The sequence below is a fragment of the Nelumbo nucifera genome, chromosome 2 (genome assembly GCF_055504915.1).
Source record: "Nelumbo nucifera cultivar China Antique chromosome 2, China Antique-T2T, whole genome shotgun sequence".
Classification (NCBI taxonomy): Eukaryota; Viridiplantae; Streptophyta; class Magnoliopsida; order Proteales; family Nelumbonaceae; genus Nelumbo; species Nelumbo nucifera.
The window spans coordinates 15,783,872-15,855,960 of NC_142650.1; the positions used below are offsets into that span (position 1 = coordinate 15,783,872).

General features: G+C 38.5%; 4 protein-coding genes across 4 annotated transcripts in view; 2 read left to right on the top strand and 2 right to left on the bottom strand.

The window, feature by feature from the left end:
- Nucleotides 1-4,554, bottom strand: part of LOC104597070 (protein NRT1/ PTR FAMILY 5.6) — a 5,171-nt gene extending 617 nt beyond the window's left edge. The window contains exons 1-4 of the mRNA XM_010258462.3: nucleotides 4,283-4,554; nucleotides 2,335-2,552; nucleotides 600-1,144; nucleotides 1-442 (exon numbers count right to left, since the gene is read on the bottom strand). The exon at nucleotides 1-442 is cut by the window's left edge and continues 617 nt beyond it. Coding sequence (XP_010256764.1) covers nucleotides 1-442; nucleotides 600-1,144; nucleotides 2,335-2,552; nucleotides 4,283-4,436 — 1,359 coding nt within the window. The 5' untranslated portion in view covers nucleotides 4,437-4,554. The remainder of the gene's footprint in view (nucleotides 443-599; nucleotides 1,145-2,334; nucleotides 2,553-4,282) is intronic.
- A 27,767-nt stretch (nucleotides 4,555-32,321) lies between these two features.
- On the bottom strand, nucleotides 32,322-36,957 carry RABA2D (RAB GTPase homolog A2D). The gene is made up of 3 exons (XM_010258461.3): nucleotides 36,731-36,957; nucleotides 36,409-36,597; nucleotides 32,322-33,245 (listed from the first exon to the last, which is right to left on the bottom strand). Exons 2-3 carry the CDS (start codon nucleotides 36,571-36,573, stop codon nucleotides 32,757-32,759), a joined length of 654 nt encoding a protein of 217 aa, XP_010256763.1. The 5' UTR covers nucleotides 36,574-36,597; nucleotides 36,731-36,957; the 3' UTR covers nucleotides 32,322-32,756.
- Nucleotides 36,958-53,421: 16,464 nt separating this feature from the next.
- LOC104597068 (BTB/POZ domain-containing protein) lies at nucleotides 53,422-57,356 on the top strand. The gene is made up of 4 exons (XM_010258460.3): nucleotides 53,422-53,671; nucleotides 53,818-53,923; nucleotides 56,613-56,738; nucleotides 57,139-57,356. Exons 1-3 carry the CDS (start codon nucleotides 53,560-53,562, stop codon nucleotides 56,689-56,691), a joined length of 297 nt encoding a protein of 98 aa, XP_010256762.1. The 5' UTR covers nucleotides 53,422-53,559; the 3' UTR covers nucleotides 56,692-56,738; nucleotides 57,139-57,356.
- A 4,438-nt stretch (nucleotides 57,357-61,794) lies between these two features.
- LOC104597334 (subtilisin-like protease SBT4.3) lies at nucleotides 61,795-66,045 on the top strand. The gene is made up of 10 exons (XM_019197737.2): nucleotides 61,795-61,933; nucleotides 62,096-62,187; nucleotides 62,310-62,401; nucleotides 62,498-62,744; nucleotides 63,294-63,798; nucleotides 63,950-64,044; nucleotides 64,191-64,409; nucleotides 64,876-64,987; nucleotides 65,078-65,291; nucleotides 65,405-66,045. The coding sequence occupies exons 1-10, from the start codon at nucleotides 61,838-61,840 to the stop codon at nucleotides 65,926-65,928; spliced, it is 2,196 nt and encodes a 731-aa protein (XP_019053282.2). The 5' UTR covers nucleotides 61,795-61,837; the 3' UTR covers nucleotides 65,929-66,045.
- Nucleotides 66,046-72,089: the final 6,044 nt, after the last annotated feature.

Sequence of the window (72,089 nt, forward strand, 5' to 3'; positions counted from 1 at the left end):
TTGTAGCCTTTTTCTTTCAACCAAGGCCGCAGCAACCATGGATACAACTGAAAACACCATTCCGATGCCGATCCTCTGTAGTATCTTTATCCCCCTCTCGTTGCCTGTTACTCTTCGTAGTACGGGTACTAATATCTTGTCGTAAATTGTTACAGATGTGATCATTCCTATGGCTGCCACTGTGTAGATGGAAGCAGGGGGTATCTCGAAACCATGCCCAATCTTTCGGTTCATACTGCTTCCTTGTTTGATGAAAAATGTTGAGGCTTGTGCGACGCCCATTCCGAATGTCAAGCAGGTTAACCAGATGGGGATCATGTTGACCACAAGCTTCATCTCCTCGACTTTGGTTACTGTAGCTAGTCTCCATGGACTTTGTTGCTTGTCAACTGGTTTGTTGCTCTGATCACCATCTTCAAGGATTGCAGCTTTGTCCAGAAACCTGTCACTCCGGCCAATTCACAAACATTTTAAGCACATTGCAATAATAAAATCAGTTCAAAACTTATATTATAGCTCACATGAATCATGAATGGATGGATGGAAGCAGCTGGAATAGCTACGGGACAAGACAAGTCAGCTTATTGAAGCTTGCTTACCTAAGCTTATCGGTATGGCAAAGAAGCCTGCCTTGATTCTTCTCTGATTTTGGAATTTCGTAGAGTTGAGCAGGGTTGGAAGGATATGGATGATTTCTCTTGCTCAGGGCTGCTACGAATACCTGCAACATGGGTGTTAAGGGGCTTCCTTTGGGCACTCTGTATCGGTAAAACGGCCTTCCAATATAGAAGATTACTATTGTCAGGGCCATGACAACAGTGAGAATGATATCTGCAGTCCCCCAGCTAACGTTGTCTTGTACGTAAACGATAAGCGTCACGCCAAGCATGAGACCGCCACAAAGAGCTGAATTCCACCAATTGAAGTAAGACATTTTCTTTCTTCTTTCTTCTGAATGATCGTCATCGAACTGATCAGCCCCGAAGCTCTCAAGTGAAGGTTTGTGACCTCCAGTTCCTATAGAGATCAAGTAAATGGACAGGAAGAAGACCACTACGTGAAGCTTTGCTGGATTGCTACATGCTTCTGTTTTGCAGGGCTTTAAGCTTGGTATCAGCTCAGACATTGTTTTGAGGCTCAGACCCTGTTTCCCACATCCACAAAGACACTACATTCGTAAGGCTGCAGGATATTTCTGCAATTTTAATGAAACTCCTTAATCCTTATCATATCCACTTAGCTGAAGTAGTACTACAAATTAGTTGTTTAGAACCGGGCAACCAGCGGACCAACCTAGTTGGGAATCAAGCCTTAAATAATAACAGGGCTAGCTAGGGATGCGAACCCGTTTTTCCAAATTTGAATTCAAATCCGATCCACTTTTATTTTATTTTATATAAGCCCAAAGGGTGGAATCCAATCCAGTTAAGGGTGATTGGAATTCTATCTGTTTATAATTGGATTAAATATGGATTTACACTTTTCTTCTCTGATGTGATCCACTGGTTTGCATGCTAAATGTTCATTAAAGAGTCGTAAGTTGTTTACTTTATCAATGTCATTTGATATGTGAATTCGATTCCACTTAAATCCAAATATTAATGAATTAATTTTGAATCTAGGTATATCCAATTTGATAGGATCCGTTTGCATCCCAGATACATGCATGCCACGATAAGAATGGACGGAGCATTCAACAGTGTAATTGAACTGGCCAACTAAGTCAAAGAGCCGTTGAGAATTTATTGCATCTCATCTTATCTTTAGTAGGGGTGCAAGTGAGGCCGGGTTAGGTCTGGTTGAGGTCAACACTAACCCTAATTCAACTTAAAACCCCTCAATCTTAACCCAATTCAAAGTTGACTTCAGGTTAGGTTAAGCTCGGTTTGGGCCCAGCCTGGCCTTTTTCCATTCTTTTCAAATCTCATAAAATCTCTTAAATTGTTTTAGTCTTTAATTAAGAGGCAAAACTCAATATATATTGGCCAGATTTTTAAGTTTTAATAATTTAACAATGGATATAACATTAAACTAGAATGGATTGGAGAAACATGGATTCATCTAGCCAATCCCATGTAGTTGGGATAAGGATTGGATGGTGATTATGAAAGTTGTGACATTGCCCGACAGATTAGGCCTAAGTTTTAGGGGTGTAGACTCAATTTGGGCCAGAAAATTCAAGCCTGACGAGTCAACCTTGCTCCCATTGACAATATTCGACTCTTGGAAATTAAGTTGACTTAACGTCTAGATAATTACCATAGAAGAACCTAATCTTTCTTCTGAGTGAAAGTATATAGCATGAATGGGTAAGAAGAAGAAGAAGAAGATTACCAAGAAGTAGATAAATGATGAAACCAAAACAGTGGAGAATCTCCCCCAATAGGAATCTGCGAGAAATCCTCCCATTAGAGGCATCATGGTTGTCACACCCGACCAATAGTTTACATTCTTTGCCGCTGTTTTGAGATCTTGATGAATCACTTTAGTCAGGTATGTAATGAGATTTGTTGCTATTCCAAAGTAACTCAGTCTCTCACTAAATTCAATTGCTAGCCCAGAAAACAAACGACCAACAACACAATGTTAATTAAATATACAGATAGTTACGAGAAACATAATTTTGCCAAGAAAATTGAGCAGTACTTAACTTTAATTATATTAATGGTCCTTAATTTTTCTCTTACTTGCATGATCATGACCGTTTGGTGGCAAACGATGCCATAGTATAATTGTATGCTACGTACACCAGAAAGAGTCCAAGAAAAATGAATTTAGTTGATATGACTTCATCTTTACAACAGCAAGATTGGTTATTTGAAGCTTATATATCTAGGTTTTGGATACAGGAGGAAAGAGCCACCCATTGGTCGAGTAGACCGGTTTCATATTTTTCTGGGGCTAATATCGAGTATAATATTGTACGGCTGCCCCTTTCTTCTGAAGAAGAAGATTCCTAATTTAAGTGAAGACTACAATAGGGTTTTTTATTTTTATTTTTGGGTAAAATCAACAAAGTTTTGTTGAAATGCTTCACCGGTTGGCGGTTATCCCCTTATGAAATGCTTCACCGGTTTCTTTTGCTATTAAAGCTAGCTTATCCCCTTATGAAAATGGCTCAACTTATCATCAGTCAATACTGATGTAGGCGCATCCAGTTGGGCAAATGGCGAGCCTACACACGTCAGGCGGCGAAGCATAGAGTGGAACCAATCGGGTGGCGGGAAGAGCCGATGTCAACACCTTGTATTGGACCAATCAGGGTGCACGTTAGGTTGGGCTTGGCAAGCCTCGCGGAGCCAATCGTATGCCCTCACCTGGCGTTCTCAGATGATCACACCCTCGGTACGGATTGCATCTAGGCCGTTCGAGGTCACTTGCCCCCTGGTGGCCTTAAGTATAAATAGGAGGCAACCCCCTCTAGGTAAAGAAAAATACTCCAGCTCTCTAGCTCACTCTTGAGATTACTTGTTCTCCTGTGACCTGGTTTGGGTGTTCGCACCTCAGACCTCATCCACCTCGTAACCTCTTACTAACTTGACCGTTGGAATCCTTGCCTCAGGTCTTCACTCGAGGCCTTTGACATTCTCCTTCCCTACAGAATTGATATCGGGATCCTCATCCACCTCGGGTATCAGACACAATGGATATCGGACCACAAATCTCTCTCATCTCGGACTCCACTCCTCAACCACGTCTATCGTCGGACTTCCAATACCTCGGGTCTACTTGGACTTAAGGGTGAATTAACATTATTGACCTCGGCCAATCCGAGCATGAACAAATACCATCACCATCAAAGAGTTAAAGACAAATTTGGGATGGTTAAAAATTCCGTTTTCATCATATATATCAGTCGACCTGGAATTTTACTGTTCAACATACATTCTGAGTCCTACTTCATTCATATATGGGGCATTTGGAATCCACATGAATTATTTCATTCAAGGGATATCAATATAAATTGCAATTAAAATCTCTATTTTATTTTTTAAAAGTTAGGTAGAATTAATTTATTAAAAGATGCAAAAGGAAAAATGCTATGGAAAACTTAATTAATTTCAGTCTACATGGATTATGAACATCCATCAATTAATGCTCATATGCTCATGCCTGCCTAGTGAAATTATTCTACAGAAAGAACAGACAAGACATGAAATGAGAATCATACCGGTTAATTAAAATAGTAAAGCAATGAGAATCACAATTGAAGGTGTGGAATCGATATGATCATCAGTGAATTAATTCTCTATGTGTTGTGGGTTATGGTACTAATTCTTACCTATAATGAAGAGAGAGGCTCTCCAAACACCAGTCGAAGCTCGGCGAGGAATCCCTCCCTTGTGATCCACAGACGAATCATAAACCCATTTTTCCTGATCATCATCAATTTCTTCAGATTTCCCCCTCTTTCTCTCCTCCATTCTAGTTTCCATATATCTTACTGCAAAGTGAAAGAATAAAGATGCCTCACTAAACTAATTAATTAAACGACAAGGCATATGCAGAGACCATATATAAGACGAGATCTCAAAGATGGGGTAGATGATGAAGGGATCGATAGCGTTATACAACTTATATAGGGAGAATTCCTTTGTTGGGTCCTCCATCTAGATTTAGTTTTCTTTCTGCTTCTCGTGACAGAATTCAAGTTTAGATTAAGAGAAAATTGGCTGGCCATGATTGTGACTTTGTGAGAGAGAGAGAGAACTTTCTTTTCTTGCACTTAGATTAGATGTCCATACTCGATGGCTATGAGTGGTGGTGTAGTAAGGGATAGTATTCTTTGCCGACTAACATTGACAGGGTTCTGTTGATGAAGCAATTAAGGTCAAAAGGTGATCGTATCCTTACCGCACAATGGAAATTGTTGTCTTATCTCTAATGCCTTAGAAATGAGAAATGACGTAACTGACGATAGACACATGTCTCTCTCCAACTCTTGATCTAAAAGAGAAAATGAAAATAAAAAAGAAGCTTATTTCAATCTTGCAAAAGTTGATCTTTTAGCAGAAATGAAAGGTGAAAAGCTTTGGTACAATTAGGGTTCAATTTAACAATTGTTGTTGTCACCACCTTATTTATCTCCAAATGCATTCTTAGTTTATTGTGTCGTTGTTTTCTTTATTTTCCTTTAATTTTCCCTTATTAATAGAAAATGATTTCATGAGGTATGTGGTGGTTCGGGCACAGCCAAATTTTGATAAAGGTAGGTCTTGGGTCTGGTGTGAGACAGGATACGACACAAGTAGTACCACCTAACTTGCCACCTGTCCTATAAATTAAGAATTGGGACTCAGAGTTGAATATATGGATTCCAAACATCAACCAAAAAGGGGTCTTGTTGCCTTTCTTTCTGACGCCAAGGAGATCTCCCACGTTCCATTCTTTTCCGTTAGCCCGGCCCAAATGAAGTGTCCAAATTATAAAACACCACCCTTTAATCTAACTATACTATATAAGAGTCGACCATGTCGTATCAATTATATGTATTATTGGTGCGACTCGTCTGTGATAAAGGGGGTGATCCACCCTTCATTCAATCGACTACTGGTCACTGCTAGTAAAATCAGGCCTGTTCACCCTTTGTGGAACCAATTGATGGAGCGATGAGCTGATCGTGATTACTAGCTGTGGAATCAATAATGATCTGCCACACCAGTTGTATACTCCTTCGCTTGTAGCAGATCCTTCCCCATTTTAACATGTTTTGCTTTCGTAATGCTTGCGTTTGAAGGTTTCAACAATTGTGCTTGAGAAAAGCTGAACTGGAAGCCATATTTATTATATTATTGTGATAAAATGTCATTATTTTTATTTGAAGCTCTCTTTTGATAGTGGTTTGCAGTGGCAGATCCTTTGAAGTTGAACTGGATTTCCTTGCAAACTAATTTAATCAGAAAATTTGTCAGTCATTGCTGTGGTGAGTAAGCCAGTTTTTGAGATTGGATTTAAATAATCCACATGTTTAATTCTCCAATAATAAACCCCTCCTCTCTCTCCAGAGTCAAAACTGTGAACTAATTACGACTGCAAATTGTATCCATTTGTCTTAATTCTAAATCAAATTTGATGGTGATCCGAATTCAATCCTTCTGTAATTGGATAGGGATCCGCCTTTATCCATTACTTTATATAATGGTGAAATCTTGGGTTGTCAAGCCTAAGAACATGAGTTCAAGTTTGAAAGCAGTAATTTTTTGTATGAAAAATTGACAAAGGTTAGGATCATATCCAGTCTATCCCTGCCAAGGCCCTAGATAGTTTGGACCAATTTTGTGTAATAGCCTTATTTCTTTTTATAGATCCACCTCTACATGATTTCTGTTTTTTATTTTTATGGGTGCAAATCGGGTTGGCCCCGAGTATGCATTTTTCACTGCTTCAGGCTTGGGCCTTCAGGCCGAGTCCATTCACATTTTGACAAAAAGCCCAAACTGAACCTGCTCAAGTTGCACCTGACCCTATCTGCAGTTCTTATAATATTTAAACAATTATGCTTACATCTACATAAGCGTATTTATTGGTGAAGTTGATTGTTCAAGTCTCATTGGATCGGAGTTATTTCATTTCTTTAAGAAAGGAAGAAAAAACTTTATTAATGATAAGAAAGAAAAGGGGGCATGAGACCTTACCCTCAAAATTGAATGAGTAGAAGTTCTATACATAGTTTCAAAAACGATAAAATTCTTACCAAGAATAGCGAGGGTGATAACCTTTGTTTATTCTCGACCATTTCTCAACTGTTTCTGGTCGAGTAATCTCTTGGATCTTCTAAGATTAGAATATCAAAATAACTTTTGTACATTTTATTTATAATATGATATTTTAATAATTCCTATTTAACTTATTAATTAACAGTATTCAATATCCAAATTCAATCGAACAGGTTTGATTAGAATCTGAATACCCAATTTGATCCTAGCTCACATCAATAGAGCATAAATCAGTATGGCCAAATGCTAAAAGTATCGATGGGCTCACCTATCTTAACTACAACGTAAGCTCTTTGTTTTGGTAAATGTCAAGAGGTCAAACCCATCAAATGCAGATTTAGGTTGTGTTTTAGTACTATTGCCATTTTCTCTTGTAATTTGTAGGTTGGCTAATACAAATTTTATGAGAATATAATTTTTTTTTTACCATAAGTGCTTTGAATTATCAATACAACATTTGGTACCATTGTTGTTTCTTCAGAAAAAAGGTCAAATTTGATGTTTCTAATAAAAATGCCAACATCTCAATTCAATGCCTATATTTTTTTAGTAGAAATGATTATTTAATATGATATAAGAAGACGATTTCTCAAAATTTTATATTGATAAGATGATTAAGATCCAAACATTTTTTTTATAAAAACAACAATGATACCAAACACAACCTTAATTGCGAATCATCAGTAATAGAAGTCAACTTTTCATGGTGGCCCGGCCCCAGCACTCGTTAACCACACACACTATCATTAGCATGTCCAAGAAAATGAAGACAATACCATATGCATTTTGCTATTTTTCTTGGCGACCCAAAAAAAATCCCAATGTTTCATTTTATGTGCTTCCTTAATTTTAGTCTCATTAACCACGATACCATTGTTTGTGCTGGGCCCAGCCCCAGCACTCATTAACCACACTACCATTGAATTTTTAGTTGGGGACATTATTAATAATCTAATTATGGTAATAGTAGGTATGCTTCCTTAATTTTAGTCTTATTGACTCATGAGTATTGAACAGCGAGAACTATGACGAAATTTCTCCTTTATTCAACATTAAATTAATTTGTTCAATTGATTTCTCTTTGCTCCATTTCCTCACTTCTTAGTTGTCTTAGTTGGAGAAGAGATAAATGTAGTCCCATCGTCTTGTCAACCTTTTCTATCGGACGCGTTTAGAATATGTAAGAAACCATGAACCATGTTTGATTGCTTAGTAGTTGGAACTAGGAAGTTAGCCACTGGAATCAATAATACATCAGAGAGAGAAAGACAGTTAGTTAGTGGAATCAATAATACATCAGAGAGAGAGAGAGCACTATCTCTATGGTGTATTATTAATTTCACTAGCTAACTTCCTAGTTCCTTAGTTCCAACTACTAAGCAAGCAAACATGGTTCTTAGGGTGTTATAAATTATATACATAATAAAATTTCACTATGATACTAGAATAATTTATAACCAATTAATTAGTATCATAAAAGTGATAACCAATTATCCAAAATTGACTTGTTGGTCTCATACAGAGGGTTAGGCACAGCTAAGGGCTTGGTGTTTATCCAAAACTAAATGATGGAACCTGACCTATGATATGGACATATAGTTCGCCATATAAAATTGAAGCCAGATGAAGAGTAGAGTATATTTATTGAGCAAATAAGCCCTTTTTTTTTAAGTTTCTTTAAGACCCAAGTTTACTCAAAGTGAAGGGGTAAGTGGGCAACCACCTTAAAATTTATTAATTAACCCCCATCAAAAGAGAGGAAGAATATTACCAAGGATATACCCACCTGGCCACCTTACCTCTAAACCCAAATGCAAAGCACATAAATCACCACGTCAACCCAATCGACAATCCAAACAAATCAGCCCATATGAAGAGGTGTATTGTACATTGATTGTGTATATGAATCAAGGTTCAAACAGGCCGATATGTATCATATCATGGCCTTTTACCATGATTTAGAGGGTAGTCAGGCCTTAAATCAATCACTCTAAACTAGATTAAAAAAAAATAAAAAAAAAACACCGATACAAACTGATACATCTTACCGGCATATCAGCCTGTATTGATACTTTGAACCTTGATATGAATAGGGATGTACTATATTGGACATGGGGACACAGGACCCACCACATGGGTCTGGGACCCTCATAAGTTACCACATATATCATGCTTTGAAATCATAACCACAAATAATTAATTTTGCTTCCATTACTGTTTTTACCAAACTAAGATTGTTTGGTTCCATTACTGTTTTTACCTGAAGGCTCAGTTTGGAAGGAATATAGATACAAATATGTACAGTATAAATACATATAAAATAGCACAAAATACACGATTTTGTACTTTACAATTTTGTATCTGTACTCCTTCCAAATGGAGCCGAAATATTTTTAATTGATTAATACAAATTGATGAAAAGGTATTGATGAAGGGAAATTTGGCCCGACCTCGCAATCACCCGATACGTGGCAAAAACAAACCACTCGGGACAGCAGAGCGCCCAAAACGAGCACCGAAAGTAACGAAGTCCAAGCTCACTACCGAGCCCGAACTCCACCAGACCGCTCTACTAGGAGCCCGAGCTCCCTACCAAGAGTCCGAGCTCCCTACTGGGAGTCCGAGCTCCCTATTAAGAGTCCGAGCTCCCTATTAAGAACCCGAGCTCCCTACTGAGAACCCGAGCTCCCTGCAAGGAGCACGAACTACCTCGGGTCCCAAGCCTCGCAAAGCTGTGACCCGAGCTGACCCATGGCAGTTCGGAACACTCCCCAAACCGAGCTCAAGACATCTCGCTCGCCACTCCAGCACTTCGCTTCCGAAACACCAGGCTAACCAAACGTACCTGACACCAAGGACGTCTGTATCCAAGGGCGGCGCACTTGACTGATTTGGGATCTGACGCCTGACAGCCGCACTTCAAATGGCCTCCTGCTACCGCCACCTGCCACCGTCGTTACTAGCCGCAGAGACGGCTCCAACAAAAGGAGCAGTGGCGGTTCTGTCCGGCCAGAGGAAATGACATCCGAACTGGCAGGAGCTCAGAAATAATCATGCCCGATCTGATAGAAGCCTGGAAGTGAGTGCGCGAGGTGGTTATAAAAGGCTTCTACCCCACAAGAACGAGGTATGCTAACTTTTGCGCTATCTGGCTTATCTTGCCTTTGAAAAGACTCTAACTTGAGCTTCGGAGCCCTTACGCTGGGTTCTCCCCGGAGCTTCTTCACTCCCTCCGTTTCAGGTCCCCTGCCACTCAGCTTAGAGGCAAGATCGTTGACAGCTAAGACCGGTCGGATTGTGTATCATCAATTGGCGCCGTCTGTGGGAACGCTTCAAAAGGCCTCCCTCCAAACTTTCATACCCCTTTCTTCTTCTTTGAAAAACTCAACACTCATGGCCTCTTCCAGCAACGCTGGACACGGCACAAAGACAAACACCACCGGGGAACAGCCTCAAGTTCCCGTGGTGTGTGTTGGGTAGTTCACCATCCCCCTCTCGGTGGACGGAATTCCCAATCTGAGTACGCCACAAGTAGTGGCGCCTGTAAACCTTCCTGCCACAAACATCCCCTTTCCTCTCCCCATCGAGACTACCTTCGCTGAACCAACCGCCGTCCCCCTGGCAGCTAGCTAAAATCGGTTGGACGACCTGATGTAGTGCATGCGGGCAATGCAAGCCCAGATGCAACAATTCCAGCAACACCAACTTCACCAGCACCAAGTGTTGCACAACCTCTCCCAGTATCACTATCAACAGCAGTTCCCCCAACTGCCACCGAACCAACCACTACTTCCACCTCGCCACCCTGCTCCAAAGCCGGTCAAGGCCTCTCCGCAGGATGAGCGCCCCCACCAAGGAAAGGCCTCAAGGCCCCAGAACCCCCTAAACAGCCAGGCCGGAGAGAGAGAAAAGTCATCCCCGCCTCGTAGCTCGCAAGCGGGTCGGGAACCTCGCCCGTGAGATCGGCACCTCGGGGCTCCAAACCGGAGTTCCCACTCATGGAAAACCGATTCGGCGCACTGGCAGCAGCGGACTACCAGCACTCCGGGCCCATCGAGCTCGGCAACACGGAGGCCAGCAGCGGTAGTACAAGGCCCACTCAGCAGCGAAGGCGCCGTCGAGGTCGACGAACCGCCATCCGCGTCCTGTCAGAGCTCAGAGGCAAAGGCGAGACGAGCTCGGACAAGGTAGGAATTGCCCTGATTCTCTCAGTTCCTTCCCCCCTCGCGTCAGAACTCCTGGCAATCCCCTTGCCCAAAGATTTCAAGCTCCCACCTCTAGACAAGTATGACGGGTCCTTCGACCCCAACGACCACGTTGACGCTTTCCAGTCCCAAATGCACCTCGCCAGAGCCAGCGAATCATGCATGTGCGTGGCTTTCACCACCACCCTCGGGGGGTAGCCCGCACTTGGTACAGGAACCTGGCCCCTGGGTCGATAAAGTGTTGGGCTCAGTTCGTGCAGGTCTTCACTGCACACTTTGTCACCAGCAAACGGTGCCCCAAAGCAGAGGAAAGCATCTTCGGGGTAGTCCAAAGGGAAGGAGAACCCATACGGGGCTACATCAAACGATTCAATGAAGCATGCTTACAGATACCGTAGTTAGACCCCGCGGTGCAGCTCGCGGCAACAAAAAGAGGGGTGACGCACAAAGAGTTCAAATGGCACATGGTAGCTAACCAGCCCGCGACCGTGGCCGAGTTTCTCAAGCTCGCGGACAAGTTCATGAGGACGGAGGAGGAAATCAACCAACGAACCGAGGGCGGAAATGAGAAAAGAAAGAGGGATGGCGAGCCCTCTAACTCAGCCGACCGAAAAAAACCCGGCCCGGGACCCAAAACCGAACTAGTCGTTCCGTGCTCTCCTACCAGTTCGGACGGATTACACGCCATTGAACACAAGGAGGACCGAGATCTTAATGACGATCAAGGACGCCCCGTACGTGAAATGGCCACCTCGCCTAAAGGGAAATCCGAACCAAAAAAACAAGAATTTGTATTGTAGTTTCCATAGGGACCATGGTCACAGTACCGAGCAGTGCAATAACCTCCGAGACGAAATAGAGGGGCTCATCCGTCGTAGATACTTAAGAAACTTTGTACAGCACAACAATAATAGCAATAAAGCGGATCGGCCAGGCGAGCACGAAAAGGACGCCCCCGAAACTAGCAGCAGGCCTGCCGAACCGTTGCAGCAACAGCCTCCGGTAGAGAGGCCAATTCGGGGAACCATCCATGTAATTGTGGGAGGTTTGGTGGTAGCGGGGTGTACATCGGCGGCAGTCCGGACTTCAGTTCACGAAGCGGTCCTTGAGGAGCGGAACCCTCCGAAGAGCCAATCCTCTTCATGGAAGATGATGCGCGAGGAGTTCGCTACCCCCATGATGAAGCGCTTGTCATTAAACTAAGGATCAGCGACTTCGAGGTTAGACGCGTACTCGTAGATTCGGGCAGCTTGGCGGACATCCTCTTAAAATCAGCGTTTGATCGGCTACAGCTGCCGAGGAGCGAACTAAAGCCCACAAACACTCCCCTGGTGGGCTTCAACGGAGAGGAAGTCAGGCCCCTCGGAAAAATAACGGTACCTGTGGAAGTCGGCACGTGACTTTGTGCGGTCAGACTCAACCACAACTTCCTGGTGGTCGCGACCCCCTTCCCATACAATGCCATAATAGGGCGGCCAATCACGCATATCCTGCGGGCGGTGGTCTCCACCTACTATTTGGCCATGAAGTTTCCTACGGACTTCGGTGTGGGAGTAGCGCGGGGTGACCAGCTCGAGTCCCGCAAGTGCTACGTTGCCGCCCTAAAGGGAAAGACCAAGGCAGCCGACGACCTCGATCTGGAGCGGCCCGCGGAACAAGGCGAAGAACGAGCCTCGCCCACAGAGGAAACAGTCGCGATCCCAACCTCGCCTACGGACCCAGCTCGCACACTCCAGATCAGTGCTTCCGTCGAAGAACCCCTACGGACCGAACTGGTAAGTTTTTTACTTCAAAATTTAGATATTTTTGCATGGTCCGTGGCCGATATGCCCGGTATTGACCCTGGCCTTATAACTCACAAACTTAACACTGACCCTTTAGTTAGACCTGTTAGACAGAAGAAATGGAACTTAGCCCCAGAGCGCTGGAAGGCGGTCGACGAGGAAGTCGAGAAGCTCCTCGCGGCAGACTTCATAAGGGAAGTCCATTACCAGAGCTGGGTGGCCAACCCTGTGCTGGTGAAAAAGACGAACGGCAAGTGGCGCATGTGCGTCGACTACACCGACTTGAACCGAGCTTGCCCGAAAGACTGCTTCCCCCTTCCTAGGATCGACCGTCTAGTGGACGCGACCTCGGGACATGAGTTGCTAAGCTTCCTTGATGCCTACTCAGGCTACAACCAAATCCGGATGGACCAGTTCGACGAGGAAAAAACCAGCTTCATAACCGAGTTCGGTCTATACTGTTACAAGGTCATGCCCTTTGGGTTAAAAAATGACGGGGCGACCTTCCAAAGACTTGTAAATAGGCTGTTTCGGCCCCTGATTGGCACGAAGATAGAGTGTTATATAGACGACATGGTCGTCAAGACACGGTTTTCACAAGAAATAATAAAAGACTTGGACTCTGTCTTCCAAATCCTGCGTCAGTTTAGCATGAAATTGAACCCCAACAAATGTGTCTTTGGCGTCACCTCGGGCAAATTCCTAGGCTACGTTGTCAATCGGCGCGGTATCGAGGCCAACCCGGACAAGATAAAAGCCATCCTAGATATGAGACCGCCTCGGAAAGTAAAAGAAGTTCAGAGGCTAAACGGCTGCATAGCCGCTCTAAGCCGCTTCATGTCCAAGTCGGCAGATCGCTGCCTACCCTTCTTCAAAGCAATCAAAGGCAACGGGTTCAAGTGGACCCAAGACTGCCAGCTCGCGTTTGATGAGCTAAAAGGTTACCTTGCCAGTGTGCCAACCTTAGCTCGGCCCGAGGAAGGCGAAGTCTTAAAACTGTACCTCTCGGCTAGCGATGAGGTGGTCAGTTCGGTACTAGTAAAGGAAGCAGACCGGGTCCAACGACCCATATATTATGTCAGTAAAATCTTGCAGGGAGCAGAGACAAGGTACCCGCAGATAGAAAAGCTAGCGTATGCACTGGTGATAGCAGCACGGAAACTCCGCCCGTACTTCCAGGCTCACATTGTCATCGTCTTGACCGACAAACCTCTGAAACAAGTTTTACTCAAACCCGAGGTTTCCGGCCAACTGACGAAGTGGGCCATCGAACTTAGCGAGTAGGATCTCCAGTACAAGCCAAGAACTGCCATTAAGGCCCAAGCCTTGGCAGATTTTATCGCAGAATGCACGTTTAGCCTCGAAGCCCCTGAGCCGGTCGAGCCCGAGATCCCCAGTTTGGGCGAGCTCGGAGCTCCCAAGCCAAACGAGTCTGAACCCCGTGAAGTAGCAGCCAGTGTAGCATCCCTCCTGGTTAGACCGAGCGCGAACTGGGATGAGGAGCCCTGGATCCTTCACGTAGATGGCTCCTCGAACCAACAAGGCAGCGGGGCTGGAATAGTGCTACGCGGCCCGAGCGGAACGAAGCTGGAATACGCACTACGGTTTGAGTTCGCGGCATCCAACAACGAGGCGGAGTACGAGGCACTGATAGCCGGGCTAAACCTAGCGCACAAGGTTGGAGCAAAGCACATGGTTATCTGCAGTGATTCCCAGCTCGTCGTCAACCAAGTTACAGGCGAATACGAAGCGCGCGAGCTCACAATGATTGCATATTTGGAAAAAGTAAAGGATGCACTGCTCAACTTCTAGTCACACTTCATCAAGCAAATCCTGAGGTCAGAGAACGCTGAGGCTGACGCCCTGTCCCGACTAGCTAGCACGAGCCACAACGCCAGGAGAACCGTGTACGTAGAGGACTTACCTCGGCCCAGCATTCTCGGTGGGGCAGAAGAGGTCACTCCTGTCACTGAAGCAGAGCCGAGCTGGATCGACCCACTCGCGAGCTTCCTGCTAGACGGAACCCTCCCCTTGGACCGCAACGCAGCCAAGAGGGTGCAGTGCCAGGCAGCCAAATACGTCATGATAGACGAACGGTTGTACCGACGATCCTACATGCTCCCCTACCTGCGATGCTTGTGCCCAGCCGAAGCCGGGTTGGTACTCCGCGACACTCATGAAGGCTTGTGCGGCGGACACTTGGGGGGTAGAGCCCTCGCCTAAAAAGCACTTCGACAAGGATACTACTGGCCAACGATGAAGACAGAGGCAATCGAGCTCGTCAGAAAATGCGACAAGTGTTAGAAGCATGCCAACATCCACCATCAGCCCGCTGCCGACCTCAAATACCTCACCAGCCCATGGCCCTTCGTCCAATAGGGCATCGACCTCCTGGGGCCATTCCCACCAGTGACAGGCGGGAGAAAATTCCTAGTGGTGGCAGTAGATTACTTCACAAAATGGATAGAAGCTGAACCCCTGGCAATAGTTACAGACCGAAACATACCGAACTTCTTTTGAAAGAACATTGTATGTCGCTTCGGGCTACCTCGGGTACTGATCTCCGACAACGGCAAACAGTTCGAAGATATCAAGTTCCAAGAATGGTGCCAAAGTATGGGAATTAGTCAGAACTTCCCATCGGTCGCACACCCACAGGCAAATGGCCAAACAGAAGTAATGAACAGAGCCATCCTCCGCGGACTGAAAGCACGACTAAACCGAGCTAAAGGGTTGTGGGCGGACGAGCTACCAAGTGTCTTGTGGGCTCACCGAACCACGGAAAAGACCACCACAGGAGAGACCCCCTTTAACATCACCTACGGCACCGAGGCGGTGATCCCAACGGAAATCGAAGTACCTACGCTGCGACTAGAAGCATACGACGAACAGACAAACGTGGGCGAGTTACGCACCAACCTCGACCTCCTGGACGAAGTGAGGGACCTCGCGCACATCCGAACTGCGGCCTACCAGCAAAAGGTAGCTCGGTATTATAATGCGCGAGTAAAGAAGTGGAACTTCCGCGTCGGCGACCTGGTTCTCCGTAAGGTCTTGGTGCCCGAACCCGGCGTAGGGAAACTTGGACCAAACTGGGAAGGACCCTACAGAGTAAAGAAAGCACTCGGTGGGGGGGGCATACAAGCTCGAAACCCTAGAAGGAAAACAAGTCGGGGGCTACTTCATCATTATCAGAAGCCACTTTGACAACACCCGAAGGACCTGCCTCCCCCTCGGAGTCCGGTTCGGCATCCGCCGCATTGGCCATCTCTTGCGTAATGCGCGAAGTGGATATGGCGCTGGTATCGAGCTCAGGGTACGTATTCCGGATCATCCACCGGCTTAGCTTGAAACCCCTCCTGTAGGAGTCCACCATCAAATCATCGAAATCCGGCGAAGCAATATAATCACTGACAGCTTTTTTCTTCGCGTCCATGATGCCTTGAGAGAATATCTGAGTCCTCTCCCTGATATCCTCCTGAAGATACTCGACCTGATGCTGCAGGTCCAGCTTCAATTCCGCCATATGCTTCACCACCACTCCCATGGCCTCAGCATCTCTCTGAGACCTCACCTGCCTAGACCGCGCGAGGCGAGCAGCCTCCTCGGCAGCTCGCGCCTGCCTCGAGCACCTCTCCACCTGGTTCACCAAGGCGTGAATAGAAGAGTTCACCTATCAAAGGGAAACAAGGGATCAAAGGAACGAATATAAGAATAAGGGCCGAAGAATTCTAAAGGAAGCACTTACCACCATGGCATGAGTAACGGCACGGCAGGCCACTTGGTGCAGAGGGAGCTCGGTCCACGCCACAACTTCCTCGGGAAACATGGCCTCCTTACTCCGTTGAAGAGCGTGAATAGGCGACAACACACTCCTGAAGTCCCCCGGGGCCTCCGAACCTGACGGCCCAGCTTGCGTATGGGCAGACTTGGAGTAAGCGGGAGCCCCTGTGTGAGTGGTTTCGGCATAAGGAGCCCCCGCCGGCTCCTGCATAGGAGGGGCCATCTCGGGCTCCATAGGCTGATCCTCCGTCGGGTAGTCCGGCACCTCGGGCTCCGCACCCTGGGGTGGTTCGGCGCGAGCTCACTTTGCCACCCGTTTTCTCCTCTTCATGCCTTGGAACAAATGCCCACCTCGGGTCCCTCGAGAGTCCATCGTACCTGCGAAAAGGAGATTCGGCATCAGTAAAACAAGTAAAAGAAGAGCAAGACATGATCGCTAGGGGAAGAACCTACCTGAACTCAGGCCAGCAGCAATAAGCTTGGCCTCCGTCAGATACCGTTGACACTCTAGCCCAAGCCGTGTCCATTGCCGGAGGCCCTTCGCCGTCTCCTTATCAAGAGTGACGCCGGAGTCGGGAGTGGCCATCCCCCAGCCGGTCTGAAACGGCCACCCCAGCGCACTTCTCACCCTAAAATTGTCCCGCTACCACGCCGGGACCTTATTAGGGAGTCCGTGTAAGAGCTTGAAGCCTGGGCGAGGAGACAGGTAATATGCCCGCCTACGCCCAGGAAGGGGACCCGCTTGCTTTTTCAGCATTAAAATAGAGGAGAAAATCTCCAGATCCAAAGGAAAGTTCTCGTCACAGAATAAGGAGATCGTCCCCACTAAATTCCTAATGGAGTTCGGGTGAAGCTGACCGACCGTCACACCAAAGTGGTTTAGAACCTCGACGAGAAGAGGATGAAAAGGCAGTTGCAGCCCTGCAGCAAGCTGCTCCCGGAAAATCACGATCTCATCAGGACCGTGTTCCCAAGGGTAGCTACCCGTAGGGATGAAGTAGGCGTGCTCCCCGGGCAAGTTGTAGTAGTCTATGAGGGATTGAAGTCCCTCAGGCGTCATAGTCGAAGGGCCGAACTGATCTAAAGCCCGGCCACGACGGGAGGTGGACGCCGACCTACCCGAGGCACCTCGGCCTGTAGGTTCAACCCCTTCCTCAGGACCTACATCGGGCTCACTTGAACTACCGGGGGACGCAAATTGGTTCATAGAACCTGCATCAGACCCGCTTGAACTGTCTAAACCCTTCGAACTAGACATCAGGGAATGGAACGGGATTCCAAGAGCACTCACCCAGGAAGAAAACTGAAGTAGACCACGAAAGCTCGAACAAGCAAAGAACCTGGGACGCGAGCTGAAGAGCCTGGACGCGAATTGAAACTTAGGCGCGAGCTCAAGAGGTACAGTAGCGAGGACGGGGGCTCCCCCCCGCGCTATTTATATCCACAGCGGCCGGAAAGCGACGGCCCAGATCGAAGCCAATCCAACGGTCCACAGCCGCGCTAAACTGCACGTCTTCCAAAGCCGACCAGCGCACGTCTTTCCGAAACTAGCGAAACGTCGCGCACGTCCTGTCAGAGGATGGGGCGTCAGCATGCATCTTCTCGAAACTGATAGGGTGTCGGCGCACGTCTCCTCACAATAAAAGCATCTGCAGGACGACTCCCGAACAACTACCATCACGTCACCCAAACGCGCGCCCTTTTTTGAAAATCAAATTAAAGCAAGCGCCCTTAGTATGGACCAAAACCCTCCTGCTACCTTACGAACTCCCCGCGCCAAGACAGGACCCTTGTCGCAGGGAGTGGGGGGCAATTGATGAAGGGAAATTTGGCCCGACCTCGCAATCACCCGACACGTGGCAAAAACAAACCACTCGGGACAGCAGAGCGCCCAAAACGAGCACCGAAAGTAACGAAGTCCAAGCTCACTACCGAGCCCGAACTCCACCAGACCGCTCTACTAGGAGCCCGAGCTCCCTACCAAGAGTCTGAGCTCCCTACTGGGAGTCCGAGCTCCCTATTAAGAGTCCGAACTCCCTATTAAGAGTCCGAGCTCCCTATTAAGAACCCGAGCTCCCTACTGAGAACCCGAGCTCCCTGCAAGGAGCACGAACTACCTCGGGTCCCAAGCCTCGCAAAGCTGTGACCCGAGCTGACTCATGGCAGTTCGGAACACTCCCCAAACCGAGCTCAAGACATCTCGCTCGCCACTCCAGCACTTCGCTTTCGAAACACCAGGCTGACCAAACATACCTGACACCAAGGACGTCTGTATCCAAGGGCGGCGCACCTGACTGATTTGGGATTTGACGCCTGACAGCCGCAATTCAAACGGCCTCCTGCTTCCGCCACCTGCCACCGTCGTTACTAGCCGCAGAGACGGCTCCAACAAAAGGAGCAGTGGCGGTTCTGTCCGGCCAGAGGAAATGACATCCGAACTGGCAGGAGCTCAGAAATAATCATGCGCGAGGTGGTTATAAAAGGCTTCTTCCCCACAAGAACGAGGTATGCTAACTTTTGCGCTATCTGGCTTATTTTGCCTTTGAAAAGACTCTAACTTGAGCTTCGGAGCCCTTACGCCGGGTTCTCCCCGGAGCTTCTTCACTCCCTCCGTTTCAGATCCCCTGCCACTCAGCTCAGAGGCAAGATCGTTGACAGGTAAGACCGGCCGGATTATGCATCATCAGGTATCAACTAGCTTAGTACTAAAGTCTTTGACTGATTATAGAGGAGATTTGGGATTGAATTTTACTTCCTTCAGGGTTGGAGGATTTAGGAGTTTGAGAGTAGAGGTACAAATTAGATGGGCTTTGGTTGAGCTTTGTCAAAATTTGATTAATGGGTTCAGCCTCAAAAGTTCAAGCCTGAAGCAATGTAAAATGTTAATTCCGGCCAAACCAAACTGCATCAGTCTTGGACTGAATTTCGATTTTGGGGAACTCCATCCTACTACCACCAAAGTCTATGTCTCGTTAAGAACTTATGTTCTCGTTTTCAGTAATTCTCCATCAGGTGTGGAAGACCAAATCAAACTTAACCTCAGCACAGTGGCCTTGGAAAATCACTGGGTCGAATAAAAGATTTGTGCTTACGCACTAATGCTCACTGAAGCCCATCTAGTCCAATGGGTTAGGACTGTTTGGTAGTGTAGATAAAAAGTAGTTTTTAAAGGTTTGACTCCCTGTCGCCAGGTAGAGTTCAAGATTGCAAAGTTTGGTTTAAAGGGAATACTGTTGGTGTACAACGTCGTCTTCTCATCTTTGCACCCAGCTGGAGCCTGGACCTGGAGGAGTTGTCTTCTTTACGAACTTTCTTAAGGTCTGTTTGGTTTGCAGAGGGAATAGGGGTCTGGAATCAGAATAGGAATGGGCTATTCCGATTCCATCTGTTTGATTGAGTGGAATCCGAATTTTATTCCTATTCTTGCTAATTGGAATGGTATTCCCCCATTTGAGGGAATGGCCATTCTTAGCCTCTCTCTTGGGAATTAGTTTTTTTTTTGTTGATTTTAATTCTCATTATCATTTCTGTCTGAACCAAACAGACTATAAAAATAGACTATTCCGATTTCGATTCTGATTCCAACTGCAAAACAAACGGACCCTATCAAAAAGTAAGATAAAACTTAAAGCTCTAGGAATGACATCAGATGAAACACCGCTAGAATGAACATAGTTGGCGAGCCAATCTGCAGCTTTGTTACCTTCACGATATACATAATGATACTCCACTTGCCATTCCAATCTTTTGACCAGCAACCTGCAGCCTTGGGTAATGGGTTTCAATCTCCAGGGGGGCTCCACGCTTCTCCTAAGGCAGTTGATAACCAGTTTAGAGTCGCCCTCAATGATGATTTCTTTGTTGGTGAAGTTAGTAGTCACATTGTGAGCTTCCAGCACAGCCCATGCTTCAACAAGATTAATGAAAGAATTTCCAATTTTATATGCCTTGCATTCCAATACTCGGCCTTTGAAATCCCTGACTAAACAAGCAATTGTGCACCGACCATTGATGCAAGAGGCATTAAAGTTTTCTTTGTTCTGATCAAATTCTATGTTTGATGTGAATTCCACAAAGGCATTTTTCGCTCTTCCCATGATAATCGCTGGAGGGACGTTTTTATCATTAAAAACACTATCATTCCGATTCTTCCAAAGGATCCATAAACATAAAATCAAATTTTTATTGTACTCCCAATCCATTTGGTCTGCTAATCAAACTCTTCCACCGATTTACTATTATGTTGTTATTCTCTTGGCTCCACCTATTAAAATCACTCGTCATGGCCCAAACTTATTTAGCTATGTAAGGTTAGAATCCTCTTCCTCTTCTCCACAAATACTGCACGTTCCATCGATATCAAATCCCCCATCAATAAGCCTTCTTTTAGTAGAGAATTTATTATAAGCTGAAAATTTTAAATATAAAATGCCTCCACCAGTAAGAATTCAGATATGCTCTAACCTCAGAGCACGTTTCAGTCTTAAGTTGAAAACATTTCCCATGAATAAAAATTTATAACTACAGTTCCATATGTACAGCTGAAACGTGCTATGACGTCGGTGTAAAGCATTCTCTGTGAAAGGGCAAATCCAATCTCTTCCGGTAATGATTCTTCTTAGATAGAAGATTAGAAATCGACTTTTAAATTCAATATACGTCACAGTTCATCAAATTCACCAAATCTCCACTACATTTTCTCTGTCAAGCTATTGACAATGAACTGCAATTAATTCTGATCTTTGAGATTAATGGAAGTTGCTTCACGGCATTCAATATAAAAAAATTAAATAAAAAATAGTCATGTATTTCATGGTTTTCAAAATCGGATCGGATCGGACGGTTGGATCAGAAACACCGAGAACTGATCACCTGATCAGTTTCGTTTTCCTCCAAAACCATTTTTTCTCTTAAGATCGTTGATTTTGGTCAGTGAACCATTGAACTGGCCGATTAATCATTCGAACCGTTTGAACAGTTTTAACTATTTTCCATTTTTTTTTAATTTTTAAAACCAAATCGAATTAAAAAATGTCGAAATAACCAAAAAAAAAAAACAACCGGCAACCGAAATATGCTCGCCCCAGAGTATACGACCATATTCTAGATAAAGAAGTATATGAACTAGTTAGAGAGATGCTTCCTCCTTGCACCAAATATTCCCACAGGCCCACTGGCCCAGTGAGCCTACGAACTATGAAAAAAAAAAAAGTATACACAAATGGTGTAAACAAGGTCTTATGAGCACTGAATCCCATCTCCCCAATTACCCAATATCATAATATTCAAAAGGGAAATTAACAAGTGCTAAAGGAAAACTCTCGTCCCGATAGTGCCAAAATCATGTAAGCTCATCCATAAATAAGTTGATGACTTCCACCAAACTCTACGCTCCACCATGTACACCACTACCACCAAACTTCTCCACCATGAACACCACTACCATCAAACTGAACATCCTTTAAGATTTTCAAATCAGTAAAAATGATCTCTTGAGATTTCAATGTTGCCTTTTCACCAAACATAAGAACCAAGATAAAGCACTAAAGAACAAGCCAATGGGTATATTAAAAAAAAAATACCAAATTCGAGCCGTATTTATCCAAACAAAAGGAAAAATGAACAAAAATCCTCAATTTTGTTTATTAATTTCCCAGATGATCAAAAGCTAAACTATAATATGAAAACATGACTCATTTTAGTTTCATCAAATCATATGTGGTGGCACATTGATGATGGCTGTGCATATTTCATTAAATACGAATTATATAATATTTTTTATTATATGACATATTTATATATAAAATATTATAAATTTATATAAATATAAAATATCACATGTATAATTAATGTTATTTTTGTATTATAAAAAAAATATTAAAAGTAATATATAAAATATGAATAATTATTAATTATTTTAGAAGTTGAAAATATAAAACAATTGTATACACTTATGTGAATCTATTAAGGTCATTTACTAGAACACATCTTACAATTTTACATATTTACTTAAACCTACCTTATAGTTTTCATTTTATTAAAATATCCCATATATTTTACAACTTATTTACTTAATCAACTTTAATTAAGGAGTGCTTGTTTTGCCATTAGGCCCATGATTTTTTATTCCAAAAATACCTTTAACACTTTTTTTTTTACAGAAAACAAAATTAACCAAATATAGCCAATAGAAGGTTGCCTGTGTCTTATAAAGGGCAAAAATGGTATTTTACTTTTACTTTTTTGATTAAATTTATTTAAATGAACATTAGGATCAACACTGCCATTTCCCACTCTCATCTAATGGAAGATTGATTAAATCCATTGCAAATTATAAGTGGTGTTTTAGTAAAATTTTAACTATAAGGTAGATTTTAGTAAATCCATGAAACTATAAGGGGTATTTTAGTAAATATTCCTTTCTATTATTTAGATTTCGTTTAATAAATCCCATGCATTGCATGGGTCCCCACTAGTATTTATATATAAAATATTATAAATTTATATAAATATAAAATATCACATATATAACTGTGTAATTCTCTAGTATATATATATATATATCGTGTAACCTAAAATGAATGTATATGTAAACATGCAATTTGTAAATTTTACAAACCTAGCTGGGCTTGAAGTATGGGCCAAAGCCTGGCCTGTAAATTTTCAGCCCTCATGCAGGGCCCATGCTTGAACACAAAACTTAGGCTTAAGCCTAGAAATTTGCAGATTGGGCCAGGGTGAATTAGCAATGATCAACTAAGGGAGACAGCATGAATTGTTTTTCTTGTTGCTAGTTCTAAAAACAAATCAAAACTATCTTGTTTGAAAATAGATTGTTTCTTAAAACAAAAGCATAAGAAATATGTTCTTGGTTGTGTATGTGTTTTTTTGTTTTAAAAACTGAAGCCAAAAACATGTTCTTGATTATGGTTTTAAGAGTATGTTTTCGTTTGATTATTCAACATCATGTTCCATAAATTATATAACTTCTATACTAGAAAATTTGTTTTTATTTTAAAAATCAATATTTTGTTAGTTCCAAAAACATGTATTGTTTTTTAAACAAAATCAACTTGTTTTTCCCTTTAAAAACAAAAATAGAGTTCAAGAATATGTTTTTTTTTGTATTTTTGTATTTTTGTTTTGTTGATGTGATGATTCCAAAAACAAAAAACATTCATATTGTAGAACACCCCTAAGAGTGTCAACAAGAAGAATTAATGAGGCAAGTAGCTTAGGTGTTATTTGTCATGTCTTGTTTTTTTTTTTTTTTTTGAAAGATATTTTGGAAGATTTGACAGCCGATAGATATAGTGGGCTTTTACATAAAGATCTTGGCAACCCATTGACCATTTGGTTGGAGGCACATCTTTCTGCATGAAGACGAGACAAAAAAAGGTGAGAAACTCCATTTCTAGCTTCGTGAAATAAGCTTGAATCAAGCTTTTCATGTCTTTTGGGGGCATAGTCTTTTGATGGCTAGATCTTCCCCCAACCAAATAGAAAAATATAAAAACACGAGCTGCTGGGCTTCTGAATAGCCGACAGCTCGTATAGAAAGATGTGCCCAAGGAGGCCTTATATATTAGGCGATTTAAAACTTGTAAAAACTTTGGCTTTGGAGGGAGGCTTATTAGAGACAATAAAATTTGAAGAAATATGCCATACCTCCAATAAAGGAATTGACTATTAGATAGTGACAAGTGTAATGAATGCTGCAGCAAAGTTATGACCAAGAACACAACCAAGAAAAGAAGCATGGTTGGTCTTGTTTTGTTTTAAAACAAAAACAATTGCCATGCCATCAAAATTATGTTGTTTTTACTGACATGGTAGTTGTTTTTATTTTTAAATACAAAACCAACTATGTTATCAAACAACCTTAAGACTGTGTTTGGTTGCAATGCAAATTTATTTGTACCAATGCAAAGTCATGGTAGTACTAGTGCAAATTAGTTAAACTAGAATTTGCATTATTTTCATTTGCACTCTTAAGCATTTGTACTAGTGCAAATAAAGTTGCACTACAACCAAATACAGCCTAAAGGATAATAGAATTATTGCAACTAATTGCAAAATTAATGTATTGATTTTTTTAGCATGCATCAGGTATAACATGAAGAGAATAGCTTAAGAGAGCAAAACAAAAGCAGGTTAATGTAATTTAGTGTCAGTTGACTCCCTGGATGGAACTACACCCTGTAAAAATGTAGCCATAGATCTTTATATTAAATAATGTAATGTTATGATTCTAAGACTCAGTTTGGAAGGAGTATAAATACAAATATGTAGAGTGCAAAATCTTGTAATTTGTATTATTTTATATGTATTTACATCGTATATATTTGTATTTATACTCTTTTCAAACTGAGCCTAAATGTTAAAATGTTTAGTATGATGCATTCCATCATCTTAAAGCTTTTAACGTATTAATTGGATTCATTTATTTGGGACTGAATCCCTATTCATGATGATTTGTAATTTTAATTGAGTTAGTTGAATAGAATAAGCTTTAGGGCATTAGGGAAAAAACGATATGATTAATCATTTTGATTAGCTACAAACACTCCATTCACTATAGAGGTACGTTGTATTGTCAAAATCAAGGTTTTTAAAATTGAATCGGACAACAAACTGGTTAGGGGTCCGGTTCTTGGGTCAAATGGTCCAACTGTTCGAATTGAATGAACAGACCGTTTTGACAAAAAAATAAAAAAACTAAAAAACGGCCAAACCGTTGAATGGTTTGAACGGTTTGACTGCTCAAATCAACAATTTATTGACTAAATCAACGGTTTTTTGTAAAATAACGGTTCTAGGGTAAAACGAAACCGATCACCTGACCAATTCCTGATTTATCCAATCTTTTGGTCCAATCCGATTTTCCAAACCATGGTCAAAATAAAACTAATATTCCACTGTTCCCTACGCACATGGTATGGTGTTGGTGTGGTGTGAGAATGGGAGCATTTGTAGCAGAGGAATTTTACAAAGATTTTCTTTGAGTAAGACCGCTTAACCACTTGATTATATTGATTTGAAGGTCTAATTTTGTACGGGCCCATATGACAGTTCATGGGTGGGTGGAATGGAGTGGAGTTGTTTATAGATTGCAGATATCGAATTGTTATCGGGCAGAAACAAGTCCGCTTCTTTAATTTTTCATTAATTATTCTTTTAATAACAGTATCAAATTGTTATTGGGTTAAGCTGGCGACATTACACTTAGCTCTTTTTGATTTAATTAACATGTATCAAAGTATAGCCTTGACTCGGTCTAGTTAGGGGTGTTATTTGGACCGGATTTGGTCCAATAGGTTCAATCTAATGCAATGAATATTTTGAAACGATTCAATTCAATGTCTGAGTCACCCATTCTGTTTAAATTAATTTTAATTTAGATTTGTTCCAATCCAGACCTAGTTAATGGACACTTTTATTCTTATTTTCTACATCTGTCGTAATTCCTAGATTAAGAGTTCAGGACCCACCAGCCTTAGCCAAAATGTGCGCGCGTGTTTTTGTTTGAAGTAAAATGATATAGAGGCATCTGATTGTGCTGATTTTGGTGTCGTCACTATCTTAGTTGGAACCCTTCATTAATGTTTTCTCATATTCATAGCATCTTCTATGTAACAAGTGATTAGGAGGGTCCCGAACAGCAACTAGTTGTTCTGTTGCCCAACCCCCGAATCAACCCCTTTAAAAATTAGAAGATCTCTGTATTTGATAAACGGGCTCATCACCAAGGCCTGTTAGTAGGAGTGGCAATGCTGGTTTTGGGTTGGATCCATCCAAAGTAAAGTGGGATATATTAGATGGACCAATAAGACATTGAATTGGATGGATCCAAATGTAATGGTCCAAAGTATTTATCGGATTGGACTGGAGTTAATCCATCTGTAATAGATTTATATTGGATTGGGTCGAATAAAACCAATATCCGATCCACCGATAAAAGATAATTAGATAAGACAATAAGTGACAAAGAACCAGATTTTGGTTGGAACCAATTTAAATTAAAACTAATTTGAACAAATTGAATGGTCCAAACATTAAATTTAAATATGCATTGGATTGGAGCTGGGTAGAGCCTGTCCATTTAGCCCTAGGTTAGGCCCATGGCCCATGTGCATACAAATAATGTACTTCATCATGGACTGATATCAAGATTCGTCCTAGTTCTGCTGTTCAATTGTTGGTAAAGAAGTTGGAATATTGTGTTAGTAAGTAGGTGGGTCTAGCTCTGTCTCTGTGCTGTTCTTGCTTTTCCTGAGTATTTTTGTATTACCTGTCCGTATCTGTTTTGCTTTATGTGTAGGTGTAGCTTCTTGTGAGCCGGGTTGTGGATTCTATAAACAAGCAAATCACAGTCGGTGTTTGGACATTGGTCAGAAGCGGCAACGAAAACTCTGGCCTCCGAGGCATCATCATTGTTTTCTCTGTAATTTTCTTCATGATACAAGAGAGGTTGTTGAAATGTCAAAAGCCAACAGCCTAGCAATTATCGCAGACGAGACGACGACAGGCAACATCACCTCATTCTTTTTTATGTTGGCTTCTTTGGCCTTTTATAGTTTTGGGCGCAGCTCATTTGCTTATTGATGATAGGATCTTTAATCTCATAAGCGATTGATAAAATAAAATTTTATTCACATCTTATATATTACATACGACCATCGCTCAGAGGCTCCAAAACGGCATCTTTTCGTCGCTCCTGCTTGCGAGAACGTGTGAAGTGTTTGAAGAGTATTACGGTAATGCCATCGCGGTATCCCACATAGGAACGACCCCGAACGTGTAAAGTGTTGGAACGCACAATCGCCTTCCCTTCTTCGTCCCGTTAGTACCAGTGCTGCCTGCTTTACACATGTTGGGTGTGAATATTCATTCGTTCTGCACTTTTGTTGAATATAATGCATGTTTCTTGCCTTCTGGTTTTTGTCTTTACAAGTGAACAGTCTTCCATCTGCAACTTGGCTCTAAAAAAAGAGATGTCATCCTCATGGATTACAGGTAAATAAAGTCACCAGACACCATTCTTTATCTCTCATGCTATGAAGCTCCCCTTCGCCTCTCCTAATTCTCTCTACTTGCAAAAAATAGCATGCAGCCTCTTACCTGAACTCTTTGGGATGGGATGGGATCGGAGATCGGAGACATCAATCATGAAAACCTTCTTCGTATCGGAATTCTATATTTCCAAAAGAAATTCACATATTTAATCCACTATTCTACATATAGGTTTATCTCTTTGAAGCGTCATGTATAGTAGGATAGATACTTTGGGATCCAGTAATTGATGAAGCAGCCAAGCTCCGTTCATGGTAACATATAAATTGTGGTTAGTGTAAAAAAAAGGACTACGAATACATCATCTTTCATCTACTGTATGTATAAAGTATATAAACTCACTATTAACACACCCTATCAATCACCATGCCACTTTCTTTCTATGTTTCTACCTCAGTCGCTAGTATATGTAGTAGTAGGTGTATGGGAAACTATTGTCATCGCCATGTTGCTTGGTCACGACACACTCATCATGCTTCTGGGGGCAAAGATCAAAGACCATCGGAAGGACGATAAGAACTCAGAAACTGGAGAGGAGAAATTTCAAACTTCACAACAGAAGAACAACAACCAACACTTTAAAGGAACGTACCCACATTCACAAGTTAATCAAGGCTGTGTTTGGTTTGATAAAGAATAAAAGAAAAACACAAAAGTTCTTTTACTGAGTCTGGTTTGAAGGAAAAAAATAGGAAATAAGAAGGGAAAATGTTGGAAAACATTCAAGAACGTTGTATAGGTTTTCCTATATTTACGTTCAAACCAAACATAGCCAAGTTGTGTTTCAAGAATATCTGGTCCGTACTTTAGGCCGTTTTATTTCATTTAATGTGAACTTCCGTAGGCAGGATTTAAAAGCATACTACGCATTATTCGCATTATTCGTGAGAACCGCAAGATGGAATTAGGGCTCCACAATGATGGAAACAGGTCTTAGATGTATCGGAGGATGATTTCCATGTTTGGACCATGCGGGGACTTGTGCGATTATGCACGAGATTTATTAAGAGAAGGATAAATAATAAAAAGGGGTTTATCAAAATCTACCCTACAGTTAATATTTTACTAAAACCACTACTCATATTTTGCAACGCATTTAATCAATCTTTCATTAGATGATAGTGGAAAATAACAGTGTTGACGCTAATGTTCATTTAATTAAATTAATCAAAATAAAATAAAAATAAAAATAACATTTTTCCCTTAATAAGACATGGGCAACCACTCTATTGGCTATATTTGTTCAATTTTGTTTTTTATACAAAAAAAAAAGTGTTAGGGGTATTTTTGGAATAAAAAATCATGGGCCTAAGGCCCCAACCTTGATTCTAAAATTAACCCCCATCTCCAATCCCTGATGGGGATGGGGTCACCGTGGGGACCCGAATCCCCAAAATGTTTTTAGAAAATAGTATTTTTTAAAATAAATAAAAAATTTAAATTATAAATAATGTTTTGATACACACACACATATAGGGACCTCAATCCCCATCCCCAACCCTGACCACGATCGGAGATTCTTATTAATCATCATCCCTGCCCCCGCCCCATCAAAACAATCCCCATCTACAGCCCCATTGGGTCGGGGATGGGGAAAATTGTCATCCCTATAGCTGTTCACGAGTCGAGTTGGGTCGGTTTACTAAGGTTTTTCTAACCGATCCGACCTGGTCGGGTTACTTGAGATGGAAACCGAAACCGACCCAGTGTCAAGCAAAACTGACCTAGTCGGTTTGATTCAGGTTGGGTCGGTTTGGGTCGGTTTAGGCTCTAAGTTAGAATTAAAATAGAAGACAAAAGATATCAAGAAAATAGAAAGTCAAACTGTATTACAGAAAGAAGACGGAAATTTGTATATTTTAAGAAACTTTCTAAGTTCTAATCTAAGTAAAAAATGACACCTAATTCTAATTGCCTAATTGGTTGCCTATTTGGTGTAAAAGACTATAGAAACTAGGATCATTTGATTCTTTTCTTTAAACTTTTCAAAAAAAATTCTTGTCTAGTTGTCTTACAATATTTGCCATTAATGTTATTCCTAACTAGAAGACTAGGTTAAGTTGTAATTAGGAATTAGGATAGAGACAACTTAGTTAAGTAGGAACTAAGTCGGTTCGGGTCAGGTCGGTTTCAGTTTTCACACAAGAAAACCGAAAACCGACCTGAACCATTGGTTTATGAATTTGTACAACCCGAAACCGACCGGTGCTGATGAAAACTTGGTCGACTCGGGTTGGGTCGGTCCGGGTTGATCGGTTTGGTCGGGTTGGGCCTTCTTATGAACAGCCCTAACCATCCCTAAAAGTGTGTTCTAATAAATGACCATAATAAAAACACATAAGAATATACAATTGTTTTACATTTTTAACTTTTTAAGTAATTAATAATTATTCATATTTTATATACTACTTTTAATAAAATTTTTATAATACAAAAATAACAATAATTAATTTCAATTAGGTTTATTTATCAAACTGATGAAACCAACCAACCCAATTAACTCGACCCGAGTTGGTCGGTTTTGTAGTATTTTAGGTTGGCCTTGGTTCAAAAATCTCCCAATTCGACCAAGTTGGATCAGTTCCACTTTAGCCATTTGTAAACCGACCAAAATCGAATGACCTAACCATGGATATATATTAATATTTTATATTTTAAATATATTTTTTAATATGAAAAAGTGGGAATTTTCCCATATTTCTTAGTCTAAAATGTTTTATGTCATAAATCTAATTTTTAAATTTATTATTTAATAATTGCATTGTAATTTTCAAAATTAAATTAAATTTTTAAGTTTAAATCTTTTGAACAGACTAACAAAACCAAAAAATCGGCCCAAACCAATACAACTTGAGTGGGTCGATTTTCACAAAAGGTTAATTGGTTTCAGCTAACCAACTCCCTAACCCGACCAAGTCAATTTGGTTGGCCAAATAGCCTATGACCGCACCAAACCAACTCATAAACACTCATAATTTCTGCTAAATTAATAATCTTATCTCTAATAAATAACAATAGTTTAATCTCCCATAATTATTGAAAATTTATAGAAAAAATACACAATTATTGAAAATATATTGATAATGTAAACTATAATAATTACAGAAATTACAAAGATACAACGAGTACTAAAAATATATTAACTTAGTCAATAAATAGTATAATCTCAAATAATAGTTTAATCTCTACTAAATATTAATCAATAACTTATAACAAAAACACAATAAATACAATAAATTAAATTTAAAAATTTCAATAATAGTAATTTAATCTCCAATAATTATTGAAAGTTTTCTATTAAATAACTTAACAAAATATATTTATACATACTTATTGAAAATACATTAATCACAAAAGACAATAAATATTAATTTTTGTATATACAATTATATAAGTGAAATTAATTATTTACAATGTCATGTAAAAATATTAAATTATTATTAATTTCAATATTATGTTATATTTATTTTTCTACTTTTTAGATTTTTTTTAAATTTATTACATAATTTGTTTATTTTAACTATTCAAAATCTAGTTATGTTAAATATTCTGTTATTTAAAATATTTAGTTATTTAAATACTTAAATAATATGTAAAGTATTTAAATTTTAATTTATTAATTGTTTATTGAATTTAAGTTTCCATAAAATCATAATTTATACTATAATTACATAATTTCATTATTAAATTTATAACATATTAAATTATTATTAATTTAAATATTATGCTATAATTATTTTTCTAGTTTGAAGAAATTTTTTAAATTTATTACATAATTTCGTTATTTTAACTATTTAAGATCTAGTTATGATTAATATTTAGTTATTTAAATATTTGAATAATATATAAAATATTTAAAATTTTTTGTTATTTGAATTTTCTTTATTTAAAGCTATTACATATTATTAAATATTTAAATTGGTAATTTAAAAAAAAAACATAATTTAAATTATTATTTCATAATTTTGTGATATATTTTGTAAAAATAAAAATTATTTTTTGTGTTTTTAATAAATATTTTAAAGTTATTTTATACTTTTGTTAGAATATTTAAATAATTCTTAATTTTTTTTAATCCAAACTTTCTTTAGATAGATATAGATAAAAAGTAGGCGAGAGGATAAATAGGAATTAGAGATAATTTAGAAGAGAAACTCTCTAACTAAATTAGATATAACTTTGGAGATAAATAGGAATTATCAATAATTTAGAAGATAAATAGGAATTAGAGATAATTTTGGAAAAAATGGGGATAGTGGGAGAGGTAGTTTAGGAGTAATTTTAGGAGAAGAGATTATTTAGATTATTGAGAAAGTGCTTCTCATTGATTGTTTAAAAAATGACATGAAATTAAAAAAATAAAAAATTCAAAAAAAAGAGAAAATAAATAAATAGTTTCTTTCAAAGAAGAGACATGCTGACATGGCAGGACCAGTTTTTATATATATATAGATGAGTGTCATTTATAAACTGAACAAGATGAAAGTACTAAACAAGTAAAAAACCTGTTGTGATGCAGACTTGCAGTTGCACCGCACAAAGCTGCAATAGGAAAAAAATTTGAAGAAAAGTTATTTGTTTTTGTTTGTTTTACTGTTCTATTCACTCGTGATTCCGTTTTCAATAAATAAGAGTTGTACTTTCTATAGATTCCAAATAAAGCAAAACATGCATTCCCACTTTGGGTGATCATAATTCTCCGAAGTCCGACCGTATAAATAAAACTTTTTGGCATATAAGCGGTCAGAATACTGCACCAATGACAAGCAAATTAAGTTTGGATTCAGAGGGGGAAAACAGCAAAACGCCCGTTCATGTGTCAAGAAACTGACAGAAACTTTTATTACAAGTTAGGAAGAACTCATGAAACAGAAGACACTAAACTTACAATGTTTCTCTCCTCATCCATTTCCTCCTCCTGATGAGAAACTCAGCCCCAGATCACTTTTCTTCCCAGTCAGTGCCACATCAAAAATAAAGAAGAAATGGAGCAGAAAGGAAAAGCACAACCTCCTCAACTGCTAACACTGTCAATATTCATTTCACAGGCTTCTGATTGTTAAAAAATCTGGTCCTCACAGCCTATATAAGTAATATCTCTCCCAAAGACGTTGAAAATATTCTACATGACCTTTGCACCAAAGAAAGAATGATCTGTGCATGCCTTTCCATTTCTCTCTTAGAAGAATGCCACATCAAGCAGAACAACAGTTTTTCTTGGTCAAATTCCCTGATGTATCAGCAACATTGATGGTGGTTCCTTGACCAGGGTAACCAGTTGCAGAGGCTGCCTCCTGGGCTGCCAGTGCCTTCTTGCTTATGATGTGGTAAATTTCTGTTAAAATGGTCTGGAATGCCTTCTCAACATTTAATGCTTCCAATGCCGATGTCTCAAGAAATGAGAGTCCTTCCTTCTCAGCCAAAACCTGGGCATCCTCCTCTGGAACAGCTCTTAGGTGGTTTAGGTCAGCCTTGTTTCCAGCCATCATGATGACAATGTTGGAGTCTGCATGATCCCGAAGTTCACGGAGCCACCTCTGAACATTGTCAAATGTTTGCCTCTTTGTTATGTCATAGACCAAGAGTGCACCAACAGCTCCCCTGTAGTAAGCACTGGTGATGGCTCGGTACCTCTCTTGACCAGCAGTGTCCCATATCTGTGCCTTCACCGTCTTTCCATCAACCTATTTCAGAAAACCAAATGACTTGTTGCATTAGTCTTTAAGTGCTGGCTAACGATACACACGAATAATCTGTAATTGGGAGATTAGTTGAGCAATTCAACCCTACCAGTAAGTAATTGAGCTCTACATGTGAGAAACCCATGTTTGTTTTCAAGTTTGATGTGTTCATATACAAAATTACAAATACAAAAACAATAAAAAGGAAGAATGCGTGACTTCCATGATACTGATTCATATACATGGTTTATACAACATATTACAATGGCACCAGTCAATAGACCCCAAGCTAGATCTAGCAAAATAAATATAAAACCTAACACAGGATGGTCACAATCTACTCTACTCTATGGCTTCAGCTACTCTCTGAACAGTTTCTAACATTCCAAAAGAATGTATGTATCAGAATTACCAATTACCAAATTAGGATTTTTTTCCAACTAGGAGAATATAATGTTGGGCCCCCCAACCTCCACATGTATATGTGCCATGAGTTTGTCTAAAATGAATAGTGCCAGTTTTCTTCTTTCAGATACATGTGGAATACCTATAACATACAGAAATTGGTGGACTCTAAATGAGTTCTGCTATATTTTAATCCCTAACCCCAACAGTCAGTGTACAATAAAAATTCTTTTTTCTTTTTTGGTAAAAAATTGTACATTAAAAATTCAATCCACACAATTTTAGCATGAGGAGGTTATATTTTACATGTGGAATACCTATAACATACAGAAATTGGTGGACTAAATGAGTTCTGCTATGTTTTACTCCCTAACCCCAACAGTCAGTGTACAATAAAAATTCTTTTTTCCTTTTCAGTAAAAAGTTGTACAATAAAAATTCAATCCACACATTTTTAGCATGAGGAGGTTAAGGTGGCAGCCCAAATAGGCCCATCAAGTGCCCAACCATGAACCATGTGGAAAAAGGATTCATTTTCTCACCCTTGTTTATCACAAAATATTTGATAAAAAGTTGGGCTATTATTCATGCATTCTGAAGTGAAATAAGTTTCCCGGCAAGGGTACAGAAAAACAAAACTGAACCATAGTACCTCACATCACACAGAGAGATTGAATCTGCCCTATCATCCATATGTAAGACAAAACAAACCCCTCTGGCTGTAAATTGAAAGTCTTGGGCAAGAGAACAGAATACCCTTGATATATGTCATATATAATGGCATACAGAGACTCCCAGAGTTTTCTTCCACATAATAGACATAATGCACAAAATAAAACCAAACAAGGAAGAAAAGAAATGGAATAAAAAGGCTATTGTATACATTATGTTAAGCAGATCCCAAATGTAAATCATAGATCCATCATCAGAAACCATTTAAGATTCCACATTGCAGACCACATAATGGTGCTTCTATCAAAATAAAGCATTTAATACTAAAATTAATTTAAAAGGTCCAGCCTTTATTTGTTCAAAATGAAAAAGAAATGAAGAATGAAATCCAGTGAAAAACAATGCCAATGGTTGATAGCTTGATTTCAATGCCAAAATCAATGAAGAACCTCTTTTGTTAGTTATCAAAGGTTCCCAGAGTTTATAAGAAGAGGAGTGCACTAGTAAAAAAGTTTATGCAAATCTTGGACACCTTGCCCTTCAGACAAGGTGGGACCTGTCCTACTTTTGTCTTTTAGTGTCTTTTCATGGATCCTATCATGTCTATAAAGCATGGCATCCAAAAGTTGCATAAACTTATTGTTTACTAGAATTACTATTATGAAAATTTATATGGTTGGGCTCTGTTTCATCATGGAAAGAGTAGTTACTCCCACTACAAATTAAACAGGATTGTGTGGACTTTCTTAAATGAACAAATCCATGTTAGACATGCATCCAGTTTTGCCACATATGAATTCCTGAGGGATATTTCTATTAATGACTTTGCTTTTCTTTATTTTTCAGATTTATTTCCTTGAATCTTTAACATAAATAAACATTTAGCTAAATTATAAAATCCATCCTTTCCTATGGCTCAGTTTGGAAGGAATACAAATACAAATATATACAGTACGAATACATACAAAATACAAGGTTTTGCAATCTACATATTCGTATTCGTATTCCTTCCAAACTGAGTCTATAGTGCATTCCTAGATAAAAAAAGACGTCTAATTTTAGTATATTATGTTTTTTCCATAGGTAATGTTAAAATTCAAAAGAAATTAACCATTTAATAGAAAATACTTTGTTTGCACGACTCCTCAAGTCTTAACTCCCATGTCCATACCTATGCAACAATGCAGCATTGCCATTAGACCTTTCGTCTCACAGTTGACGGTAGGAAATGATTGGCAACCAGTTAGATTGGCCTTCTGGAATCACAAAAATTTGGATGATCTAAAATTTAATCAATGATAGAATCACTAAAAGTTTCTCTCACTATTTGGACCATCCAAAAGAATGAGATATCTTGTAAGGTTGGTTCCGTGCATCATACAACTGGCATCCTGTACAAAGGACAATAAGATCCCTTCCAAACAGAAAATTTTGTTTGTGAGTCTATCTGCATCTGCGTCCCTTTCTTTTGCATAAAAAAAATACAATTGCAGTACAAAGAAGAATCCATGTTTTGGCTCCGTATCGATGTTAACAGTTTTCTGATGTTAATACTTCTTTCTCTTTTCACCGTTTCATAACAAACTCGGGGCTGTTTTTAAGTACTGCTCGTTCAAATGCCTTTTTTCTAGCTTGTACACTTTGTTCAAAATTCCCCTCTTTAAAATTTAATCAAAAGTTTTGGCAGATATACATTCCAGTTTTTAGCTTTAACCTAAGGAACAGGGGTCGAAAACCACACTATACATCTACAGTGAGCCGGGGAGGGTGGTCTCCAGATTTCCAAACAATCGAGCCATCAGTCGAATAATGGATTACTAAATGAATACAATAAATATTTTATAGTATTTTATTTAAAAAGAAGCTAAAGATGGATATGCAGAGGATGATGATTTGAAATGTTTTTGAATGACAAATTAAGTCTAGAAGAAATCGATCATAGTAATTAATTTAAGTGCATTCATTTGGCATGTACGAAAACCGAAACAGATGATTGGAAAACCACCGAATAGAATAAAAATTAAAGAAAAAAAAGAGAGGACGGAATAAGAGAAGTAAAAGGAAACCGTAGATCAGAGCATTAACTCACCTGTAGAGTCCTGGTCGCGAATTCAACTCCAATTGTCGATTTAGACTCCAAGCAGAATTCGTTCCTAGTAAACCTGGAAAGGATGTTGGATTTCCCGACACCAGAATCGCCTATCAAGACGATCTTGAAAAGATAATCGTACTCGTGATCAACCTTATGAGCCATGTCTTCTTCTCCCTACTGTCCACCCTACCAGATCCATTTCAAATTCAAACCAGAGGTTCACCAAACAACCTCGCAGAAAGAAGTCGAACAAACAACAAAATCGAAGAGAGCATTTCTCCATGCAGATTTATCCGACCATTAAAGAAACAGAACTTACCCTAGAACCGAAGACAAATGAATCGAGATGAAACAGAAGAGATCGCGCCAAAATGTTCCGTGATTCCTCTCCTAGCAGTTTTCGATTTCGGTTTGGAATTCGGTTACGGAGAAACGTAGGGAGATTCCGATTAGTCGCAGGAATGTTTAGGGCAGACGCGCCATTGACGAAGGAGGTCCTCTCTCCTCTTTTGTGAACAAACGGAAAACCGACGAAAAATGGGACTTGAAACGGCCTCTCAAAGATTAAAATTAGCGAACGGGATGCCACCGAATTGACCAAATTATCCCTGATATTTTGTCCTCCTTGCAGATGCATTGACGAAAATGCCCACAGTATTGGCGCTTCTCGAGCTCGTCGTAGAAATGCGTGAGTCTCCTTGTAACTTTTCAATTTTCTCTTGGGGGAGATTTTATAGCCTCGGCGCACGTTATCAACAAAGAGGGACTGGAAATGGAATATAAGTAGAAAAAAAGGCGTGAACAGACGCAACCTGTTGTACACTTTACGAGTTGACAACGAGTTCTGTCTTTGTAGTTGTACACTTTACGAGCAAGTAATGTTGTGCTTCTTGTGACATGATAATCAGATGCATATATGTTCGACACTTGTATACCATTCATCAACAGACGCAACCTGTTGGATAATCATCTACCTGATCACTTTCAAAAAAATCATCTGCCTGATCAGATGAGTCACATCAGATGAACGATCAGGATGTTGTGCTCCTACAGAGTGTAATGATTCACTTTACATTTTATAGTTTCCTTCTGTCTGGGTCCTCGAAATTTTTAATTATTTAAAGTTCCACCCTATCTTTAAAATATTTCCAAGGTAGGTAAATGATTCGTAATACGGTAGGTGTATTGTAGGAATATTATTACAGAATACACGTTGGCGCTCCACATGCACATCTCAACGTTCAACGTTCAACGTTCATTCAGAACATTTTTCGTACTTGTGATGGGATATGTTACTTAATTCACGGTAGAGATATACTGTTGAGCGCCCATGCGAATTCTTAGTAACTGGTCTAATTAGAATAAGTGATTTGAGAGTCCAGAGTGTGTGTATAGGCTATGTTGGAATGATTTTCCGTTGAGAAGAGATCCCCTGTTCATGATTGGGTGGACTGGAATCCGATTCTCCTCCTACACTAAAATCGTTCCAACACGCTTTAACACATTTTTGTGTATGCATAGCTCATACATGGCCACATGTGTAGAGATCTACTACCAATAAATCGCATTCAATTTTGTCACAACAGGTCACTTGTAACCCTATACTGAGAGCATCTCCCTTATCATTCATGGTGACATATTTTCTATGTACAATTGTAATGGTTTGATAGCTAGGATATTATTACAGTGTTTGTTGGGAGCAAAACTAAATGCCTTTAACAAGGCCCGTCTCAAAGTTCCAGTCTAATAGTGAGATGTGCGGAAACAGACCATATTGAAAGCGTTATGGGATAACTTTTGTTAGGAGAAGAGTGCATATGAGGTGAGGTGATGACAGTCTACAATTATAGTTACACAGGTTTGATCTCATGCCTATATATTCAAAGAGACCCAAGTTACCATCTTAACTTCTGGTTCATCAACAAGGGAGATATTCCCTATGTGGGGCTGCAGTGGCATGTTGGGACAGGATTGGCAGTGTCTTATTGGTAGCAAATCCCTACCCCATCGGCAATTGCCAATTGCTCCTGACATCAATTGGTTGGGGTTTGATTTTTTCATCAAACGGTGAAACTGTCTTCTTATTACCCTAGTGGCCTAAGCTCTCATTTCGGTCTGATGTTTGAGCCTAAATTGTTCATCTCTGGACAATGGGGGAAGGGCAACTGGTTATTTGCATCCTTCATGGAGCGAAATTGACTCATAGACTGAAATTGAATTTCGTTCATTTACCTTAATTATTTGGAAATGAAATGAAAATTCTCAAGTGTCTATTAAATTTGGTCAAAAACTCTCACTTTCCAAATTTGGCGATGCCAATTCCCAAGAACATGACCAAACATCACAATTAGTAAGATTTGCCGAATTAAATCATCATATTACTATTTTATTTTAAAATTTTCAAAAAGAAAAGAAAAAATCTATGATGCAGAAAATACAGATGAATTTTGATCATATATTTTCAGATATCATGCAGAAAATACATCTGATTGGCTACCATGCTTATTAATTAAGTGATGAAAAAATTTTCAGATATCATATATTTTCGATATAATCGATAGAGGATTGAAACATGATCAACAGGATAGAGGATTGATACTTCGGTAGTGGGAGTTCTCAATTGCTCATATGGCTATATGAGTGCTTCCTTGTATCATCAATCGATGAGATTCATCCCATAGCCATAGCCCATAGGCCATATCAAACGCTGGTCCATGGCAAGGTTGAGACCAAAACTTTAATCATGAACAAGAAACAAGGTCCTCCGTCAATGTTGGAGTCCAATCAAACCTTGACAGCCTGTGGTGGTGAAACTTTAGTGGAGTGTTGGGTGCCACTCAAGAAATTAATTAGGGCATCCACATGAAAAATAAAATAAAAGTGGCAAAACAACATGCACCCTATTGATCAAAATGACTCTCACGTATTGTCCCTTTTTCTGTGCATTGATGAAAAAACCTACTCAAGTGGAAAAAAAAAAATATGAATTCTTTAGCATTTTCTTTCCTAGTGGGCATGCATGATAGTTGGTCCCGTGGTTCATCAATTTCAATTGATTTCTCACTTCAGTTAAACATCATGACATTCATATGTATGGAAAAAAGGAAATGAAATTTCCAAAAAAAAAAAAAGAATAAAGGAAATGAAAAAGAAATGGAAACACACTTTATTCCCCTCCTACAATCATACACGTGTATGAACTGGAGTGAACTCATGTCTGGTCCAATAGTAAGGCAGTTAAAAGGGTTATCAACGGACCATTTTTGGGTTGAACCTTGTCCAAATCAAAACCAATTTGAATGAATTGGGTGGACCAATAAGACATATTGAATTGGACTGGCCCTAATTATAATTGGATCAATCTTGACTTAATTGGTCCATCCATAATGGATTTATATTGGAATGGGTCGAATTAAATAAAAAATCCAATATTCTATTGATAAAAGATAAGAATACATGTGTCATTGAAACAAGTTTGGATTGGAACCAATCTAAATTAAAGCCAATCTGAACAGATTGAACAGCCCAAACATTAAATTGAACTGGTCTAAAATGGTCTACAGTATCCATCGGATTGGATTGAAATTGATCCATCTACAATGGACTCATTAGATTGATTGGATTGGACCAAATCCGGTCCAATTGATACCCCTACTTAAAAGGGGTTTCTCTCTTTGGACACCCACATATATAGGCAAAGGAGCTAAAGTGAACAAAATAAAGATAACCAAAGATGCTAGATAAAGAACAACCAAATTGTAAAAAATGAAAGACATAGTAGTCATATCTCTCAAAAGAGAGGATGTTGTATACATTTACATTGTATTGTTGTATAATTATAATTTACAATTTATAACCCAAAAAAAATCTACATTTTGAATCAAACATTTCAAACTAATACATGGAAAGCTTTACTGCTTCCTTTTCAACAAATCCAAACTGAAAAGAAAAAACCGCTTTGTTTATAAACTTTACTACAAAGAAGATAAGGGGAAATAGCAAATCTAAGGGCTTTGTATTCGTTTTTCTTGTAATAAAGTAGATTGTATTAAAAATGATACTCAAGGAGGATGAAATTCAAGTGGTAGTACATCAGAATCTGAAACACTTAGGCCACGTTCACTTTTTAGTTACTTACCCGGGTAAATGCAGTTACCTGGGTAAGTTTTTCCTAATGCAATGACCATTTTAGCCATAAAATTCCATTATTAAAAAGGGCATTTTTGTCCAATTCAAGTGTTGGCAACTTTCCCCCTAGGTGGGAAAGTTATTTACCCACATAGGAGATGGGTATCACTTACCCGGGAAAATAAACTTTCTCTGGTCCCCACATAAATTTGAAAAAAGAACATGGGATTCTTGGTCAATGGGAACCAAAATCCCATTGACCTACTTTCTCCCTCTCAAATCCAAAAAAAAGAACGCCCCCTTAATAGCCATGAAGACCAGTTACAAACAAAAGAGGAGTTTTGTAAAACCTTCTTTGCAAGTTGCAACAGTATCTGCTATCCTGTTGGCAATTCTAGTAATGTAAGAGAATCGCCAATCAAGTCTAGGCTCATGACCAAGAAGCTTACATATATCTTCAACAATGACTCTGTTAAATGATCTCACATAAAGGTTCCAATTAATGACGTGCCGAACCCCCACTTCATCGGGCTCCACTACAAAACTGGTATCTCCCCATCTTTTAGCCTCAAAGCCTTGTTCTCTACATCTTCAATTGAGAGGTAACTTACCTTATGTCCCACAGCTTTTAAGAGAGCACCTTTCTCATCTTGGAATACCACCCCTAGACCTGCAAGATTTAACGAGGGGATATAGGAGGCATCACAATCGACTTTAATATTGCCATGTTGAGGAGGTATCCAGGTACTTGCGGCTTGCTTTGACCCTCTTGTAGAAGAACTAAGGTTGGTCTTCAGCTCTTGGGTTTATTTTCAGAGCGCAATACTCCTTGATAGAACATTTCCTGGCTCCTAAGACACATTGTTAAACAAAAATTCATTACGGGCCAACCAGAGCTGCCAATAGATCACTGCTTTGAGGGCATTGTGCTCTCTATTAAATTCTTGATTATCAGGGACCCCTTCGAACCGGCTTTTGGTCCAATCGGAGATAGAAATAGAACCCAAAAGATTTGTTTAGATACCCAAAGGAGTAGCGAACCAAATTGCTTGAGCGAGCTGACAACGTAATAAAACATGTTATATGGATTCAGAGGGATCTTGGCATCTTTGGCAAACTAGGTTTACATTTAGGGATGGCAATTTCCTCCATTTCCTTGATCCCCGTGGGAATCTGCCTCGAATGGAGTAGGGATGGGAGATGATTTCCCCCCCCCCCCATGGAGACGGGGATGGAAAAATTTTTATCCTCATTAGCGGGGACGGGGAGTGCACTCCCCGCCCTGTGGGATCCCCACTAATATATATGTATATATGTATGCATATGGTATATATGTATATATGTACACATACATCTACATATTAATATTTTTAAAAATATAGTTGAATATGTTTGAATCTTTTCTAATAGGATTATAAATTTTAATTATTTTACTTTTATTTTTTTAAATAAAATAAAAAACAAAAACAAAAACAAATTGGTTAACATTATAAAAGATCATGGTTAATCATCATAGAAAGCACATCTTGTTGATCCTCCTTGTAGAGAGACCAGGTCGAATGGTCCCTAGTGTCTATTTTATGTTTCAGTAGTAGGTTATTTATTTTGTGTTCTAATGGGCCTATTAATTTCTTTTAAGTTATTTTAAGTTTATGCTTAGTCGGACACCCCACTTAAGGGCTGATTTGTAATTAACCACATAAGTGAAGATTAATAAAAGGTTTAGTGAGGGAAGAGAGGTGATTATCAAACCCTCTTCTTCTTCTCCGTCCCCTTCTTTTATTCTGTTGTTTTCTTCTCCCTTTCTCCCTTTTTACTTCTTTAATCAAGTTTCTTAACAGATTTAGAAGTTAGATTTACTTCTTGGTATTAGAGCATATTTTCCCTATTTTTTTCTTTCCTTTTTCCCATACACCCTTCGATTAGGAGTGTGTATGGAGAGATAAGTTCTTGATAGATCAAAGCATATATTTGCCTAATTGGTAGAGGGTTTGGAGAGTTAGAATCTGGTTGAAAACTGCCAAGAAGTGGAGCTGTAATTTTCTGTCCAAAATCCTAGCCGACTAGAGAGATTTCAAGTTACAGGTCAAGGAGAATATTTGGGTGTGGCGCTTAGGACTTGGGAGATGTAGTTTGATCTCTAGAAGTGTGCGGCTGAGACTTGTAAGTGGTTTGGAATCTCTGGTAGGAGTGGCTACCTCTTTTCTCTTCCTCATCGACAGCCAAGTATAGTGAAACCCTAGTTTTCAAGTCTCCAGGTATTGTATTGACCTCAATTAAGTTTATATAGACTGAAAAACTAGTTTTTTATTTTTGTTTGATCATTGGAGCATTCCAGAAGTGAATTGAAGCAGATGCTGGTATCCAAGGTTAGCCCAGTAAATTCCTTTTTGACTGGAGTGACCACAATCAAGCTAGATAGCACCAATTATCTAGCCTGGGCATAGTCTATACGGATTCATGTTTGTAGTATAGGTAAACTGGGATATTTCACAGGTAGTAAGGTGAAACTCGCAGAGACAGACCCTACATATGAGAAATGGATGCAGGAGAACTACACTGTTATTGGATGGTTAGTTAACTATATGTAGCCCCTTATAAGTCAGCATTATCTCTGGATGTCTTCGGCCAAGGAAATTTAGGACAGTGTTACGGAAACATATTCATAGAAGTTGAATGTGGCAAGAGTCTATAAGCTAAAAAGTGATGTGAAAAATCTGAGATAGGGGGAGAAGAATGTAGAAATCTACTATTCAATACTAAAATCACTATGTCAGGAAATTGATGTTATGGAGACAGTTGTTTGGGAGAGTACTAATGATGCAAAGACTTTTAGGAAACTGGTGGAACGAAACAGGGTGTTTGAGTTCCTTACAGGACTCAACTCTGAGTTTAACATTACTAGACAGAGTATTCTGGCGAAGGATGATGTCACTCTTGCTCAGGCATATGCTATGGTAAGCAGTGAAGAGAGTAGGCAACAGGTGCAGTTATAGAGTCCACCTATAGAACATTTTGCATATGTGGAACAAAGCCGAAAGGTCCAACTGAGAAGAAAGTAGTGATATGTGAGTACTACAAGAAACCAAGGCATGCTAAGGACACCTATTGGAAACTCCATCTTGATCTTCTCTCGGACAGGTTCTGAAATAACAACAATAATAGCAATAAAAACAATTTTAAGAAGAAATGGTCAAACAAGAAAGCCCAAAATGCTAATATTGTCACAGTACCTAAAGGAGGGAACAGGGAGAGTGAAGAAAAGTCAGGTATGGAGTAGCTGACAACAACAAAGGCAGAGTTTGTGAAGTATGGGAGTTTACTGAATCATTTGGAAACTACTGTAATAGCATCTTACCCTTCTTGTAGCACTTCATCATTTACATTTGCTCACTCAGGTACTCATGCTTCTAGAAATCATGCTTCTGTTTTGGGTAATCATAAAATCCCTTGTAATAGAATTTTACCCTTCTAGTAGCATCTTACCCTTTTTGTTCCTATTAGCTCATCTCTGGTAGAGAGAAGATATATCTTGCTGATGGGTTTCTTGCTCCCATCTCTGGTTAATGAGATATCAAGATATGTCCCTAAGTTTAATACCAATCTTTTATCTATTAGTAGCATGACTAAATCCATGAATTGTAGCATAACCTTTTTTTCCTACCCATTGTGTTTTTTAGGACCTAAAGTCTCAAAAGACGATTGGTAGTAGCCATAAGGCGAATGGAATATACTTGTTGGACACACCTAATAAGAGTCTTGGACCACCTAATGGAGTAGTTTTGGAATCTATTGTTTCAGAGTCTATTGATAGAATCATGTTATGTCATTTACGGTTTGGTCATTTGCCTTTTCAGCCTTGAGTCATTTGTTTCCCAATATGTTTAAGGGAGTGCCTTTATCAAGTCTTCATTATGAGTCTTGTGAATTTTCAAAGCATTGTAGACAATCTTATTCAATAAGCAATAAAAGATTCATTTCTCCTTTTTATATTGTGTACTCTGACATATGGGGGCCATATCATTTGCTTACTATCGCGGGTTACAAATATTTTATCTTCTTTATTGATATGATTATTCTAGCCATACTTGGATTTATCTCATGAGATCTTGGGATGAAGTACCAACCATTGTGAAAAAATTTCATGAGCTTATCCTAACCCAATTTAATACACGGACCAAAATATTCCGATATGATAATGCTAAGGAATATTTTGAGAAGAATCTTTCATCATACTTTGAGACCTTTGGGGTTATTCATCAGAATTCTTGTTCCTACATTCCATAATAAAATGGAGTGGCGAAAAGAAAGAACCACCATGTGGTTGAGGTTGCTCGATGCCTCCTTTTTGCATCTCATGTTCCTATAAAATTTTTGGGGGATGCTGTCCTTACTATCACCTTCTTGATTAACCATATGCCTTCTTTGGTTTTGGGTTTCAAAACCCCGTTTAGCCTACTCTTTCCGGATGGAGATTTCTTTTCTCTTCTTCTCCGAGTCTTTGAGTGCACTTGCTATGTACATGTTCATAATCATCAAAGACATAAATTTGAACTTAAGGCACATAAGTGTGTCTTTTTGGATATGCCTCCACACAAAAGGGATATTGTTGTTTTGATTCGGCTCGTGACACCCACTTTATTTCTAGGATGTCACATTTGATAAGTCCATTCATTTCTTTGGTATTTCTCCTGAGGGGGGGGGGGGGCATCTTGAGGAGCCATTTGCTATGTCTCCAACTGTTTCTCTTTTAGTTCCTTTTAAGTCCCCTACTGAGTCATCCTCTTTTGATGCCTCCCCTTCCATTATGTCTCCACCACATGTTCTTGCTTCTCCTTCTCCTCTAGCTCATCCTCTTACATTTCTTTCACATCCTATACTCCAAAGGTGGTACTAACAACAAATATTCAGGCATGGGCAAGTTGTTTCCACTCCTTCCATAGAGCCTCTTCCACCTCCCTTCATTACTGAGGTAACATGTCAGCCCTTTTCTAACCCACCTACCTTCTCAGACCTTGACCTTCCTATTACCCTTTGAAAAGGCAAGTAGAAGTGTACAACACATTATATATCCAAACACATGTCCTATAGCATTCTATCCCCTACATATTACTCTTTTCTTGCCTTTGTTTCTACCCATGTGATTCCTAAGTTTGTACTAAAAGCCCTATCCAAACTGAATGGAGGGATGTTGCGATGACTGAACTTGATGCTTTGCATAAGAACCATACCTGGGATATTGTGGATTTGTCTGAAGGAAAGGAACTAGTGGGTTGTAAATGGGTGTTCACCATTCTGATGACACTATTGGGAGGTTTAAGGCTCGATTGATTGCTAAAGGCTACACTCAGATGTATGGTGTTAATTACCTTGAGACCTTTGCTCTTGTGGCCAAGATGACTCCAGTTCGAGTTTTGTTGTCTCTAACTACTGCTTTTGATTGGCCCCTTCACCAGTTTGATGTTAAAAATGCCTTTTTGAATGGAAACCTCAATGAAAAGGTCTATATGTCTTTACCTCTAGGGGTGTATGGAAAGGAAATGCAAGGGAATGTGTGTAAATTACAGAAATCTATTTATGGTCTCAAATAGTCTCCTCAAGCCTGGTTTGAGAGATTCAAAGTTGATCTTGTATCCTTTGGTTACACACAAACCCAATCTAACCATACTTTGTTTATGAAAAGAAGTAACTCTTTGGTGACTTTTCTGATTGTTTATATTGATGACATTGTGGTTATGGGTAATGACACCCAGGAAGCGAGTAAGTTCAAAAGATTTCTTAACTTCGAATTTGAAATCAAGGATTTGGGGGATTTCAGATATTTCTTGGGAATTAAAGTTGCTAGGTCCAATGATGGTATCTTCATTTCTCAACGCAAGTATGTTCTTGACCTCCTTGCAAAGATTGGTAAACTTGGTGCTAAACCAGCTTTCACCCCTAGAGATCCCAATCATAAGCTCTTTGCCACCGATGGTGAATTTTTTCCTGATAGGAGAATGTTTCAGAGACTTCTTGGGAAATTGTTATATCTCTGTATGACTCGGCCCAATATTTTCTATACAATGAGTGTTATTAGTTAGTTTATGCATTTTCCAGAGACACACATTTAGCTGTTGTAGAAAGAGTTTTGTGTTATTTGAAAGGTACTTCAAGGAAAGGTATTTTGTTTGTCAAACATGGATATACGAAGTTGGAAGCATACACTAATGTTGATTGTGTTGCATGTATTGATGATAGGAGATCCACCACAAGTTATTGTACTTTAGTGGCAAGGAACATTGTCTCATGGAGGAGTAAGAAACTGTCTGTAGTAGTCAAATCCTAAGCTGAAGCAAAATACAGGGCAATGGCACATGGAGTGTTGGAATTACTATGGTTGAGATCACTTCTGGAAGAGTTGGGTATTGACTATGAAAAGCCAATGATGTTTTATTGTGACAACCAGGTTACTATCAACATTGCACATAATCCTGTTCAACATGACAAAACTAAGCACAGAGGTTGATAGACATTTTATACGTGAAATAGTTGCTTTAGGAGAGGTTTGATTGCCATTTATTTCTTTAAAAGATTAGTTGGTTGATATCTTAACCAAAGGTGTTCCAAAAGGGAAGCTAACACACTATATAAGCAAGTTGGGCATAATTGACATCTATGCTCAGTTTGAGGGGGAGTTTAGAAAGATTGGGTCGAATGGTCCTTAGTGTCTATTTCATGTTTCAGTAGTAAGTTATTTATTTTGTATGCTAATGGACCTATCTTATGGGCCTGTTTAACTTCTTTTACGTTATTATGCTTAGTTGGATGCACCACTTAAGGGCTGATTTGTAATTATCCACATAAGTGAAAATTAATAAAAGGTTTAGTGAGGGGAGAGAGGTGATTATCGAACCCTCTTCTTCTTCTCCATCCCCTTCTATTCTGTTATTTTCTTCTTCCTTTCTCACTTTTTATTTTTTTAATCAAGTTTCTTATCAAATTTAGAAGTCCGATTTACTTCTCTCTTGATTCAACATCCAAGCTTTATGGTAGCCCAACTTAACAATGTAAATCCCCTCTTTATGAAATGCCCAAACCATTTTATCTTCCACTTCAGTCCAAGGAAGGGGGATTAATAATATTGCATTCACTTGCTCATTAGTGAAGATGGTCGTCATATGATTGATGTTCCATCTTTTGGAGGAGAGGATTATCAGCTCACTTTCAGATTGTAAATTATAGTCACTTGGGCGTGAAGATTGAATTTTAAATTTTTTGCACCCTAGGATCCATGGATCCTCTCAGATACTTGTACTCGCGTCATTCCCAACCTACCAAATAATGCCATCTTTTAACAATCCTGGTCCCTGTAACATGCTCCTCCATCCTCACGAGGCATTAGCCCTACCAACTTCATCCAAGGAAGAAGATTCGGGGAAATAAATGTCCATCAAATTAACCCAAAGAGAATCTTCTTCTGTTATAAGCCTCTAGGCATTCTTTGTGAGCAGAGCATCATTAAAGCTATTCAGGTGCCTAAAACCAAAACCCCAATGCCTTTTGTTGTACACATTTTTCTCCAACTCACCCATCATTTTTTTTCTCTTCATTATTCTTCTCCAAAGAAAGCCTGTAGATTTAACATCCATTTTCTTACATTAAACCTTTGGGAGCTTGAAATGGGACATCACATAGGTTGGAATTGTTGTCACTACAACCTTCACTAATACCTCCTTCCTTGCCTGGTTTAAACTTTCATTTTTCCACCTTTGAAGTTTTGAAGAGATTTTATCTTTTAGAAAATTGATAGTTGCACATTTACTTTTTAGAATTTAATGTTGAGTTTCCCAAATACTTGTCTCCACCTTGCATCTCTAGAATATGCAGAATTCTTGATACGATTCTCCAAAATCGAGCAAGGGTGTTTTCTACTAAAAGTAATGTTTGACTTCCAGTTGTTAATGACCTGACCGGACATAGCACAGAAGTTGTCCAAGATTTACTTCACCTTTGGACTGTTGGCTAAGTCAGCTTTGCAAAAAATCAATATATCATCAGCAAAAAATAGGTGTGTGACCATAGGAGCCGTTCTTTGAATTTTAATTCCTTGGATTTCCCCAACCTCACAGCTTTAGTTATTTCAGATGATAGGAATTTCATAGTCAGAATAAAAAGGTAGGGAGATAAAGGATCTCTCTGTCTAAGATCCCTCTCCCGAATGATTCTGCCCTTCTTACCACCATTTGTTAAAACAAAATACTATACTGAAGAAATACAATTGTAAAAGAGATCAAGGAGTTGTTTGGGAAGGCCAAGAATCTCCAAAATTGTTATAAAAAAATCTCATTCTAATCTATCATAGGCCTTGTTCATGTCAATCTTAATGGCTATATAACAATGGGAAGGTTTTCTCTTAGTCTTCAAAAAATGAAAAACCTCATGATAAATCATAACACTATCAGAAATAGATCAATCATGGATAAATGCATTTTGATAATTATCAACAAGTAAATGCATGCAAGGTTTTAGTTGATTCACTATTTAGCCAAGGCCTTATAGAGAGTGTTAGTTAAACTAATAGATCTGAAGTCATTTATAGAAGATGGAGAACTACTTTTAGGGATCAAAATGATGTGAGTAAAATTAAAAGAACCAGGTACCTAAGAGGATTCAAAGCAATGATGCACTGCTCAAGTAACCTCTAACCCTAAGACATCCCAGAATTTTTGAAAGAAAATGATTGGGCCATTCATGGGATCAGGAGAGTTGTGAGGGCCGATTTGAAAGAAAGCAGTTGTTACTTCTTCAACTGAAAGTGGTTGGGTCAGGTTCTTCTTTAGCTCAACAAGGACTTTCTCTTGAATGTTCGGAAACAGAGTGTCATCAGAGCTGGGTTTGAAGATTTATATAACTGATGGAAGTATTGAATGATTTTTCTTTGAATGTCAGACTCCTTCATTAACCAAACACCATCACTACTCTTTAATCTCAGAATTATGCTCCTTTGTCTCCTAATGATTTTGGTTTGATGAAAAAAAAAAAAAAACTGGCATTATGGTCTCCCTTTTAAAGCCAATCCACCCTTGATTTCTAGCTCCAGAATTCCTTCTCTCTTTTCAACTCCAATTCCAACTGCTTCTTAAGCTCAATTTCTTCTCCTAGATTACCGCAATTAGTGATACGGTCAAGTAGTTGTCTTCTTGCTGTTTCTACTCTATCATGAATTAATCCAAAGGTATTCCATTTCCTCAGAGCTCCAGTACATCTTTTTAATTTTTGATTTATTTGTTCCATTGCCTACATCATAATGGAAACATTAGTGGTCCATCTATCTGTAACCACCTCTTTGCACTGAGTGTGTGAAAGCCACATTGATTAAAATCTTAAAGACCACTTCCCCTTTCCATGATGTGGTTTATAGTTTACAATATGAATTACCACAGCTTGACTGTATCTAGAGCGCCACTCAATCGATGCTAAACCCCTATGTAGCCTTTCTTTGTTCTCTCCCCCTATCAATTGTTGGACCATGTGAACTTTGGCCCCTACCAACCGAGATCTACTAAACAATAGTCTCTAATTACTTCATTGAACTCCTTCATTTGCCTCTCAAGCCTTAGCTAACCACCCACTTTCTCCCCAAGTTACCGACTTCATTAAAATCACCTAACAGAAGCCACAGATTTGTCATCATGTTTGCTATGAATCTCGAAGTGTCCCACACCTCATAGCGTCTCTCCATTATCGGGTCACCACAAACAGCAATGAAATTTCAGTTGCTATCCTTTCCTTCCCATTTCATCAGAGTGTGTATAAGCCTCTCTGACTTCTGAATTAAAAGCACTTCAACTCCAGTTTCCATGTCAGAATCAATCCTTCTTTCAAGCCGTCAGGGTCAACTGCTACAAAATGCGAGAAACATTTCTTCTCCAAAAATCAGGTTACCCTTTTGGTCTGTATTGTTGTTTCCATCAAGAAAACTACCGTGGGTTGATAAATTCTGAGGACACGAATTGTTCGAGGATGCCCTATCCCCTAACAGTTCCAACTCATTAACCTCATTTGAGTTGGCAACCCGAGACACCAACCTAGGTTGCCTTACCCATTGTGTTTTGAGGGTCATTATTGTTGCTTTCTTCCTGAAGCTCCTTATTGCTCTCACCGATAGCCTGCTCTCCACTGCTAGTGATTCTTGCCTTTTGTCACTGCCCTATACAATGAAACTTTCTAATTACCCTATTACTAGGGCCAGCTCCATATTTTAAGATATGCACCTTCCTCTATTTTTGATTTGGTTGCCCATGGTCCTCCTCTGCCCAAGTCCTTTTCTTGGGATTCTTGATTTGTGTAAATTTCTGACCCTCTAAGTTCATTCCTGTTCTAGCCCCAGAAAACTGATTTATTATGGGTGAGTAAATATGTATCATGGGTCCCCCACCTTCTTTATTAGCCAATAGGTTAGGGAATTAGGATGACAATTCATCCACCTTGCCGTTAACCACGATCTTAACAGAATTTGATTCTCTTTAGCCCTCATCCATTATTGGGATCGTATCAGTCGTACTTCGGTGAAATTCCTTGCCTTTTGTAACTGACTCCTACACTCAGCCCTTCATGGCAGGAACCGTTACCTTGAAACCGTCACTAGGCCCCACCTCCTTCCACCATTCTCCTTCTTCCTTAACTGCCTATTTTCTACCTCCGGTTGTCTATTGAACCCTATTTTTCCATAATTGTTGTTTTACTATCATGACTGCACGCCTGGTTTCCTCGACTCACCAGGGTCCCCACTTACCTTGTATATACACCTTCCACATCTCTGCCTCACCATCTATTTCCTCAGCCTGACTTCCTTCTCCTTGATTCTCATTTATGCTACAACTCTTCAGATCATGTCCGAGTAGCCCACAAGTATAACAAAACTTTGGGAGTCTTTCAAATCTAAAATCAATCCACAGAGCTTCTTTTCCTTGCCTTATCAATTTATAACCACACTTTAAAGGCCTATGTATATGCATTTTAACTCTCACCCACATGAAGTTTTTCCACCTTCCATTCTTACCTGGTTTATGGACTGTAACCACTTCTCTTATCACCCCTCCAAATTCCCGGCCATACTTTCTATCATCTGTCGTAAGGGCAACCTATGGATTTGAACCCAGATGTAGTAGTAAGACATGTCCACTTTGTCAATGCTCACACTATGGTCATACTACTCCTTGAGTATAAGGTTATTCATGAATAACTAGGGTTGTCCATCCAATGCCCTCTGTCGATCTGTTGAACTTCCAAAACTAACAAGAAATTTATTCCCTGATAAACTACTCACCTTAATCGGTGCTACAGAACTCTAAGCCTGAGTTAGCATTGCCTCCAAGCCCTTCCCGTTAATAGTCTTCCTCACGAGCAGTAGCACCACAAACCCACATCCTTCCTTCTGCAATATCTGGGACAACAATATCATAACTAATTTCCTCATGAATGCTACCTCCTTCATCCGGTATCTCGAGGAGAGAGGGTTCACCTCCCACCCGCGGCTGCTCCATCATCACGTACAGGCCAGTTGAAAACTAAACCAGCTCCAAAGAAAACTGGGAAAAAACTTGTACCAAAACACCTTGTGTTTCAAACAAGAGAGAACTCCTGAGGAACCTCAGGAGAGCCTGTTTAGTAGAAACGGGTTTTCATTCGTATTCCTTTATACTTGTGTTTCATTCGTACTCTTTTATATGCCTCTGGTTCTATCAAATGTTAGCTACGTTTCATTTACTGTGGTATGACATCATGATTCTACTGGCTTCACAAAGAAATATTAACGAATGGGATTGCAAAAGATATGGGGTGGGTGTTGCCCCTAGCTATTAGCTTTTTCCACTAGTGTTTTCTATCATGAATCCCACCATGTATATGGTGAGTTGAAATCCACTACTACACACCCTACTACAAATCCTAGTGAAATTCAACATAAGGTAAAAGTATTTATCAATTTGGAGTGTGCCCACTTGAGAAGGAAATCATCACATTTAAACCTTTTTTCTTTCCCTCTCTCTACAACTACTTATACTCCCTCACTGGTTCACCCTCTTTTATCTTTCACTTTGAGAAAGGAAGAGGATGGTGATGCTATAGAAGAAGAAATGAGATGTGATACATTTTGGTGATCATCATTTTTGTAGTACATGGTGATGGGGTGGAAAGTGATGTAGATTTGGAGTGGTAGTTGGATTTGCAACTTGACCAAATGATTTATTGCTAGAACGTGTTTTTCAAGTTTTGCCTCCCACATTGATCTATTGAACTAGGGATGACCATTTTCCCCATCCTCGAGGGGATCCGACTTTCCCAATTCCATCGGAATTATTTTGGTGAGACGGGGATGGGGGCAGGGATTAATAGGAATTCTTGATTGGAATTGGATCAGGGATAGGGATTGATGTCCCTACCCCACCCTAACCCCGATTATATATATATATATTAAATGTTATTTATTTTAAATATATATTATTATATTACTTCTATACATCAAGATATATTCAAAACATTATTTATAATTTAAATTTTTTATTTATTTAAAAAATATTATTATCTAAAAAATTTTGAAATTTCAAATTCACGCCAAAAACCTATCACGTAAAATATCAAGGGATGGAGGAGAAATTTTATCCCAACAGATTTGGGGACGAGAATGGGATTAATTTGAAAATCGGGTCGGGGACGGGGAATATGATCCCCGCCACGAACCCGCCCCCGTTGGGACGGAGATAAATTGATCCCTTGTGGCCCAAGGTCCGGCCCTGTCCAATCAAAGTTAAACTTCTTGACGATTTTATCCTTGCAGTTTGCAAAAACGTTCCCAGGCTCGTTAGCTGTCAATTGGCATCTGGCAAGGCAGGAAAAGTACATTTGGGTTGCTTAGAAAGTTAGAAGTGTCAGGAATTTGGAGATTTTGATTCTGTTGGGTTGATGCAAGTTCGTTCATTTTCATTTCCCCTTCTGTCGGTTTTATCAGAGTAGAGAGATTCGTGGTCGTTGGTTGGGAAAATGAAGAAGGAAGAAACAGTGAAATTGATCAGCGCCGAGGGTTTCGAGTTCGTCATCGATAAGAAAGCCGCCATGGTTTCGCAGACTATTCGGAACATGCTTACTTCTCCAGGTCTCTCTTTTTCTCTCCCTCCTCCTCCTCCTCTCTCTCTCTCCCTCTCCCTCTCATGTATAATTGATGGCGTTTATGATCATATGGGAAGCGTTGTGGGTTCCGAGTAGGGCTTGTTTTTGTAACAAGGGTTTTCGGTTGGGCAGGTAGTTTCGCTGAAACCCAGCATGGAGAAGTTACCTTCCCGGAGATAAGTACTATTATATTGGAGAAGATCTGCCAGTATTTCTACTGGTCTTTGCAATTTGCCAGGTATCGATCTCTCTCTGTATTATTTATTTTATATATTTAGTTTATTTTTTCGTTTTTCTCATTGGGAAGATGATATATTCGTTTCTTGCTCCCGTTTCTTTTTGACGCGATGAGGAAATGATATCTGATTTGGGTAATTTGGCTCCTCGCCCTCTTTTTTTCTGGTCTTTCTTTTTTGTGATTTTCGTTTTGTATTTCCGTTTTGTGGTTTGCAAATTGCAAGAAAGAACACAAGTATTGATTTCGCCGCGATGGTATTCATTAAAACTGAGGACATCCAAATCCATGACTTGCTCATTGGAGAAAAGCAATTTGAGAAATGATATCTGATTTTTATAATATGACTCTTCGCCCTCCTTTTTTTTTTTAATTTTTACTTTTAATGGTTTGCAAAGAGTATTGATTTCACGTCGTCGTTAGTATTAAGATTTGTTAAATCCTCTTTAATTCAGTTGGGGAAAGTAATTTTGCCAAACAGTATATAGGTGAAACTATAACTAGAGTACTGGAAATCAGATTCCAATATATGGTAAGTTGAAATTTTGTGCTGGAAGGGGAAATGGGTGAATGTGATAGATTTGGGATACTTGTGTTAAGATAATAAAGTCGGGTTGTGTGGGTAGTTTCTATCAATCAGCTGGCCATTTTGGTTTACCACTGCTATGGAAGATCAAAGGAGCATAGAACAAACATAAAAGCACTCTCTCTCTCTCTCTCTCTCTCTGTATATATATATATATATATATATATATATATATATATATATTATTGATAAGAGTTACATAAAAGCACTCTATATGTGTCTTGAGCACCTCAGAACTCGAACTCACCCCTAAATGAAAGCTCAAACCCAAGAGGACCAAAGGATCATTTAGACCTACACTGAGGATGGTAGATATCAATTTTGCTTGAGATGTATTAGTAGTTTGGGGGGATCACTACCATTTTTCTAAAGGTGAAAAGAGTTGAAGTGGTATAAGGTGTGAGGTCTTGAGAGACCTACACTGAGAATGGAAAAGCATTAGTATTACTTAATATCTAATAATACTTTGGGGATTACTATCATTCCCTAAAGGTGAAAAGACACCAAGGATGTATAAGGTTTCAGGTCCTAAAAGGGTGATAGACACCTGCTTATTGTGATCTCTGGGATGCAGAGAAGGCTAACAAACTCCTTCATGATGATAGAATGCAAAGGTGTGAAGATCCTAGGAACCCATTTCTAAGTTTGACATATTGGGAAGTGTTATTTATCTGTTGGTCTATACGAAGATAATATTCCTGCAAGAAGGCTATTGAAGTATCATGAGCCAGCTATGAAGATTAGTTGATGGTTTCATGAAGTTGAGGGGAGCTCTATAGAAATATTGCATTATGTTACAGAAGCTGGTGCCTCAGCATCTATGCTTTATTGTCTTATTGCAAGTAATTTCTAGAAAGACTAATGCCATAGCAAATGATTTAATGGAGAGTAGGCACTTAGAAACTATGCTATTTTGTGGAATGACATTGCCTATTAGTTCTTTTTTTTTTTACTTTAGTTTTGAATTTGATTTATTTTTCTTCTTTTTTTCATTTTCAATAAATTTATCATAGATTGTTACCCCCCCCCCGAAGAGAAAAAAAGAAAAAGAAAAAGAGGAAGGTAGTAATAATAGAAAAATGAACACAAAAGGAAGAAAAGAAACCCTGTCTGCTGTCTCAATTCCAATGCCAAATGTGAGAAAGCCAAGGAATGTGAAAACATGAAGGACACCAGGCCACCAGGGATGTTACCAGTTGGCACTGATGCTCATTATATGATTTATTGTTAGAATCAATGTTGCTTTGAAGAAACTTTGTTCCAAATGAGCACAATTAGCAATTTTGGGAGAGTAGCTACTTGGATGTAGAGAGGGTAAGCTTCTTTATTTTCCTTTTTTGAAAGGTAAAGTATGGAACTAAGAATAAGCTTCTTTATAACGAGGGTTTTTGGCTCCAGAGGTAGTTTTGCTGAAACCCAGCATGGAGAGGGTCATCTTCCCATAGATAAGTACTACTATATTGGATAAGATCTGTCAGTATTTCTTTGCAATTATGCATCAGATACACTGACTCTGAAGCATACAAACAACCTTTTTTCTTTTGAAGGTAAAGTAAAACATGAAATCATGTGAGTTGCTCAAGTCATTTGATGTGTATGTTTGATGGGTCAAAGGGTAGTGTACACATCAGTATGCTTCAACCCTGCAGCATGTACACTGGCTATCTAACCTCCATTTATATATAAAAAAGGGAAAAGCACCAATCCAGAAAACCCGGTAGGGAGGGGGAGAGAGAGAGAGAGCAAAAGAATTCTTGTTGATTAAGCTTGTGTAATATATGATATATATTGGTGAAGCTTAGATTCACAGTGGAACTTACACAGACCAATAAATATTATGTTTTTTTCTGTATAAATATCTTAAAGCCCTAATATAGAAGCATCACTATCATACCTAATGTAAGTTTCTAACCATTTAACTGAACTATTGGCATTTTCATTTGTCAAGTTGAAAATGTTAATTTTGGAAAGAAACATTGCTTAATTGTGGTGGCAATTCTATGATGAGTATGAGAAGTATCATTATTTTCTTTTATCTCCCCCCCCCCGGCTATCTTTATGAACTTGGAATTTTCTTCTCATACTGTCATGTTACTTTGTTGGCAGTGGAAAGGAGACTGAGTTCCACATTGAGCCTGAATTGTCGTTAGAGTTGATGATGGCCGCCAACTATCTTCACACTTGACTGTCTTGATTCTACTTTCACTTCTAGGGCATCAAGCATTGTAATTTGTAAGTCTTACCTCATGATCCGTTTAAAACCCCCTCCCCCTCTAAATTTGTTGCTCCTGTAACCCTGAGGTTTATCGTGGTTGCACGTTGGACCATATGCAACATTATAGAATCAAACCCTGCTTCTCTAGTCAGGGTTAGGCTCAAAGGTAAGGCTCATTCTATGGGGTGCACATGCGTCTTGTCTGAATCCAGGCGCAATTGTACACACCCAGGTGCAATTAATCTTGAATTTGATGCTAATAGGTAATTTACTATATTTTGCACATGCATCTTGTCTGAATCCAGGCGCAATTGTACACACCCAGGTGCAATTAATCTTGAATTTGATGCTAATAGGTAATTTACTATATTTTGCATGTTAAAACTTATGTTAAATTACCCCTCTCTGTATGTGCAGGGGTAAGTCTGCGTACATCTATCCCTCCCCAGACCCCACATTGGCGGGATTCTCATTCACTGTGGCTGCTCTTATGCTTAAAACTTAAACTGTTTAGCCTACATAGGACTTCAACTAAGGCTACAAATTTGTCTTAGTAAACACCTTTCTGTACCCAACTAATACGTTTGTTGTAATTGTTTTCTAAAAGAATTTAGATTTGCATATGTTAGAGAGCATTGGTTGCTGATGTCCTTAAGGCTGCGTTTGGAATCGGTGTAAAATGTCATCAGTGTAAACACTGAACCAGAAAGTGATTGTTACTTTTTTGAAAATAGTGATGGGTGAAAGAGTGTAAAGTTTTACATCGATAGAATTGATGTAGTTTTTATATCGATGATTGATGTAAAACTTCAGAGTTGATGAGGTTTTACATCGATTATCAACGTAAAACTACACTATTCAAACACACAAAATTGAACCAAAGTGTAGTTTTATGTTGATAATAATTACATTCTCATTTCAAACACATACAAAACCGATGTAAAATTTATATTGGTTCTTGATTTGCATCGCATTCAAATGCAACTTTGTTCCATATCGTATGCTTTGTCTGTTCAAGAGGAATGAAGGCATAGATAGTATACTGCAACTGGAGGCGCATGGAGGGTGGTTTTCATGCTCTCTGGTTGTGGTCAATACATGCTTATGGGTTTTGAGACGCGTGGATCAAAGGTTGGGTTTAACGCGTTGGTACCACCTGTTTGTTTCTCTCCGTATATGCTTTGTAACTGTGGAGTTAGGCAGTTACATTCTTTTGGGTGCAAGAACGTGATTTTTTGCTCACGCAGAAATATCGATCAATACTTTGAGGAGCATTCTAGGCTCTAGGGAATCTGAAGAGATGCTTACCAAGTTTAATACTTTCGGTACTTTATTCTTGCAAGGTGCAATCAATCAGTACTTATCTTGTTTGATAGTCCAATAAACAACCAATGTGGTATTCGACAACCTGTTTTGGTTTTTGAAAATAAAAAATAATTGTTTTTGCTAACCTGAAACCAACCATGTTGTTGGTGTTGTTGAACACCCCCTATATTAACTATAAATTCATATATATTGTTCCAGGCTTCCAGCCAAGTGGGCGGAGGGGCATACTGCTCTACCGACCACCAAATCTCTTGGGCCTCTTGGGAAGCAACAGAGTATTAGAGGATCTAGGAAATTAGGAACATATACAAACGTTATATACTCAAACAACAACGACAAAACTTAAACCTAGCTCTAATATCATAAAAAGTGTCCAAACGAAAACACGGAATAGTTTGATCTTTAGCAAAGCATAAGACCTGCAAAATAGCTCTAAATTCCAATTCAACACTGTCCTTCACCAGTCCTAAAAGCCCACTTACAGCTAAGGGTGCCAATGGACCGGTTTTGGATTGGATTCCGCCCAGTCCAAAATGAATTTGGATGGACCAATAAGACATATTGGATTAGACCTGGTCTGTCCGTAATAAATTTTTATTGGATTGGATTAAGCCAATATCTAGTCTATTGATATAAGATAAGAAACATGGGTGTTAATGGACCAGATTTGGGTTGAAATCAATCTAAATCAAAACGAATTTGAACAGATTGGATGGTCCAGACATTGAATTGGACCAGTCCAAAATATTCATTGGATTGGATTGGACCTGGGCCATTTATAATTGATTCACATTGGACTGGACCGGATTGGACCAAATCCAGTCCAATTGACATCCCTACTTACAGCTATTAAAAAAAGACTCCGGATCTCCTGCCCACGTCTACCCACAACACACTACCCTCTTGAATTGGGAACATCTCCCCCTGCATAATACTATGTAGGAGGATGAGATGTTCTCCATGTGTGACTGCAATGTTATGTGGGTAGACGTAGGCAGAGTTTGTGTGGACAAGAGATCTGGACTCTTAAAAAAAAAATCCTGTTGCTAAACACACAAAATCCATAACAACCTACGTTATCATCTCTCATTCTTCTGTGAGGCATACCCTTCAAATAAACATAGTGGACTCCTGAGACTAAAATATGTTCCAACAAAATATGCCCTTCAAATAAATCCCTACGTTATCATCTCCTGCTAACAAAATATGTTCCAATACCTTATCAACATGATCTGACTCCATACATTTCACATATGGTGGTACCACTTTATGGTGGGTCCCAGCCTCATGGTGATATGTGTGGTATCAGATATAATGGTCCCACTGTTCAACAAGCTGTGGAACCAATAGTAACATTCTACATCAGTAAAATATATGGGGCCCATAACCATTCAACCACTCACTGTGGTCTGCATGTATTTTGTCATTGATGTAAGGCATTATCATTGGTTCCACGGTCTTCTGCACAGACCTAGGGGTGCCAATTGGACCGGATTTGGTCCAATCTGATCCGGTCCAATGTGTGTCCATTATAAATGGACCAGGTCCAATCCAATCCAATGAATGTTTTGGACCATTGGACCGGTTCAATTCAATGTCTGGACCGTCCAATCTGTTCAAATTCATTTTGATTTAGATTGGTTTCAACCCAAACCTGGTCCATTGACACATATATTCTTATCTTATATTAATGGACCAAATATTGGCTTAATCTAATATAAATTTGTTACAGACAAGCCAGGCCCAGTCCAATCTAATAAATATTTTGGACTGGATTGGTCCAATCTAATGTCTTATTTGTCCATCCAATCCGTCCAAATTAATTTTGGACTGGACGGGGTTCAATCCAAAACCGGTCCATTGACACCCTTACCCACAGCCAAAGCATTGAGCTTATCCAAATTCCAGATTTTGGTAGGGTATTTAAATGTGTTTTGTTGGCATGAGATCCCAACTCAAAACTTTAGGCCCAAGACAAAGTTGAGATATGTTAGACTCAATACCTGACCTCTAATGACTGGATATAATCTGAGAGACCTGAGTAAGAACCAACTCACAATATCAACTAGAAGAATTAAAAAGAAGCTCATTTCTGTATCAGATACAATAAAAAGCCACAAATATCCAACTTAAAAAGAATTCACAATCAAACTTACCATTGAACAAGCTGATAGCAAACCAAACAAACTCGAGCAAAGTTTGAAATTGACCTCTGCCACAATGGAAAAGCTCAGAGAACTAAGCAAACAAATTAGCCCTTGCAAAAGGAGAGTAAAATAAAAAGATAAATGGGTCATTCATCTCTAGCTTTACACATTGGGTACAATTGGTCAGAAATAATACCCGTATTAAACAACTCTTATGCTACAAAGCCTTTGTGAAGTCCCCATGCCACAAGAAAAACCTAAAATGAAGAGGTATACATATAAGGGTACCGAGAAAACCATAGAAATTCAGCCGTTCTCTAAAACAAAACATGCCACACCCCTAAAACATCGCCTAATGCGTGTGGTGCCCAGGTCAATGTCCCCATCTGATTCTAAAACATTAATGGTGTTCTGCCATTTTTCCACTGCTCTTAATTTTCCCTCATTCTGCATGAACAATAAGGCCCAGTTTGGAAGGAGTATAAATACAAATATCTATAGTACAAAATCTTGTATTTTATATTATTTTCTATCTATTTGTATTTGTACTCCTTCCAAATGGAGCCTAAGTTATTTAAGTTGTAGAAAAATTGTTAAGGCTCAATTTGGAAAAAGTGCAAATGTAAATATGTACAGTATAAATACATACACAATAATACAAAATGTAAGGTTTTGCACTCCTTCCAAATTGAGCCTAAGGAATTTCTTCATAAAATGCATTCAAGACTTCTACACTTCCCCTTTTCACTGATTTTCTGGAAAAAAAAAAAGTACAGCCCTAGTGAATTAATGGATTTTGTTTCCCCTTAAATGCTAGCTAATTAATGTTAGAAGGTAAGAAGGCGTCTATGGAACAAGTTCCATGGATGAGGTAGTGGAGTAGTAGAACTGTAGAAGTCCAAAGTCCAAAACTAGAAAGCAACCTGGATCAGCTTTTTGACCTAGCACCGATCAACAGACAACAACACAAGCTTCATGCTTGTTCTGATTCCTGAAAATTCAGCTAGTGGCCTCGAGCGCCACAAGTGTTTTATCTGGATATCTATATTAAACAAATTGAATTATATAATTGTTATTCAGAAAATATTGGTTCTTGGATCCAACCTGGCCCTAACCAGAATATACAACCCGTTCTCCATCCTTTGAGGATGACCATGGGCCCATGGCCATGTTTAGACCTGTCTATGGGTCAGGTATGGGCTTGACCAAGGTAGATGTGGTTCCAACCTGATAAGAAAATAGCTAGACCTGGTTAGGGTCTGTAACAGATCTAGAACCCACCCTTTCATTAGTTGGGGGTTATTGGGTCCGACCCAATAAGACCTGATTATTAGTTGGGGTTATTGGGGCTGTAATAGGTTTAACCAAACTCGGAATTCTGAACAAACATACCCAGTGAAACTGGATACGATGGTATGCGGTGAAGTACCGAGTTCTTTCTCTGGTTTATAAATGATTTTGTAATTGATAAGTTGTATGTTCATAAATGTGATTCTATTTTTAGTTAGTAGTCCTAACTGTGCTTAAGAGTAAAGATAGAAAGCTAATAAATATTTTAAACTAATTTCTAGAATTGATTTCTCTGCAGAGATATAAAATTATGTCTTACCCGTCGTTGAATATACAGAGTCCAAGAATCAAGAATGGCCATCTTGAGGTCTCTTTCCTTTTCTCATATTTCAGTAATCTTCCTTGCCATCATTAGCATCCAATGTGGAGCCATTGACGAAGAGAGGAAGGTAAGTCGTTAGATGTTCTTCTGTTACAGTCATCTTCTATATAGTCCATAAGAAAATATGATCTTAGATAAACCACTTCTTGATCTCGCCACGGCTGATATGAGATTATCCAGAAATGGGTCATATCGTGGTTTTTTCATGGTGATGATGTTAATGATGCAGGTTCACATCGTGTACATGGGGGCCCTTCCTGAGAGTCAATACTCACTTACATCTCACCACATTAACATTCTAGAGGAAGTTGTTGAAGAAAGGTATGCCATGCATATACATGAAAATAACCAAAGCTGTTCTAATTTATAGCTCTTATTCTTCTTGTCTTGTGGTTTTATTTGTGTTGCTTCTGATTAGCGGAGTGTTAATTTGTTCCTTGAAGCAACGCGACTGAGTCCCTTGTCCACAGCTATAAAAGAAGTTTTAATGGATTTGCAGCCAAGCTAAATGATCGAGAGAGACAGAAACTTGCTAGTTAGTAACCCGAGATATATACGCCAAAGATAAAATTTGATTCCATCTATCATGGTTATGTGATTAAAGCATGTCTTTGGTGTCATATATATGCAGGGAAGGAAGGCGTAGTATCTGTGTTTCCAAGTAGAAGCCTCCAACTTCAGACCACGAGATCTTGGGATTTCATGGGTTTAACTGAAACTGTGAAAAGAGTGCCAGAGGTTGAGGGTGATGTGATAATTGGTGTCATTGACAGTGGAATCTGGCCCGAGTCTGAGAGCTTTAGTGATGAAGGATTCGGTCCTCCTCCTAAGAAATGGAAGGGCGCTTGTAATGGTGGCAAAAACTTCACGTGCAACAAGTAATATATAATTCTCTTGCATCTTTTACTCTTTTGGCTGTGTGTCCATACGAATGAAGTCTGTTTTAATAAGTTCCCTGATTTTATTTTTGCCATCTTAATTAAGAGGATGAGATTTTTAATTATAATGTAGCTAGGTTGGGTTCTACTTCAATTAATATTGTATATATCTTCCCATCACTCAAAACTCAGGTTTTTGATCTCCCTGCTATTGCTATTAGTACTAGTGCTGCAAGTAGGGTTGTCAATGGATGGGTTTTGGGTTGGACCCGTCCAGTCTATGCATTGACATTACATGAAAATATTAAAATATTCTGATTGGTTTAAATAATTTTATGGGGGGGGGGCATTAAAGATTTGTTGTATTAGTAATTCTTTGCCAATTGTGCTATTTAGCTGCATTTGGCATTCCTTAACTTGTTTTTAAGGACTTATCTCCTTTTTGCATGCAGTTAAAAACTGAATGTTCTAAGTCCTTAAAATAAGGAATGCCAAATGCAACCTTAGCTAAATATGATTAATCTGAAACTGTAATGGTTGCATGTGCAGCAAGCTCATTGGTGCACGAACTTACACAGATCTAGGGCCAGATAATACAGCAAGGGACACGGTAGGACATGGGTCACACACCGCATCGACAGCAGCAGGGAACAAAGTGAAGGATGCAGGTTTTTACGGATTGGCTCAAGGAAATGCAAGGGGAGGAGTGCCATCAGCTAGGATTGCTGCTTACAAGGTCTGCGCCGAAGGTGGGTGTTCTGATGCCGATATCCTGGCTGCTTTCGACGACGCCATTGCTGATGGTGTAGACATAATCTCCATTTCACTTGGATCGAGTCTTGCTATTGATATGGTCCAGGATTCCATTGCCATCGGTTCATTTCATGCCATGCAGAATGGCATCCTTACCTCACATTCTGCTGGGAATAGTGGTCCTGGTTTAGGGACAACCGCAAGTGTTGCACCATGGCTTCTTAGTGTAGCAGCAAGTAGTACAGATCGTCGGATTATTGACAAGGTTGTTTTAGGGGATGGTACAACGACGACGCTTGTGGTAAGCGTCATGATCTAGCTACTTTCTCAAATTTAAAAATTTAATGACGCTTGAGCTTGACCCAATTAATAATTAATATATACAAATATGCATGCATATGATCTGATCATGTATGCATGTTTGTCTTGTGTTCAACTCTCTGCGCATGCAGGGCACTTCTGTTAATTCATTTGATTTGAAAGGAGAAAAGTTCGATCTGATATATGGGAAAAATGCTTCACTCCGATGTTCTGATGATGATGTTCGGTATATATGCTAATTAATTAATTTGTTTTCTGGCCTGTCTGCCCTGCTAACTGAATTAATTAATTTCTTCAATGAAAGAAGAACAAGTACGTACTACGTAGTAGTAATAATTAAAAATCTTAATTAATTTGCTGTGTGCATTTCAGGCTTTGCAAAAATGGTTGCTTAGATGCTAATTTAGTGAAGGGGAAGGTTGTGGTTTGCGATGAGGTTTCCAAAGGAGAGGAGCCTGTGCATGCTCGTGCTCTTGGGACAATAATGATAGATAATAGATTCAATGATTTTGGTCGTATTTATCCTCTTCCTGCAACATTGTTAATCCCTGAAAATGGGGAAAAGGTTAAGTCTTACATGAACTCCACAAGGTAAGTGTAGAAACTTCCCCTCTAGCTATTTGTGTTCGGCTCTTACAGCAGGTTTGATTAATATATAGTTACCTGCAAATTGGAATGAAATTTGGTTTAGTTCGAGTTTTCCGTATCTGCTGTGATCACTGCATTCTTGTGGTCACTGACATGTCTGTGATCCAACCTAAAAGATAATCACCTGATATGTTTGTTCTATTGGACGGTCAGAAGAATGTGCTGTAATTAACCATATATGGTAGGAGAGGAGTAGATGCGACCTTGCTGCTTAATTCCAAACTATTACTTCATCAAGTTTAGGTTACTGCTTAATGTTGATGAACATAGTTTTTGGTTGTCTATGAGATTTCAACACAACACTTGTTTGGTTTTTGGGCCTCTAAAAACAAAATTTAATACAAAAAAAAAAAAAAGTTTTATGTTTATCCTTTGGTGGTTTAATATGCTCTATATTATTTATCCTCAGAAATCCTCAAGCAAACATCTTAAAAAGTGAAGCTATACACGATTCAATTGCTCCAGTTGTTGCTTCATTCTCCTCTCGTGGTCCAAATGTCATTATTGCAGAGATTATCAAGGTTTGGTCATTCTTTAATATCACAAATGCCATTTATTTCATTATAGTGCTTCTCCTGAAAGGTGATTTTTGAAAATTATATTGCATGCAGCCAGATATAAGTGCTCCAGGAGTAGATATTTTGGCTGCATTTTCACCTCTTGCTTCACCATCAGGCATCAAATCAGATAAAAGGTCAGTGAAGTACAGCATAATGTCTGGGACCTCCATGGCTTGCCCTCATGTCACAGGTGCAGCTGCTTATGTTAAAAGTTTCCATCCTGAGTGGTCGCCTTCTGCCATAAAATCTGCTCTTATGACTACAGGTTTTAATTTATGGTTTTCTGGATTTCAACATCTTCTTAGCCAAATCGATTTGTTATGTATTGTAACACACTATTTTCCTCTTTCTTTCTTTCTTTCTTTCTTTTTTTTTTAGCTTGGCCCATGAATGCTACTAAAAATGAACTGGAATTTGCTTATGGTGCTGGCCACATTGATCCAGTGAAAGCTGTGAACCCTGGTTTAGTTTATGAAACTCTTAAAAGCGATTACATACAAATGCTTTGCAATATTAATTATGATTCTTGGAGGATTAGAGAAATAACAGGAGAGAGAATCAGTTGCCCGGAAGCAAGTCAAGGCTCAGCTAAGGACCTGAATTACCCTTCAATGGGAGTGATGGTTACAGGAGAAAAGGCTTTCAAAAGTAATTGGACGAGGACAGTTACCAATGTTGGCTCGGCTAATTCCATATACAAGGCAACAGTGACTTCAGATCCTAAGCTTCAAATCACGGTTAACCCTGATGTTCTTTCCTTCCAGGCGTTGAATGAAAATAAGACTTTTGTTGTGACTGTTGCAGGCGGAGAGTTGCCGGATAATACTGTTTATTCTGCATCATTGGTGTGGTCTGACGGCACTCATAGTGTTAGAAGTCCTATTGTTGTATACACAAATTAATTATGTTGTTTAAACAGATCGACGACCATGTTATCTCTTGAATCATGTTAGAATCAAGTATTGTCAAATTCATTTTGGTCCAGAAAATGATATACCATTGATATAGTAAGAGCTTTTTGCTAATGGTGTTTGTTTCCTTCTAAGTATGATTTTGGGTAAATTGCTGAAACCTCCCCTTAACTTTGATAAAATTGCAATCACCTTCTATAATTTTTTTGACACAGTTGCAAATAGACCCCCCTTGTTAGAATCCTATAAATTTCATGGCTGCATATCCATGAAATTACTATTGAGGTTGGTTTCTACAGAAGAAAAAACAATATAAACTTTATAAGCAACAACAAAAAAAAAAATAGAATTTATTACAGCTTTACCTTTGAGTGATTGATATGAAGGGCAAACTTGAAAAATAAATCTATTTCAGAAAAGATATTGGAAGGGTTTATTTTAGAAAATAAACATTTTGGTAAAAAGTAACTGCATGGATATTTTAGACATTTTAATGCCTCTTATTTTAGTAGATTCTAACAAAGGGGATCTACTTACAACTATGTCCAAAGTCTAGAAGAGGTGAATGCAATTACTAAACTTTAGGGAAGGTTTCAGCAATTTACCTTATGATTTATTGCAAGTATCATATAACTATGTTAATGTCTCTCTTCTTGTATTGTTTTGATGAATTTTCATTAATTGGCTAGTGTATTTAAGTCTAAAGAGATACAGACTGATCTTTTGAGGGTCTGATCTAAAACCAATTACTTTTAGTCTCTCACATGTATGTGCATTTACACGTCTAATAGAAAATGCTCAAAAATCTGTTACCAACAAAAAAAGAAAATAGAAAATGCTGAAAAATCAGCTACTCCCGTTGGAGTAGCCTTGGGTTAGAACGGTGAAACCATGTCATGTCACATGTGCCAGCCCTTTGAAATCTTGAGCAATATGCCATGTATTGCTCATATCGTGTTGATATGTTAAACCTTGGTTTGGCGAGTATTACCCCTTGTTCAACACTCCCTGCAATCCAATATGAATATATCACCTATGCAAATAATTAAATACAAAACATCCCGTGAACTACTTTTTAATGTTTCTTAAGTATATCCATGGCCACAGTAGATGTGCTTTCTCATTGTAACTCATTTGTGTAGACTTATTTCTTATTCACCGTAAAGTTTCCATCTTGATCTGATGTGGGTTGCCCTTATTAGAGAATAACAACGTATTCAGGGACCTCGCATAACAACTTAAGCATTTAAGTTGAACAGCCCTTTACTATATAGTATAAGTACCGTAGGAGCCAAAGAAATTAACTGAGGGGGGATATCTTTTGCACAAAAGTAGCTATAAAATATAAAAAGCCTTTCCAAAATGGCAAAATATTAGTTTATGTTTGGGTATACTTCTACTTTTGTACTATTGATAGTATGATAGTACAAAGTACAAATACAACTTTTACTTGGTATTTTTGCTTTGAAAATTATTTGGGTAAAAAATTTTGAAAAGCATACTTTAAAAAACAGAAGTACCATTTCTGTTTGGCAAAAGCACCCTATCATTCATGTGATTCATCAGATCTTATACATGACAAAGGCCACATTACCCATGATTAGCCACCTGTATACTCTAAAGATACATACACATGTCACATGCACACATCATGTACACGTGTCAACCACTTGAATTGGCACTTGGTTTAGGAAACAAAGTGGTTTTGCACAAGTATAATGCTATATATAACATTACGATAAACAAGCTATAAAAACATTCCATTAAGCTTCAAGAATAGTTTAGAAAATTAAGAAGTCGACAACAGTGATTCTAGTGGCAGTAAACATGCAATAAACATACCATCCATTAAGCTTGAAGATATTGCACGAAATGGAGAAAAACATTAAAAGAAAAAGGGAAAATATGAAACTGGGATCCATACCTGCGATTTCAGTGAGGATTGTGCTTCCGGTGGCAATGATGGTTGGAGATGGGCGATGGCAGAACGAGAACCCGTGGTGGCAAAGAGGTTAGGGCTTGAAGACAACAAGCGAATGGGAGAGTCTTGATCGAGGGGTTTTACCTAAAGGATGGTCACCCTTCACAAGAAATGGAAGCAAAACTTCCCCAAAATAACAAAGTAATAAAAGTTGACTTCGTGCTTTTGGGGAGTTTCGTGCTTTTAAAAAGTATGAAAGTCAAAGTAGGAAATACGTCATCCAAACACGATGTGGTGTTTTTCGTACTTTCATAAAAGTACTTTTGAAAAGTCTATATATCCAAACAGGGCCTCAATCTTTATGCTTTTGTGCACCCTAAGATTTTGTTTACTTTGAAGGAAAAAAGCTGAGAAACCTTTGCAAATCTTGTATAAACCAAACAGAACATAAGATTTTTTACTTTTGGTTGACAAAACTTCACTTAGAAACATCAACAACATGAACTATACAAGCAGGAGGGAAGGCTATACTAGTTCTTAGATGCTAGAGCAATAAAGGACTGACTGAATTTGATAGCTTTTTTACAGGGTGTGGCATCAATGATAAAGCAAGCTACAGCCCGTAAAACAGCCATCAAATTCAGTTTAATCCGTTCTCTTACAGATCATGCGCAACTAAGATTTTAATTTGTAACTAACACAACATCCTTATTCCTACCCACAATAATGTTTTTAGCCTCTTGAGATCGTTTTTATGGGATTGCTGATCTGCAAGTTTGATTGATATCTAACTAAAATAAACAAGCCAAAAGTAAGTAGAAACGAAATCAGAATTTTATCAAAGCAGATTTTATGATTCAAATGATTCAAAGTAAATATTATTTTGGATAGGCTTGCACCAGATTCGGTTCTATATTCCTCAAATGATAGAATATCTCTACAATTTTTTTCCTCCTAATGCTGCATTTACTTATACTAGAAAGCGTGCAAGTACTTTGTACTAGATGATAATAATGATAGTAATAATGTATCCGAAAAAAAGTCTTTTACACACTGCATCCACACTTTCTAGTATATATATATATATATATATATATATATATATATATATATATATATATTTATTTATTTATTTATTTATTTCTGTGATTTTTTATACTTTTTGGTGTTTTCTACAATTTTTATTTTCTGATTTTGTTTTCCAATTTTTGTAGTTTTTATAATTTAAAAATATTTTTATTTTGTTTGCAATTTCTATAGTTTTCAATATTTTTTGCAATTTATGTGCTTTTATGTATTTTATATTTGAAAATATTTTTTGAACTTTTTCCTTTTTTCATGTCTTTTTAGTTAAAATATATATGTGTATATTTTACATTTTTGTATAACGGGTAAAATGGTAATCTAGTAACACTCGTTAGCCTATTTAAGGTCAAATTAATGACATGAGGTTCCCTGGACATTTTGAAAAGTTATGGCGAGTTAAAGAAAAATGTTGAAAAGTCATGTTGAATTTTAGACAATTTTCCTTTTTTTTTAATTTGATTAACAAAAGTATCATACATGTGTCTAACTTTTATACGCTTTTGTAATTTTTTATATCTATTTATATTTTGAAAATTTTATTACCAAACTATGACTTAATAGGTTTATCAATTTGATTTGAATTGTTGAATTGCTTAGTCATCACTTGGATAAATAATGTTTTTGTTTTTTAGCTAGTCTTAAAATATATGGGTTTATATTATTAAAAATATTGATATAGATCTAATCAATACCATTTATTGGTGAAAATAATTTAAATATAGGATTTAATAAGAGAAAATGGGAGTTAATACCTTTAAGTATAAAACTTAATGAAAGGGGATTAAATGAGGTGGAAATTAATAATTGAAGTTGCATTTTCAACCCTTACAATTAGAAATGTAATAAATAGACAAATATGGGCATTTTAGTAGCTATTAAAATTTGGCATTAAAGTTGTAATAAAATGACTTTTATACCCTTTATCAAACAAAGAAATAGAGGATAATTTTAGTAAAAAAAAAAACTTTTACTATGCATCTGCACTTTTATATATAGTATAGGTCTTTTATCTTTTATTCATTTATAAAAAATGTAAAATTTAAATAAAGGGAATTGAATGAAGTGAAAAGCAGTAGTTCAATTTACGATTTAAACCTTACAATTAAATATGAACTAAATTAAAAAATGAGTATTTTAGTCAATGTTTTAAAAATCAGACCAGACTAGATAGGTCATCGGTTTCGTTTTGGCCTTTAACCGCTATTTTACAAAAAAAAAAAGCATTAAAATGGTCAAATAACTGCTGATCCAGACAGTTTAACTATTAAAATGTTTGACCTGATCAATGGTTCTCGGATTTCTTTCAAACTAATTCAAAACTTGTTATTTATTTTAAAAATAGAAATTATAAAATAAAATAAAAAAAGATAAAAGAAATTTGTATATCTCAAAATCTTGTTCAATTATTCCTAATGGCCAAAATTAGTTAGGGTTTTTAGTTATTCTATTTTGATTTTAAGTTTTCTCATTTCTGTGATTCTTTTTAAGTTGTAACAACAACAAAAATGCAACTCCAATGAAGAAATTGAAAATTTTATACAAAAAGATGAGAGATCAACCACCGATCTTATATTAAAATCTGGCATACACCAATGAATCAAATGATCTAGGATTTGATAGAGATTTAGAGAGATGAAAAATATGTAAGAAGAAGGCAAGCGGTGTTATAGTGACGGTTGAACCATTGACTTAGATACCGGAAGACAAAGCGGTTCTATTTTTGGGTTGGTAATTTTCTATATTTATTTCTATTTTAAAAAATTTATTACCTAACTTTGACCTCATAGGTTTATCAATTTGATTTGAATGGTTGAATTGCTTAGCCATCACTTTAAAAAATAATGTTTTTTGTTTTTTAGACAATTTTAAAATATATAGTTTATATTGTTAAAAATATTAAGATATATCTAGTTAGTACCATTTATTGGTGAAAGTTAATTTAAATATAGGACTTAATAAGAGAAATAGGAGTTAATTAATACCTTTAAGTATAAGACTTAATGAGTGGGGATTAAATAAGGTGGAAAGTAATAATTGAATTTACATTTTCAACCCATACAATTATAGATGGATTACATACACAAATAATGGCCATTATAGTAGCCATTAAAGCTGACATTAAAGCCATAATAAAATGATTTTTATACCCTTTTTTCAGACAAAGAAATAGAGGGTAATTTTAGTCCAAAAAAAGTTTCACACTTTTATATATAGTATAGATGTAAAAAGGCTATAAAAGAGGCAAAAAAACTAAATTTAGGCTATATTTAATTTTGGAAGTGGAATTTTTAATAAAAATTAATTAATTATTGCCTCGATTCTAGAAAAATGAGATAGTTTATTTATTTCCCATATCATTTTGAATTTTTCTAGAATGTGAATCGTCATCTCTCTCCCTCTCAGTCCAAACACAAGATTGAGAACATTCTATAGTGATTTAAAACAAAACAAACGAATTGAACAAATAAAATGAATACCCCTGTTATTGTGTACTAACGGGGACCTGTGTGATGCACAGGCTTTGTTAAGCGGAAGTTAAACAATAGAAATACATAGGAGTATATAATTGGTTTATATTTTAACTTTTTAATAATCAATCCAATCAAACTTTACTTGAGTTGGTCGATTTCTAGTATTTTCGATCGGCTTTGGTTTAACAATTTTTCAACTCGACCAAGTTAGGTTAGTTTCGATTTGGCCATTTGTAAATCGACAAAAACTAAACTGAATCAAACCATAGTTATATAATAATATTTTATATTTTAAATATAATTTTTTAATATAGGAAAGTGGGAAAATTCCCATATTTCTTAATCTAAAATTTTTATGTCATAAATTTATTTTTAAAATTTTTTTAATAATACCAATGTCATTTATTAAATTTAAATTTAATTTTTAAGTTTAAATCTTTTGAATAGACAAACTAAACCAAAAATAAACCCAACCTGATAAAACCTGAGTTGGCGGGTTTTCACTAATGGTCAAGGTTTTTAAAACTGAACCAGACAACGAACTAGTCAGGGGTGGTCTAGTTGAACGGTTTGACTACCCGGGCCAGCGGCTTTCTGACCAAATCAATGGTTTTTGGGGAAATAACGGTTCTGGGGTAAAACAAAATTGGTCACCTTCCTTGTTTTTCCAGTTC

What these genes read in the sequence shown, in the direction of transcription:
- LOC104597068 (XM_010258460.3), top strand. Translation starts at nt 53,560, where the DNA reads ATGAAGAAGGAAGAAACAGTGAAATTGATCAGCGCCGAGGGTTTCGAG. An exon ending in GAACATGCTTACTTCTCCAG is followed by an intron (nt 53,672 to 53,817) that starts GTCTCTCTTTTT and finishes TCGGTTGGGCAG; the next exon opens with GTAGTTTCGCTGAAACCCAG. An exon ending in TGGTCTTTGCAATTTGCCAG is followed by an intron (nt 53,924 to 56,612) that starts GTATCGATCTCT and finishes CTTTGTTGGCAG; the next exon opens with TGGAAAGGAGACTGAGTTCC.
- LOC104597334 (XM_019197737.2), top strand. Translation starts at nt 61,838, where the DNA reads ATGGCCATCTTGAGGTCTCTTTCCTTTTCTCATATTTCAGTAATCTTC. An exon ending in CCATTGACGAAGAGAGGAAG is followed by an intron (nt 61,934 to 62,095) that starts GTAAGTCGTTAG and finishes TTAATGATGCAG; the next exon opens with GTTCACATCGTGTACATGGG. An exon ending in TTATTGCAGAGATTATCAAG is followed by an intron (nt 64,988 to 65,077) that starts GTTTGGTCATTC and finishes TATTGCATGCAG; the next exon opens with CCAGATATAAGTGCTCCAGG.
- RABA2D (XM_010258461.3), bottom strand. Translation starts at nt 36,573, where the DNA reads ATGGCTCATAAGGTTGATCACGAGTACGATTATCTTTTCAAGATCGTC. An exon ending in TCGCGACCAGGACTCTACAG is followed by an intron (nt 33,246 to 36,408) that starts GTGAGTTAATGC and finishes TTTCTGAAATAG; the next exon opens with GTTGATGGAAAGACGGTGAA.